This window comes from Furipterus horrens, unplaced genomic scaffold (assembly GCF_987537825.1).
Source record: "Furipterus horrens unplaced genomic scaffold, mFurHor1.1.pri manual_scaffold_17, whole genome shotgun sequence".
Lineage (NCBI taxonomy): Eukaryota > Metazoa > Chordata > Mammalia > Chiroptera > Furipteridae > Furipterus > Furipterus horrens.
Genome location: NW_028327187.1, coordinates 74,124,330 through 74,178,976, shown reverse-complemented (window position 1 = coordinate 74,178,976; position 54,647 = coordinate 74,124,330). Strand labels below are relative to the sequence as shown.

General features: G+C 44.0%; 2 protein-coding genes across 3 annotated transcripts; one reads left to right on the top strand and one right to left on the bottom strand.

Annotated features, from left to right (window-relative positions):
- Positions 1 to 20,978: 20,978 nt before the first annotated feature.
- ZNF275 (zinc finger protein 275) lies at positions 20,979 to 33,725 on the bottom strand. 2 transcript variants are annotated; one of them, XM_090265072.1, is made up of 4 exons: positions 33,411 to 33,725; positions 24,861 to 24,968; positions 24,081 to 24,177; positions 20,979 to 23,752 (listed from the first exon to the last, which is right to left on the bottom strand). In XM_090265072.1, the coding sequence occupies exon 4, from the start codon at positions 23,721 to 23,723 to the stop codon at positions 22,596 to 22,598; it is 1,128 nt and encodes a 375-aa protein (XP_090121198.1). In that variant the 5' UTR covers positions 23,724 to 23,752; positions 24,081 to 24,177; positions 24,861 to 24,968; positions 33,411 to 33,725; the 3' UTR covers positions 20,979 to 22,595. The 2 variants fall into 2 exon arrangements, with proteins under 2 accessions (XP_090121198.1, XP_090121199.1); XM_090265073.1 differs by having other exon boundaries at positions 33,474 to 33,725.
- Positions 33,726 to 47,099: 13,374 nt separating this feature from the next.
- On the top strand, positions 47,100 to 48,671 carry LOC149991217 (paraneoplastic antigen Ma6F-like). The gene is given in 1 exon segment (XM_090264086.1): positions 47,100 to 48,671. A coding segment is annotated over 1 exon segment (1,572 nt).
- Positions 48,672 to 54,647: the final 5,976 nt, after the last annotated feature.

Sequence of the window (54,647 nt, the reverse complement as noted above, 5' to 3'; positions counted from 1 at the left end):
AACTCTTTCTCTCTTGGATGAAATAAATTGTAAATATAAATGCAGAAATTAATGAAATAGCAAACAGAAATAATGAAGTACAGTGTTCCCTCACTTATTGCGGGTATTATGTTCTAGACCCCACCACGAAGTAGGAACCTTACATTTATTCTACATTCTTAAACCTACGTAACTTTAAAAACATACATATGCAGTACTGCAAAATACTGCTATATAGTGAGAAATCCATGATAAATAATTAAATATAATATTTTTAAAAATCCCACGATATCCATGATAAATAATTAAATATAGTATTTTTAAAAATCCCGCGGTACGGTGAGGCCGCAATAAGTGAATCGTGATATAGAGAGGATCTACTGTAACATGGAAAACAAAAATAGTTACCACCAAAAGCTGATTATTTTAAAAGACTAATGAAATATGCAAACTTTGAACAAAAGTGATCAATCCAAAAAAAAAAAAAAAAAAAAAGGTAAACAATAGTAGGAATGAAAAAGAGTACATGGCCACAGGTATAGGAGGGATTTCTTTAAATCATAAGAGAATACTATGAAAAAGCTATGATAATATATCTTAAATATAGAGGACATAAAAATATAGAAATCTATAAATAAGTTACCAGAATTGACTCAAGAAGAAATAGAAAGTCTGAATTAAAAAGTTGCAATTAAAGAACTTACAGCAGTGTTCAGAAATTTCCCAGAAATAAAAAAGGGGACTTCGGGCATTAAAAATTGTTTTACCAAGATTTCAAAGATCAGATAATTCCTAATTATATGACCTGGTCAAACTATTAGAAATGAAAAAAAATACCAAATTTATTTTTATGAATCTAGGCCAATGTAAAAACTAGACACGTATAGTAAAAGAAAGTTATAGTTAAAAATCCTAAATAGAATAGTTGCAGTTAAATTTAGCAACTAAAACCACTAGTTTGTACACTTTAAAAGGGTGAATTTTTTGGTATATAAATTATATTCCAATAAAGTGGTTATGAAAACATGAATCCAATGATACATTAAACCTGTACACACACATCACCACTAAGTAAGATGTATCCATGAGCACAAGGATGGTTCAGCATCAGAAAAATCTCTCATTGTCATTTACTACATAACAGATTCACACAGAAAAATTATATCCAGAAAAAGGATTAGAAAGAAATTAACACTTGTACCTGATGAAAATTCTTATTAAACAAAGACTAGAAGACAACTTCTGTAACCTAATGAAGATTAGCTAACAAACCCTTCTAACAGCCATCAGAATTGATGCAGGATACACTCCTTCTGCTTGCTCCCACCACCACTGTTGGCCTTTCATTGGAAGGACTAGCCAATGCAAAAGAGAAATAAATGAGCAGAATGGGAATTACAAAAAAGGAGACTGAATGACCAGCATCTGAGGATTACTGGATTATAGATTCTATATTACAAAAAATAGAAGAGAACCAATGGACAATTTATTAAAATTCAAAAAAAGTGCGCCAAGGTAGCCAGATAAACAATCAGCATATACGAATCATTATTATTTCCATATACTATCAATTACCAAATAGAAAATGAGAGACAAAGAAGATACAGTTCACAAGAACAATAACAATGGAAAGGTATCTGGGAGTAAAACTAACAAAAAATGTGCAGCACCTTATGGAGATAATTATCAAATTTAAGTGAAGGATAAATGATTGTACACTCTAACAGGACAAAAGTAATTTCTAGAGGAGTTAAAGATATAAATGTGAAAACAAAATTCAAAAGCCATTAAAATAAAATACAAGACAAATGACCTTGTAGTAGGAAGTTTTCTGAAACTTTCTTAAATAAGATACAAAAAGCAAAAAAGGCAAAGATATATATGACTATATCAAAATAAAAAACTATAAAGTATTATGCAGCTGTAAAAAATAACTAGGAAGCTTTCTATGAACTGATCTAGCATGATTCACAGAATCATTTTTATTGTTAAATGAAAAAAAGCAAAGTGCAAAGAGAATATACAGTGTGGTGCTTTTGAGTAATGAAGAAGGGAAAATAAGAAAATATACACACATCTGCTAATCATTACAAAAAGAAACAGAGGAAAGATAACCCAGAAAACAAAGAAGTTGGTTGCTTACAAAGGATGGGGAAATGGAAATGGAGTAGAAGGGGTGCAGGAAGGAGCTGTATTTCTCTGAGTATGACTTCCCATTAGTTTTTTTTTAACCTAAAGCTAATATATATATATAATTTATTTATTTGTTTGTTTATTTATTTATTTTTTTAGAGAGAGGGAAAGAAACATCACTGTGTGGTTGCCTCTCACTTGCACCCCCAACTGGGGACCTGACGTGTAACCTAGTCATGTGCCCTGACTGGGAATTGAACCAGCGACACTTGGTTCGCAGGCTCCATTAGTTTTGACTTTTATGATCATGTTAATGTTCTTCATATTCAGAAAATAAAATCAATAAGAATGGGAAGGGGAAAAACATAAAACTAAAAGCAAATGAACCTAATTTCATGTCAACTGAATACCATAACCACACTGAGAGGGAAATGGAACACCAAGAAACACAAGCACTTTTAAAAAATATTTTTAAGCTTATTTGACTACCTACCCACATTCTTGGGCAAGGTTGCAGGGGCAAGTGGACTGCCAAGAGATCCCAAGCTCTTAGGTTTGTTTTTGGTAGTGGGAAGTGTGCAATTTTGAAACTATTTTTGGTGTATGATAGGACTGGGTAAATGAGTAAAGGTTTTGTTGGAGAGGCACAAATATGGGATGGAGGAGCAAGAAAGAAGCCTGTGGGGATGGAGGTAGAATAAAAGGTATAGATGTGTATGCAGGCATATGTGCACATGGATATGTGTGTGTAAATATGTATACGTATATACATACAAGTACATGCACATATTTCTTAGCTCCTTCCACTGGAAAATCCCCGTAGCAACAAGTGCACCCAGCACCCAGATCTTGGTCAATAATATCATTCCTCACTAAAAGAAACTGGGGCTCCTTGGAGAAATGACTGATTTCAGAACTGAGGTAGGAAATAGGGAAATGCTCAAAAAATGACGCTGGTATATCAAAAGGACACTGGAGCTAGTCTGAATGAGCTTACACTGGTCAAATCTGGGACAATTTGAGCACCAAATAAGTAAGGACAGTAATGAATTACAAACCAATGAAAAATGGAAATATATAAGTCCAAACAAATAATAAAGAGACAAATAAATGGGGGAGAAGAGAACCTCTTGCTTTCAGCAGCAAAGATAGAGAGGGTAAGAATGATAAAGTAAATGGGGCAAAATGTTAATAATAATTAAATCTGGTTAAAGTGTATACAGGTGGTTTTTGTAGTACTCATGTTACTTTTCTGTAAGTTTGAGATTATTTGCAAATAAATATTATAAAATATTTTGACATGGCAAAAATGATGGGTTGTCCCTCCTGTACAATTTAAATATGTATCTCTAAAAGACAGTCTTTTTATTAACATAACTAAAATGCCATTATCACCTAAAAATGAACAATAATTCTTTACTATCAACAAATAACCAGTCAGTGTTCAAATTCTCCATTGCCATATTTTTTTCTTTATTGTGTGTTTGAATTAGGAACCAATTGAAGTCCACACATGGAATGATATGTTTTAAGTGTCTTTTCATCTCTGGATTCTCTTTCTCTCTCTTTTTTCCCCCTTTCAATTTATTTATTGAGAAAACTGGTGTTTGTACTGCAGAGTTCCCACAGTCTGGATGTTGATTATTGCATCCCTGTGGGGTAGTTTAACAAGTTCCTCTGAACTTTATATATCTTGTAAATTGGTAGTTGAATCCAAAGGGCTGATGAGATTTGGATTCAAAAACTATTTTTTTGGCAAGACTAATTCATATGTGGTGTTGGGAGACTTTAACACACATTTCTCAGTACTTGGCAGATCAAGCAGATTAAAAAAAGTCCGTGAGGATTTAATTTGAACCATTGGCAGCTTGATCTAATGAACATGTATAGAACACCAACTGCAGACTGCATATTCTTCTGGGCACACATGGAACCTTTATAAAAACTGACCACATACTAGAACCTAAAATGAGTCTTAACAGGTTTCAAGAGATCAAAATTATTCAGAGCATGATTGCTGACCACAGTGTAATTAAGCTAGAAACCCATGAGAAAGGATAAAAAAGAACAAAACAGCAGCCCCTGGCATCTGCAAGCTGGCCTGGCACTCCCAGCTAGGCCATGCTGTTCTCTTGCTGGGCATAAACAATCTCACAGAATACCAGGCTCAGAAAAGGTTACTTAGAGACCATGATAAAATGAAACAAGGCAAGGCCATGCCATGATTTCTTCTAAGCACAGATTAAAACCAAGATCAATGTGTAGCCCACAAGTACCAAACATTTTATCTTGTTTGGCTATTATGGGGCCCTGCTGTTGCTTTTCCGGTCACAGCTTAAGCCTGGCAGTGGTCTGCCCTCTCTATAGAGAAGATGGATTGTGATCTTCAGTTGGAGAATTACCCTTGCTTTCTGACAGCATCTATAGCAAACCATGGCTTCCTTGGACTCTCTCAAAGATCACCCAACCAAAGCCCAAATGTTTACAATAGGTTCTTTCTAATACTCTCTTTCTGAGATGCCCTGCAACTCCCCATGTATTAGGCCCAACTTGTTCACCTACAGATGTGTTCCTGGGGATCCTGGCACTCACTCATAACAAAAATATAACTAGAAAAGTCTCCATGTTTAGAAATGATGAAATACACATTTAAATAATCCATGGTTCAAAGACAATAACATGATGAAAATTGGGAAAAATTTTATTGAATAATTAAAAAAAAATACTACACATCTGAATCAGTCAGTAGCCAGACAGGAAACAGATGGTACATGCAAACTAAGTAACTTGAGGAAAGTTAAATGAAGCAATTGGGGTGACTTTGTAATCTGCCAACTTGGCTGGCCTGAACTGCACTTCCCAGAATTCTTTCCTATAGGTTTCAGTTAGGGTGGGCCACCTGACAGATTCTGTTGGGAGATTTGGAGAAGAGAAAGGAAACACATATGAGTGAAAATGTTCTTATAACTAAAATATAAAAGAAACAAAATACAAGAAGGACACAAATAACACAATAGAAAAATGGGCCAAAGCCTTGAAAAGATAAAAGCTCCACAAACATATAGAAGGTGCTCAACTTCATTTGTCATGACAGAACTGTAAGTTAGTGCTACCATGAGATACCATCACAGACCCACCAGATTGGCAGAAACCAAAAAGTCTGATGACTCTAAGACTTGGCAAGGCTGTGCAGTGATGGAAAAAAGTTTAAATACTGCTGATGCAGTTGTGTTAGAAAACAGGTTGGCTTTTTGCGGGAAAATTAAAGGCATACTTCCCCTGTGACCCAGTATTCCACTGCCAAGTATACAAACTCTAGAGAAACAAGTGTAAATGGTTGCAATGGGTTCAATAGTGGCTCCTCAAAAGATATGTGCACATTCTGACCACCTCGCCCCTGACCCTGTGAAACTGACCTTATTTGTAAAAAGGGCCTTTGAAGATGTGATTAATTTAAGATCTTGAGATGAGATCATCCTGGATTATCTGGGTGGGCCCTAAATCCAATGACAAGTGTCCTTATAAGAGACAAGCTGAGGGAGATTTGAGACAGAAAGAAAAGGAGAGAGGCAGGCATAGGAACAATGTGGCCACAATCCAAGAGAATACCTCCTGCATCAACCAGAAACTGGAATAAGCAAGGTAAGATTCTCCCCTAGAACCTTAAGAGCAAGTGTGACCATGCTGACACCTTGATCTTGGAATTCTGGCCTCCAGAACTGTGAGAAAATTTTCTGTTGCTCTAAGCCACCAAGTTTGTGGTAAACCATTATGGCAGTCACAGGACACTCGTACAATGCTTCATCAGAGCATTTGGGTGCTGAAAACAAACCATATATATAGCAGAAATACAATAGATAAATGCTCTGTGGTAAAGTTATACAGTGAAACACGTACCAAAATATAAATGAATAAACTATATGTTATACAGCATGCATGAATTTTAAAGACTTAATGTTGAATGAAAGAACCAAAATACAGAATACATAAATTGTACTTCAATTTATATAAAGTTTAAAAACAGACTTCCAACCAAGATGGAGGTGTAGGCAGACACACTTTGCCTCCTTCCACAACCAAAAGAAGGATTACATCTACCTCAAAACAAAATACAACCAGAACTACAAGAAAATTGAACTGCATGGAAGTCCAACAAACAAGATATAAAGACGCAATACTTATCCAGACAGGTAGGAGGGGTGGAGCCAGGGCAGCTGTGGCAGCAGCGGCGGTGGTGGCAGCAAGGCAGTGGCTGTGGCTGGCCATCAGAAAGAGCAGTCACACATTATAAAATCCAGAAAGGACACCTGGGGAGTGATCCCAGTCCCAGGCCAGATCATGCAGCTCACAGTTCCAGCATCAGGAAAAAAAAAAGCTGTGTTGCTTCTGGCTGTGAAAACCAGTGGGGGTTGGGTTGACAGAAGAAACCACCGGTCTCTCAGGAGTCTGTTTAGAGGCCTCCAGGTCCTAGAATATCCACAAACTCACCCACTCTAGGAACCATCACCAGGGCAACAGCTAGAAGGGTGCCAGTTGCATACAAGAAGTGGGTGAAGTGATGGGAAAAGGGACAAGTGCTGAGCAGCAGCATTGTTCACTCTCTGATCCATCCCCCATGTACAGTGCCACAAGGTGGTGAAATGGGTCGCCCCACACTGATGAATACCTAAAGCTCCACCCTTTAAACCTAACAGGTGTGACAGGCCTACTAAGACACAGAGGCAAACACAGGAGGCTGTCAAGTTGAAGACACAGAGAAGTATAGCCCAAAAGAGGGAATGGATCAAGGCACCAGTGGAAGAATTAAGTGACAAGGAGATAGTCAACCTAATAGATGCAGAGTTCAAAACACTGTTGATAATGATGCTCACAGAATTGACAGACATGATCGAGTACAGTAAATGCATAGGAAGAAGTGAAAGCTATACTAAGTGAAATAAAGAAAAATCCACATTAAACCAATGGTGAAGGGAAGGAAGCCATGGTTCATATCAATGATTTGGAACATAAGGAAGAAATAAATAGTTTACCAGTACAGAATGAAGAAACAAGAATTTTAAAAAACGAGGAGAGGCCTCGGAACTTCTGGGGCAACTTTAAATGTACCAACATCCAAATCATAGGGGTGCCAGAAGGAGAGGAAGAAGAGCAAGAAATTGAAAATGTATTTGAAAAAATAATGAAGGAAAAATTCCCTAATTTGGCAAAGGAAATAGACAAACAAGTCCAAGAAGCACAGAAAGTCACAAACAAGCTTGACCTAAAGAGGACCACACCAAGACACATCATTATTAAAATGCTAAAGGTTAAAAATAAAGACAGAATCTTAAAATCAGCAAGAGAAAAGAAGAGAGTTACCTACAAAGTAGTTTCCATAAGACTGTCAGCTGATTTCTCAAAAGAAGCTTTTCATGCAAGAAGGGACCAGCAAGTAGTATTCAAAGTGATGAAAAGCAAGGGCCTACAACCAAGATTACTCTATGCAGCAAAGCTATCATTTAGAATGGAAGGGCAGATAAAGTGCTTTCCAGACAAGGTAAAGCTAAAGGAATTCATCATGACCAAGCCCTTATTGCATGAAATGTTAAAGGGACACATTTAAGAAAAAGAAGATTAAAAGTATGAACGGCAAAATGACAACAAACTCATAACTATCAACAAATGAATCTAAAAAAACAAAAACAAACTAAGCAAACAACAGAACAGGAGCAGAACCATAGATATGGAGATCACAGGTAGGGTTGTCAGTGGGGAGGGGGAAGGGGGATAATGGGAGAAAAGGTTCAGGAATCAAGAAGCATAACTCTTAGGTACAAAATAAACAGGAGGATGTTAAGAATAGTATAGGAAAGGCAGAAGCCAAAGAACTTATATGCATGACCCATGGACATGAACTAAGGGAGGGGGGAGGGAAGTGAGGTACTGAGCAGAGAGGGGCAAAGGGGAAAAATTAGGACAACTGTAATAGCACAATCAATAAAATGTACTTTAAAATAAAATAAAATAGGGGACTCTTACTGGCCCACAAGGAGGACCGGGAGTCCCCATTCCCCGTTCCCCATTACCCTTGCTCCTACGGGCCCTTGAGTTGGTCTGGGAGCTGCCTCTCCCCTTCCCCCTTTCCCTCAATAAACCCATTGCTTAATCCAACCCCCAAAATAAATAAAATAAAATAAATAAAAAGAGAAAATATTAAATCATATTATTTATGGATGCATGTATGTTTAGGTGACAAAACTGATGAAAAGCAAGAAAATGGTTTCCACAGAAGTTTGGGAAGTACAGGGAGGAGACTTTGGGGAGACATGCTGGGGCCAGAAGGTGAGGCTCTAGTTCTTGACCTGGGGGTGATTATAAGAATATACTCACTTTATATAAAGTGCTGAAAATGCATGTAAAACATATATGATTTACACCCTTCTCTGCATCTGTGTTGTACATCACAATTTGAAAGGTTAAAACATTAAAAAGCAAAATTAAAATGATGGTTTCTTGCAGATGATATGCTTTCATACCTGAAAAAAAAAAATCTTTAAAAATGTTGTAAAGAGTAAGTATAATACAGTAAGCTGGCTGGGTACAAAGTAATTTAGACAAATGACAAGTTAGAAAATATAATAAAAGACTCAAGTAAACAAAAAAATAAAATATCTAGAAATGAACTTAATAAGAAAAATGCAAAATCTATGTAAAGAAACTTTAAAATGTTCCTCAGGGAAATGAAGAAGGCTTGAATGAATGCAATGGTCTACTATGTTCTCAGACAGAAAAACTTAATTTTACAAAATGCAAAATCTCCCTACATCAATCTATCAATTAAATACAGTCTCAAAAATACCATGATAGAATTTTTTTTGGAACTTGTCAAAATGATTCTAACATTAATATGAAAAACCAAGAGCATAAAAAATCAGAAATATTCTTAAAGAAAAACGAATGAAAAGGGCACTAGTCCTATCAGATATTAAGACACAATAATGGGAGACTTCTGGCCAAGATGGAGGCCTAAACAGGCATGCTGTGTCTCCCTCCACAACTAAGAAGGAACACAACTACATCAAAACTAGAGACAACCGGAAGTTCTAGAAAATCGAACTGTATGGAAGTCCAACAAAGATATAAAGAAGAAATACTCATCCAGACAGTTAGGAGGGGAGGAGCTGGGGAGGAAAGGATGCAGTATGGTGGTGGCAGCAGCAGCAGCAGCGAGATGTCAGCAGAAAGCGCAGTCAAACATTTTAAAAAGTTGGGAGGTACACCTGGGGAGCGGTCCCAGCACCAGAGCAGACCACACAGCTCACTGTTCCAACACCAGAGAAAATAAAGCCTCACTGCTTCTGACTCTGCAAACCAGTGGGGTTGGGGTGGAGGAAGAAACTGCCCATCTCTCAGCAGGGTCCACTTGTTTAAAGGGCCCCCATGGTCCTAGAACATCTGCAAATCTACCCACTCTGGGAACGATTGATGGGGCAATAGCTAGAGAGGCACCAGTCCATACAAAGTGGGAGAAGTGCCTGGAAAAGGGGCAAGGGGGCAAGTGCTGAGCAAGCGGCATTGTTCCCTCTCAGATCTCCACATACAGCTCTGCAATGTGGTGAAACGGGTCACCAGTCCTGACGAATACCTAAGGTTCTACCCCTTACAATGTAACAGGAGCGACAGCTCTACCTAAGACACAGAGGCAAACAAACACAGGAGCCTGTCAAGATGAGGAGACAGAAGTATGGCCCAAAAGAGGGAACGGATCAAGTTCCAGTGGGAGAACTAAGCGACGAGGAGTTAGTCAACCTAACAGATGCAGAGTTCAAAACACTGGTGATTAATATGCTCACAGACTTGACAGATATGCTTAAGTATGGCAAACGCATAAGTGAAGAAGTGAAGGCTATGCTAAATGAAACGAAGGAAAAGCCACACAAAACCAATGGTGAAGGGGAGGACACTGGGGTTCAAATCAATGATTTGGAATATAAGGAAGAAAAAAAGTCAACCAGTACAAAATCAGGAAACAAGAATTGAAAAAAAATGAGGAGAAGCTTAGGAACCCCTGGGACAACTTTAAATGTGCCAACATCTGAATCATAGGTGTGCCAGAAGGAGAAGAGGGAAAGCAAGAAATTGAAAGCTTATTTGAAAAAATAATGAAGGAAAAGTCTCCAAATTTGGTGAAAGAAATAGACAAGCAAGTCCAGGAAGCACAGAGAGTCCCAAAGAAGCTAGACCCAAAGAGGACCACACCAAGACACGTCATCATTAAAATGCCAAAGGTGAAAGATAAAGAGAGAATCGTAAAAGCAGCAAGAGAAGAAAGAAGAGTTGTCTACAAAGGGGTGCTTATAAGACCATCAGCTGATTTCTCAAAAAGAAACTGCAGGCAAGAAGGGACTGGCAAGAAATATTCAATGTGATGAAAAGCAGGGGCCTACAACCAAGATTATTCTATGCAGCAAAGCTATCATTTAGAATGGAAGGACAGATAAAGTGCTTCCCAAACAAGGAAAAGCTAAAGGAGTTCGTTATCACCAAGCCCTTATTATATGAAATGTTAAAGGGACTTATTTAAGAAAAAGAAGATCAAAACTATGAACACTAAAATGACAACAAACTCACCACTATCAACAACTGAATCTAAAAAATAAGAACAAAATCCAACTAAGCAAATCTGAATAGGAACAGAATCATAAGTATGGGGATCATTTAGAGGGTTATCAGCTGGAAGAGGGAAGGGGAGAAATGGGGAAATGGTGCAGGGATTAAGAGCATAATTGGTTGGTACAAAATTAACAGGGGGAAATTAATAATAATATAGGAAAGGGTGAAGTCAAAGAACTTATATGCATGACCCATGGACATGAACTAAGGGGGGTGGAATGGCTGGAGGGAAGGGGGGTACTGGGTGGAGGGGAGCAAAAGGGAAAAAGTTGGGACAACTGTAACAACATAATCAATAAAATATACTTTAAAATAAGATATAATAATGGTATAATAATAAAAAATCACTGTGGTACTAGTGTATTAATAGAATGACAGAACACTAGAAAAACAAAGTCTAAAATATACCCAAATACAATCAAGGATTTAATATAGGATTAAAATATTATTTCAGTTCCCTCTCCGAGCCCCAACCTCCCTCAGCCACAAAGTGGTGAAGCGGGTTACCCATCTTGGTGTCTTTTACAAGGAGTCAAAGGAGCTCTACCGAATACACAGAAACAAACACAGGGAGGCTGCCAAATTGAGGAGACAAAGAAATATGGCTCAAATGAAAGAACAGACAAAACCCCAGGAAAAGAACTAAACGAAATGAAAATAGCAAGTCTGTCAGATGCAGAGTTCAACACACTGGTGATAAGGATGCTCAAATAACTAACTGAGTATGGCGACAACATAAAGGAAGAAATGAAGGTTACATTAAGTAAAATAGAGAAAAATCTATAGGGAACCAATAGTGAAGGGAAGGAAGTCAGGATTCAAATCAACAACTTGGAACATAAGGAAGAAATAAACATTTAACCAGAACAGAAAGAAGAAACAAGAATTCGAAAAACTGAGGATAATATAAGACTCGAGGACATCTCCAAATGTGCCAACATCCAAATTATAGGGGTGCCAGGAGAAGAGGAAGAGCCAGAAATTGAAAACTTATTTGAAAAAGCAATGAAGGAAAAACTTCCCTAATTTGGCAAAGGAAATGACATACAAGTCCAGGAAGCACTGACTGTTTTCAGTAACTAAAGACAAAAGTTTTTTTTTTTTTTTTTTAATTTAAATTAAATTTTAAAAAAATAATAATAAATTAAATTAAATTTTAAGTATATTTTATTGATTATGTTGTTACAGTTGTCCCAATTTCTTTTCCCTTTGCTCCCCTCTTCCCAGTACTTCCCTTCCCTCCAACAATCCCACCCCCCCTTAGTTCAATCATGGGTCATGCATATAAGTTTTTTGGCTTCACCCTTTCCTATATTAATCTTAACTTCCCTGTCTACTTTGTACCAACAAATTATGCTTCTTAGTTCCTGCACCATTTCCACATTTTGATACAGAGTCCCATTTGTGTCGCCAAATTGATACAGAACCCCTGGGCTGCTCCAATTGAAAACAAACCCACGGGCTCTTTAGTTAGGGGTCCGATTGCCCGCCGCCAGAATTACAACTCTTAATACTTCAGTTGAGTGAAAAGAAAATTGTTTATTTAACAGTTACACATATCCTTGCCTCCCCCCTACCAAACCTAGCCAGTTTTAGGAAGGTCAGAAACACCGTTTCCCTATTTCCCAAACACAGTTCAGCTTTACCAGCGGCTGCCAATCATTCAATCTGATCAGGGAGGTCCTTTCTGGGCTGTGGTGCCCTTCAGCTCTCAATACAAAACTGCCGGGATTCTTGGCCTCCTTGCAAACTGTCTTCTTTCTGTAAACCACGTGGATCCCCTCTCCTTCTCCAAAGCACCCCTGCGAACACCCGCCAGCGAGGGAGACAGCCCCAGAGCGTGCCGCCCCCAAGTGTTCGCAGATGCCTATATATCCCTGACTGCGTCCTCAGACGCAGTGGGTGTTGCCAACAGTTCTGACCATTCACAGAACCCCACGTAGGCTCTGTGTGCTTTCCATACCGTCCCCTGGTTCAAAACTCCTCCCATCCACCTGAGGCCTTGGAAGCATCCAAGCAATTTTGCATAATGAAAGACACCAGCCACCAGCCTCAGGCGTGTGGAGGCATTCTGAAAGCTGCTTCCTTCTCCCCATCCCCCAGCCGCAAACTCCGGGGATTTTTGGACTCCCCTGTTTCTGTAACAGTTTCACCCCTTCCCCCTCCCAGCTGATAACCCTCCAAACAATCCCCATACATATGATTCTGTTCCTGTTATGATTTGCTTAGTTGGATTTTGTTTTTACCTTTCATATTCAGTTGTTGACAGTGGTGAGTTTTTGTCATTTTAGTGTTCATAGTTTTTGTCTTCTTTTTCTTAAATAAGTCCCTTTAACATTTCATATAATAATGGCTTGGTGATGATGAACTCCTTATCTTTACCTTGTCTGGGAAGCACTTTATCTGCCCTTTAATTCTAAATGATAGCTTTGCTGGATAGAGCAATCTTGGTTGTAGGTTCTTGCTTTTCATCACATTGAATACTTCTTGCCAGTCTCTTCTTGCCTGCAAAGTTTCTTTTGAGAAATCAGCTGATGGTCTTATAGGCACCCCTTTGTAGACAACTCTCTGCTTTTCTCTTGCTGCTTTTACGATTCTCTCTTTATCTTTCACCTTTGGCATTTTAATGATGACGTGTCTTTGGGTCTAGCTTATTTGAGACTCTGTGCTTTCTGGACTTGTATGTCTATTTCTTTCACAAAATTTAGGAAGTTTTCCTACATTATTTTTTCAGATAAGCTTTCAATTTCTTGCTCTTCCTCTTCTCCTTCTGGCACACCTATGATTCGGATGTTGGCACATTTAAAGTTGTCCCAGAGGTTCCTAAGCCTCTCTTCATTTTTTTTTCAATTCTTGTTTCCTGGTTTTGTACTGGTTGACTGTTTTTTTTTCTTCCTTATATTCCAAATCATTGATTTGAACCCCAGTGTCCTCCCCTTCACCATTGGTTTTGTGTGGCTTTTCCTTCGTTTCATTTAGCATAGCCTTCACTTCTTCACTTATGCGTTTGCCATACTTAAGCATATCTGTCAAGTCTGTGAGCATCTTAATCACCAGTGTTTTGAATTCTGCATCTGTTAGGTTGACTAGCTCCTCGTCGCTTAGTTCTCCCACTGGAACTTGATCCGTTCCCTCTTTTGGGCCATACTTCTGTCTCCTCATCTTGACAGGCTCCTGTGTTTGTTTGCCTCTGTGTCTTAGGTAGAGCTATCGCTCCTGTTACATTGTAAGGGGCGGAGCCTTAGGTATTCGTCAGTACCCGGTGACCCGTTTCACCACGTTGTGGCACTGTGTTTTGGGGAGGGGTCTGAGAGGGTAAAATACCACTTGCTCAGCACTTGCCCCCTTTTCAGGCACTTCTCCCACTTTGTATGAACCGGCGCCTCTCTAGCTATTGCCCTGGCAATCGTTCCCAGAGTGGGTGGGTTTGCAGACATTCTAGGACCGTGGGGGCCCTTTAAACAAGTGGACTCTGCTGAGAGACGGGCAGTTTCTTCCTCCACCCCAACCCCACTGGTTTGCAGAGTCAGAAGCAATGGGGCTTTATCTTCTGCAGCGCTGGAACCGTGAGCTGTGCAGTCTGGTCTGGTGCTGGGAGTGCTCCCCAGGTGTCCCTCCCAACTTTTTAAAATGTGTGACTGAACTTTTCATTGGCCTGCTGCCGCCGCCACAGCTGCTGCTACCAAACTGCATTCTCTCCTCCCTTCCTACCTGTCTGGATGAGTATTTCTTCTTTATATCTTTGTTTGTGTGACTTCCATGCAGCTCAGTTTTCTGGAACTTCTGGTTGCCTGTAGTTTTGACAAAGTTGTATTCCTTCTTAGTTGTGGAGGGAGACACAGCATGCCTGTCTAGGCCTCCATCTTGGCCAGAAGTGTCCAAAGACAGGGTTTTTGAGATTTGACCAAACTGTTAATCCAGGGTACAAAGTTCCTTCTAGAAAAGAAGCTACTGAAATCTTTCTTCTGAAATGCAGTGGGCTTCTCAAAATATATCAGGTATCATCATGCAGTGGCCAGTGCGAAGAGGGCAAGGGCACAGAGATCCAAAGAGTCAGGGGCAGGCTAAGACCAGGGTTCCTGCACCAGAAGGCCAACCCTGGAAGTTGGAGGGTGACAATGGAAAATGAAATTATAATAACAGGTACCTTTGAAGATAAATTTCAGACTTATTATTGAATCCCAGAAATTCATTTTCTTATAGTGAGATTTGGGATGTGTTGACCTTGGCCATCTAGCATTGGCCAAATGTCTCTTCCATGCCTTTCCATACCATCCCGTAGCTGGCTTGGTGATGTGAAGCTTCTTGAAGTTCAGAGTCAACAGTCCCCACCCCCACTATTAGGCCCATCCCTTTCAGCTACCCAGTGTGTTGGCAGGTCCTGGCCTCAAGGGGCCTTTTTAGTCAAGGCTGAGGCTGCACTCCATCCTCCAGGCACCTGCCACTCACCTGCCATCTCCAACCAAGAGATCCTCCCACTGCCACCAGAGTGGCTGTCTTGGAACACACAGAGGCCTGGAAGGACTTGACTGGGTTTCCTGCTCTCTGACATGCTTGGCACCCTCCCTCCCACCCTGTCCCACCCAGCTCCCTGGGCCCTCCAACTTCCTGAAGGTCTTGGGCCTCACCTCTTCCTGGCTCAGCCTCCCGTTGTCTCCCCATTTGTGAAGGTTACCAGCAGGGCCCAGGTTGGGGATGGGTATGGGCAAAGGAAGAGCTCTAAGGGGTGGGGTTGCACCTATTCCCCAGCACTTAGGCCCTGTCTGGTAGCTGCTGTCAGCCTTCTTCCCCAACCTGGACACGCCACAGAATCCTCTGGGTGCCCTAGTCCCTCAGCTCTGCATAGTTGCCTTCCAGCTCCTTGTCCAATTCCACCAGATTGAGCAACATCATGAGCACCACCAGGGACTCTGAGGCCGGGGTCCCCAGGAGTCAGGGCCAGCCCAGTTCTGACAGGTCTTTCTGCACCCAGTGTATGATCTGATCCATCATCTCCACCACTTCCCTCTGGGTGGGGGCGAGCAGCCCTGGGGTGGGAGAACTGAGTCCTCCCACCCACTCACAGGACACCTCTCTTCACCAAGGGCCTACTCTGGGCCTGGCCCCAGGTTGGGTGCTAGAGGCAAGGGTGGATCTGCCCCACCCTGCCTCAGCAGCTCCCAGTCTGGGGGTGCATGCCACTCCCAGGCAATGAGGTTGGGTCTGAAAGCACAAGGGACCCCAGGGAGGAGGGAGAGGGCCACTTCTAGCCAGAGCAGAGCATGGAGGTCCTTGGAATGTAAAATCAGCATGACCTGAGAATAGAGGGAGGGGGATTTGTTTGATAATATTGTGTGTGTTTGACTCTAGTTTAAAAAATTGAAGTGTAACTGGCATCCACTAAAGTGCATAATCCTAGCAGTCCAGCGTGGTAAGAATGTAGGTCCTACTTATGACATTTTGACTACATGTCTGTCTTGTTCTGGTGCTCTGTAGTTGAGGGCAGGGATTATATCATTTGCTTTTGAAGCATGGCATACAGCAGGAGCTCAATAAATGCTTGTTGAATGAAGGTCAGAAAAGGGGTAAGGGTGAGGGAATAAAGTATTTCTGACTTGTCTTGCCTGAAAAAAATTGGGACAGATGGCATGTTTATTATATATATATATATATTTAAGTGTTTTTAATTAAAGCAATAATAGGTACTCCATTGGAAAAACATTCAAATAGCTCACTAATGTGTAAATAAAACTCATAAATGCAGAAATCCAAGAGAAGCCTAAGTACCATCACTTCTGTTAATGGTGGGCAGAGCATGCTTTCCCATGTGTTTCTTTCTTCTTTCATCACCAGTGTGATGGTTTCAGGTCAAAGGTGCACTTCAATGGGAGGCCAGTGGCAGCCCCAAGCAGTCATCCATTTGAATGAAATACATTTTAGCCCAGCATTCCAATGATGACCTGGGTCACAGCAGATGCTCTTGAAGGGGCTGCTGATGGTGGAAACGAGGTTAGTAGGTTGGGAGAGACTAAGCTAAAATGGAGTCAGCTTCAAAGTAGAAGCCCCCATTCTATCTACATACCTGTTATAGACTAAATATCTGTGTCTCATCAAAATTCATACATTGAAATCTTACCCCCGCCAAGTTGTGGTATTAGAACATGGGGCCTTAAATCATGAGGGCAGAGCTCCCATGAAGTGAATTTGTGCCCTTGTAAAAGACACTAGAGAGCTCCCCCATCCCCTCCATGTGAGAACACAGCAAAATGTCAGCCATCTATGAATCAGGAAACAGGTCCTCACCAGACACTAGCTTTACCAGTAACTAATCTTGGACTTTTAGCCTCCAAAACTGTGAGCAACAAATTTCTGTTGTTTATAAATCACCTGACTTACAGTATTTTTGTTATAGCATCCTGAACAGATTTAAGACAATGCCAGTGGTTCCTGCCAGGTGGGCCACAGACGGGTTGAAGTGAGTTGAAGCAGAGGGTTGTTGTGGTTGGGATCCTGAACTAGGCAATCTGGGGACTGAACTCCCAAACCAGCAAGACTTTAGCGGGGGTGGGAGGGCAGGTCAGAGGAGGGTGGTGCTGAAGAAGTTACAAGGTTCCAGAATGCAGGGGCACTAGAACATTCTTAAATCCCTACTAGAGGCTCACAGGCCCCAAGAGGAAAGCCCCAGGCTGTCCCTTTCCCTGGCACCTGGTATTAGGTGTCCACATGGACCCGTGGCCTTGACTTCTGTAAAACTAAAGCTTGCCAGGAGAGTCTGAATGTTTTAAAGAAAAATAGGTGGAATTCCCAGTAGCAAGCACATCACAAAGTCAGCAAAACAAATAAATGATTCTTTCCAAGCACCTGGCTTGCAGAGATGGCTAGATTGTGGGTGGAGCAAGGCTCTGTCACACCCCTTGCCTAGTTGTCAACTGACAGTGTGGTAAGGATGGGATCCTGAAGGAAAGGTGACATGGTCCTTATATGGGAACCTACAAGGACACTGGGTTGGTGGGGGTAGTCATGCTCTTTTCCAATGTTGCTCCCTCGTGTTGGGGTGCATCATGGACCACAAGGGCCTAACCCAAGCACTCCTGGAGCTCACTCTGCATTTGTCCTTCCAGGACATATAACTGATTCCACAGTTGAGCCATTTGCATTTGGGAGGGTCAGGAAGCCAGACCCCTCTCCTCATTACCTGCCTTTTACAAGTTAATGGTCATTAGAAAGAGGGCCAGCCACTGGACACCAAGAGGACTGACCTCCCCACTCAGCCCAGAGAGGTTGGCCAATTCTCAAGTCCCAGAAGTAATTTCTGTCACCCCATTCCCAGTCCCTAGTGGAGGAACTTAGGGTCCAGCCTGGTCTGCTCCCACCTGGAATTCAGTCTCAGGGAAAAGCCCTAGCTGGGGTAGGGGAAGGCAACTGGCTGCATGACAGGCCCCTTCTGCCAAGGGAAAGCCAGCCCTCCCTCATCGGGCCTCCCCTCTCCAATCGTAGTGTCCAACAAGTGGAGGCCAAGATAGTACCTAAACTCCAGGAGCGAGGAGAACTCCAGAGCGTGAAGGAAGGCAGGGGAAGAACAGATAAACTAAGCTTTGACAAAGTAAGTCAAGGACACCAAAGCCATTTAACATATATTTATTGAAATCTACTTGATGCAAGGCACTGTGCTAGATCTGGTAGGGGAATCAGACATGAAGGACAACCCCTGCCTTCTAAGAGCTCACAATCTAATGGGTGGGGGAGGGCAGGGAGGGTGAAGCTCTAGTGCAAGGCTGATTATAGGTAGGTGCCATTAAACAGACAGAGATTGGGAGGAAGGAGAAGAGTGCCAACAACTGAAATCTTAACTGGGGCAGGACATAGCTACTGTTCTCAGATATGCAAATACCTTTGAAGGCTAAGTTTATAGAGACCATTTTGACTTTTGAAAGTAAACATTAAACTGATACAATGACATTACAAAATGTAAGTATACATAGTAATAGAGAAGTTATCAATTCCCCATCTGATGGATTTGCTGGCAGCAGGGAGACACTTCCAAATTCATGAACATAGTGGGTGGGGACTTAACTCATTTCATGGGGCAAACTTGGGGTTAGTACTGGAATGATACCCAGACAGAAAAGCAATGGTCAAACTCACTGATACTAGAAGGCATAGATTTTTTTAAACCTATCTGGTGGGGCTCATTCTGGAAATTTGAGAGTGGGTATGACACAACTAATCAACACAGTTATCTCAAGCAGCAAAAATGGTAAACAAGTATTTTTTCTTGAAAATTTCAGCAAGTATTCAAAACTTTAATAAAAGCAATGGAGGGCTTCTTTCAGAATATAAGAAGAAAAGGATATATTTCTAATGAGAGCCAGCACTCTATGTAACCCAACTGCTCTTCATTTCCCTTGCAAAAGGTCTGTGTAATTAGAAAGAAAAATGAAATGAGGTAGATACACAAATGCATAGACAAGCACATATGACAGAAAGCTGATCACATTTTGCATCTGACATAGCAGTATACCTAGAGAATCCCAGGAAATCCACCCCCAAATTACCAGAGGCAAAAATGGAACTTGGTGCAACTACATAGCACATGTGAAAGCCACAGACTGATTGCATTTGGAGCACAGACCTCATCTGCAAGCACAGCAATGAAAAAGATGTGGTCTTTAGTGTTAACTCTAGAAAAGGGTTTGAGAGAATGGAAAAAAATTAAAGGAGAGTGTGACGGGATGCCAGGATGTTGTGTCCCGGCTGGGGAAAACATAGCAGTGATAACGATGCTAATTTCTGAGTTCATACTGCATCTGGATCCTTCATAAAACCTGACAAATGCCTTTTGAATGGGCAAGAAATGGCAGAGTACTTGCAGGTACAGATGCCAGAGTTGCCTCCCCTCTCCTCATGCACATCACCATTCCTTACCAAATGACACTTGTATCAGTTACATTGTAACAGCTTGAAAAGATTAAAAAAACTGCTGAGAGAAGGAAGTAGTGATCTAGACAGATTCACGACTATTGCAAGAACTGAAGCCCACAGAGCAAAAGGAATTGCTATGTAACAAATGCTGTTGATGGCTCTCCAGCCTGGGGCTCAGAATGGAAATGCCACAGAGCCACTGGTGTGGCCTGAAGGCCATTCCAGAGTACCTTCTGGCTAAGGACACAGGGCTCATTGTGGGACCTTGCTTCCCAGGATCGGGGCTTCTGGGAAGTTCTGCCTCAACCTTGGTGGGCCCATCAGGAAGGCACACTTTCTCTCCAGGCCCTCTAGTGCCTCTGTCCCTGCCCCAGGCACAGTTGCTGGGAAGTCACACCACAGCCCCAGTGTGGCCAGCTTCTACATGTAGGTGCTGCAGGAAGGGCCAGGCTCCTGGCCAGCCCTTGGTGCTGCTCCTCCTGGGTGAGGCTGCAGGAAGTGATAGCCTGGCCCCAGAATGACCAGCTTTTATTTCTATGCCACATGGGCCATCAGAAGGGCATTACTGCCCCCCAAAACCTTGTTTTATTGCCCCTCCTGAGTACAGCTGCTGTCACAGCCCAGGCCTGGTATAGCCAGCTTCTATCACCATGACACGCAGGTCATCAGAGGGGCATGGTTTCTCTCTGAGCCTTTGTTCTGTTGCTCCTCTTAGGTGTGGCTGTAGGAGGTGATGTCAGAACACGTGGGTGAATTTCCCCCTAGTTGCCCAAAGTGGAAGCCACCAAACTAACCTTCTTGGTCCAGAGTCATTCACCAAGAGGTGGATGCAATTTGCATGACATCATTGTCAGGAAGTCTTCTCATGTTGGAGATGTCTCCTGGGTGGATCTGCTACTCAGGCACTGAATCCACGCCAGTCATGGCTAAGGCTCCCAGGAGCTCAAAGGATGGCCAGCTGCTGCCAAGACCAAGTTTGGATCACCCCATTGATATAGATGAGGCCCAGCCCTGCTGCTGATGGCTAGGGCTATATTGAGGAATAGTCAGTGTTCTGGCCAATCTCTAATGAAAGTTTCTCTCGTGTGCCTGAGTGGCCAGGTTGAATAGTCAAGTACTGCCCACAGACAAGCACAGAGTCTTTATCTTGGATGAGGAGCAAGCCTGCTTCTCCAGCCCATTCTCATCCAGCCTGCTCACTTGGAACATTCACCTCCCAGTGGGGCAGGGCTTTCAACTTTTCGCTTGTAATTAAAATTCTAGAAGAACATGTCATCATATCTAACTACTCAACCAATAAAAATTATGACTTAATAGACAATAATGAATGCTTGAATATGTAAAAATCAAAAGCTTACATAACAAAAATGTAATAAAACTGCTACAAAGAACAAAGTGATAAAATTAGAAAAGAGATAATCACAATCAATATAGAAAGAACTCCTGTATAAAGTCAATATATCCAAAGGTAACTTGATAACTGGTCAAAGGAGATGAACGTACTATTTGTGTGCAAGAAAATGGAAACAGTATTTAAATCATCACATGAGAGAAAGATGAGGCTAGGAGTCAGAAGGCCTGGGTCCATCCCTAGTTCTGGTACTAATGAGCCATGGGATGACAGCAATAACTATGATGATGACAGCAGATGCCCTTCATTGTGTATCACTCCATGCCAGGCGTAGTGTCCCAGTCCTCACCATAACCTCCGGAGGTAGTCCTGTGATCACCCCCATTCTACAGAGCCGGAAACAGAGGATTAAAGAAGTACCTTCTAGGTTCCATGAGAAGAGGCAATCGTTCTTGAAATGGAGGTGTTACCTTATACTTGAGTCTTTGACATGTCCCTGTTACTATGGGGATGCTTTCTCAACTACTTAATTTTGAACAAAATAGTGTTGCTGAGGACAAGACCCATTAGCCTGAAACAAACCCCAACCAATGCTAGTTTTGGATATGTGTGGGACTCACCAGATAGGATTTGTTTCAGAAAAAAAGGACACAAAAGAAATTTAACCTAGGAATATGCTTAAAAAAGGCTTTTAAAGATCATTTTAAAGAGCAATGTCTTAAGTGGTTATATTGTAGTTATGGGACAAATTAAAAAAACAATTGTCCTAATGTTACATGAACATGTACTTATGGCTTGGGAGGAAATTTGTAGTGAGAGCCTTGTGCAGGGATTGTCACAGTGTTACATGGCACACAGCTCGAATGGATGGAAAACCATTGGATGTGCTTTTAAAACTGATAACTCAAAAGGGGCTCCCAGGTTGGTGAAGAGGTAAGGTCAGAAATGCATGTGAGGCATTAGAACAAAATGATATGAAATGGAACATGGGAAAAAGAGTTACCTTCTAAATTAATATATTATTCTATATAATATGTGATTTATAATATGTATGTATAACTAAGTTAATAAATTAAATATTATAACAAATTTGAGTATTCTATTTACATCCCTAAAAATTTATAAATTCAAGTAGGCCAAAAGACTTTGGGGTAATCTTTTCTTTTGGAAAGCTGGGCTCACATTATATTGATGTCATCATTGAACAGCCCTGTGTGTCAGATTCCCTGAGGTGAGGGCTAAGAGGGGAGGACCAACAAGCCCTCTCCCACCCCTACACATCCAGGTTTCTCTTCTCTCATTCTCAGATTTAAGGCCTGCAGATTTAAATACCTGGAAGGTATTTTATGCCAGTTAAAGTAGCCAAAATAAATTAAAATGGAAAAAACTACTCTCGAGAGGCAAAATGGGAAATGTACACTTAAAAATTGCTGGTGACAGTATAAATTTGTCTCAATCTTTCTGACAATAAAATATATAAGTGCTACAAAACTGTTCATCTCTTTTGACTCTGCAATCTCACTCTAGGCTGGGGAGGGAGGCAGGAACCCACTGACAGACAAGGTTCTACGGGCCTCATCTACTCATGGTGGGTTGGCTGATGCTTCTGCAGAGCAGACCGCCTCTTGAACACGCGGCCACACTCACTGCACTCACAGCGTCTTGCTCCACTATGGATCCTCCGATGGCGACTCAGGCCTGAGCTCCTCCGGAAGGCCTTCCCACACTTGTCACACTCATATGGCTTCAGTCCACTGTGGATCCGCCGGTGTTTTATCAGGTCGGAGGGCCCCCGGAATGCCTTGCTGCAGTCGCCACATGCGTAGGGCCGCTCCCCAGTGTGGATGCGCTGGTGCTCCAGGAGGCTGGAGCTCTGCCTGAAGGCCTTCCCACACTGGCCGCATTCATATGGCTTCTCCCCCGTGTGGATCCGCCGATGCTTGGTGAGCTCTGAGCTCCTCCGAAACAGCTTGCCACAGTGGAGACACCCATAGGGCTTGGCCCCGCTGTGGATACGCTGGTGCTCAGCCAGGCCATTCACCCCTCGGAAGGACTTGCCACAGTCGTCACAGTCGAAGGGCAGGTGGCCGGTGTGCATTCGCTGGTGCTTGAGAAGTTCCTGGCGATCCAGGAAATCCCTGCTACAAGCCTTGCAGACAAAGGGCTTCTCAGAAATGTGAAGCTTCTGATGGCGAAAGAGGTGGGTGTTCACTTTGAATGACTGCCCACATTCCTCACAGTCAAAGGGCTTTTCTCTGCTGTGGACACGCAGATGTTGACTGAGGCCTGCGTTCTTCTTAAACCTTTTCCCACATTCCTCACACTGGAAAGGCTTTTCCTCTCTCTCCATTTGCTCCCTCTTCTCCATGGCATCATCGAGTGCCCAGCTTGGGCCAGGGCGGGGTTCTGCAGCCACGTGGCTCTTCCGGTGCTCATTGAACTCAGAGACCCCCTTGAAGACCTTCCCACAATCGCCACACTCCCAGCCCTTGTCCTTACTGTGAATTCTCTGGTGCTGCACAAGGAGGACCTTAAGCCGAAAGGCATCCCCACATTCTTTACATGCAAAGTGATGCTCTACAGGCAGATTCTGAGGGCCGCCCTCCCTCCCCTGAGAGTTCCCATCCTGTTTGGCCTCGGGGCTGGGTTCACTGGCCCTCTGGGAACTCGTGGATGTCATCTCCTCTGGCTGGGTATCTTCACCCATCCTCTGGTGTTGGTTTACAGAGATTCTTTCTGAAATGAGAACCACAAAACACTGCAGTCTTCAGAGAAGGAAGGAAGTTATTCTCCTTTATCAAGAATTGATTTCTTCCTGAGACAGCTGCTGACCACTGGACCTGGAGGCCACTGGGTCAGGATGGCTGGTGTCCATCCAACCAGAAAGAAGCAAGAACCATGGCAGGAAGGGGCAGAAGGGCCTGATTGATGGGCACTTCCTACCAAAGTGGTCCCAAGGAGGTCTCCCCTTCTGTGACAGAGGAGCAGCGATACTTTCTACCCAAAGGCTCAGTCAGGTCCCCACACAATTCCTCACATTGTTTCAGAATTCTTTTTCACTCACCAAAATACTTAGCTTGATCTGTGTTAAGGGTCTGATAACAACAGCACGTGTCCTTGCAACAGGTGAGAGACCAAGGCAGGATTCAAAACAGGAACTCCTGGTTGTGGAAAAAGAAAGGGGTTATGGTGGCATCAGGTGATGACATCAAAACATAGGAATGGGGCAGGGTCTTCAAAGGGGAACCCCTTTCAATCCTCAAAGTCTGGGTTGGCTGTGACCTTAGGAAGTAATTCACTAATTTCAAGTGCCTTTCCTAAAGGCTGGCTCCTTCTAGGGGTTGACAAGGCAGGTTCTGAGCTCACCCTGGCACAGTGCCAAGTAGTTGTACTGAGAAGATGACCCTTCCTTTTTCCATATCCACCCCTTACGGCCCCACACTGAACTCCATGCTCTTCTACCAACTCCACACCTGACCCCAGCATCTCTCTTCTAAGAAACCTCCCCATCTCACATGTGCAGCATGATGGTGCACAGAAGCTTGTTGTTGTCAACCTTTCTCTCAGCAGTAAACTATAATAAAATGGACACACAATTTGTATCAGTGTGGGTTTCAAAAGTATTCTAAATTATACTGGCTAGTTTGTTCCAATTTCTTTTCCAATAAAAGACTGAGGGGTGTCTTTCTGTGCCATTAGGAATTGCGGGGGAGCCCTGTGAGAAGGCGGGTGTGGCAGACCCTTTGTATTTTTTTACAGTTCATCCCTGGGGGGCACAAGCCCCTCATCCCACTCCTGCTGCATAGGATCATGAAGCTGGTAGAAGGGCTAGGGGTGCCCTTACCCACAGAAGTCACATTCCTGTAATATGCCAGCGTCCTCTGCTCAGAATCCAGCCTCAATCACTCCTTTTTTGTAAGGTACTGTGCCACGTCACCAAGTGTCAGTGAATCTTGAAAGAATTAAAGAGATAATCAGTTATTCCATCCATTCTAGAATGAGGTAGGAGCAGCACCGGTAACACCAGGGAGATGAAATGAGGGTATGGAGTGGGTATGCCTTGCTAATGAATATCCAACAAGTGTCAAGAAGTCCTGGAAAGAGAACTTGACCAAGTGCCAGAAGACCTGGGCCATGTCCCTGGCCTCCTACTGTCTTCCCAAGGGAGCTTGGTTCAATCACTTTCCTGGTTTGAAACTCAGCTACCCCAGTGGTATGATGGAGATTACACGCTCAGTAGGCATCCATTCCTTGGCGGAGCCCAGGGAGAGAAGCAGAGAGAAGAAAGGAGGGAGAAATGGAGGGAGAGAAGGGAGTTGCTGGGGTTCAGGCCCTGTCTTATGTCATGCTGGGGAAAAAGGTGAGGCTGAGGCCAGAATCAGGGAGGAGTGACAAACCCCCAACACAGGCAGAGGAAAGCACAGCTCACACGGGCCTCCAGCATCTCAAGGGGGCCTGCCAGGACCTGATTTCCCAGGGCTCCATCCTGAGGAAGGGCAAGACCCTGGGGGTGGGGGCAGGCAGAGCTAAGGAAAGTGAAAAGAGCCTTGAGTGACAGCAGCCCTGCCCTTGAGTCCCCTGGGATAATACTGGCAATTTCCTTTCCCCTGGTTTTATATCTTGTTGAGTCTTCTCTTGCACAGCAGCTGAGTGACAAGCCAGAGCCTGGGTATGCCTAAGAAAACATATCCTAAATAATGTGGAAAGTAGGCTGGCAAAGAATGAATACAGGCAGGCCAGAGGGAGCCCTGACAAGACAAATGAATTTTAGCCCAGGCCCAGCCAAGAGAAGGCAGACAAAGACAGAGAACTGATGGTGGGAAGACCGGCTCTTAGAGGCAGGAGAGCCACAGGCCTTCTAGCAGCTAGCCTTGAAGAGGTCAGTACTCATTCACACTACACAAAGGAAGCATTCCCAAAAGAATATCTGAAGAAATAGTTATGAAATGAGAGATCCTTTCCAACTTTGCAGAGGCAATAAAACACTGGATTGGGCCATCGAAGGGAAGAGAGGCAACAAAAGGCAGGAGCTGGGCTTTCTGACCAGCAGCAAGGCCTTTTAAAGGCCATACCTCACCCAATGAAACAATTTGCCAGGTGATGATGAGTCAGCTACAGACAAGAACACTTCTGTGATAACATTTGATAAAAGGAAAAGCTGAACACAACAGCTAGAAAAAGAAGCAGTAAAGAAAAGATCTTTAAACATGAAGTTGCTATATAAATAGAAGAGCTAAATAATATGTATTTTACCTTTTCCTTTCAGATTGCAAACTATGTAAAAAAATTAAAAGATCCTACCATAGATATGTGTGCATCACAGACTGCCTACTTCAGTGAGTGCAAAGAAACAGGAGCACAGTTTCTGTTCTGATGCCAGGTCAATTCTATTCAGTTCATAATTAAATGAAAAGGAAGCATTTTTACACTAGCTCAAGGAGTACAAAATCCAGATATGCCAGTAGAAAGACTTACGTAAAATTAGATGCTATATTACAAGGAGGGATGGAGACATCCACTTCTGGCCATGATGGTGTAACAAGGAAAGACTTAACATCCTGCCATAAACAAGTGAAACAACAGTTTTAAGACATTGGACAACAGGTAACACAGGATCATGATCCCTGAGAGAAGAGAAACAAATAAGGTAAGCCTTATTATTGTCCCAGTTCTGTCTGGAGGCAATTTCCAGATTGAGAGTACAGATAAGGGGGGAGGGGACACAAACAGAGCCTTGGTGGCTTCAAGACACAGATCAGTGTTCAAGGCAGCTGGAAGTTCCAGAAAGGAGGGAGCTACGCAGGAAAAAAAGAGCTCCAAAAAAAAAAAAAAAGAAAATCTTCATAAAGCTCCTCTTGAGTCTTTCCTGACTACTAAGCATGCATAGAATGAAATTCTAAAAGACTGGGGAAAGCCCGGCCAGGAAGCTGTAAGCTGAACACTTCGCAGGACACACAAAGGTAAGGAGACTTCAGCATCCTAGCAATCAGAATAGAAAACCCTCCTCGGTGATCTCCTGGGGCATTCAGTAAAGAAATGAAAGAAAAAGAATAGATGGGAAAGACAGAAACAAACAACAAGACAATAAATCCAACCAAATGGATATTTAAGTACAAATGGACTAAACACTCCAATTAAAAAGCAGAGATTATCAGAATGTATTTTAAAAATGAGATTCAACTATATAATATCTACAAGAAATTTGAAATATAAAGATTTTAAATGTAAATTCATGGATAAGTTAAAAGTAATAGGATGGGAAACAATATACTATAACCAACAGGAAGGGTCTAAAAATAATCCCCATGTCATAAAAACAAGAGAGGGGGAGAATTATGAATGCAGCTCAGAGCTCTGGAGACCTTACTACACAGTCCTAGAACTCAGAGCAGGAATGAAAACTGGAGAGCTTAGGTATAAAATCAACAGGTGGCAGAAAACCAATAAACAAACAAATAAGTAAAATAAAAATATATAAATAAAAATCAGCAGGCTGACATGTAGGTTATAAAAATGTGAATCCTTCATAGAAGATGTAGACAGTAACTGTTAAAAAAAACTACAAAAGGGTAGGTAAGGGGGAGAGAATGGCTAAGTATATATTTGCTTTTTAGGAGATAAAAGGAATAAACTGAGTCACTTGTAGCTAAAATGGGCACATCTATATTGCAATGTGTGCCGTACTGGGGCAGAGTCTGGGTCTAGAAAGGTCTCCTTTCTGTTTCTGTAATGTGTGAATTATTGGTAACCAAGCTGCATTTCTTTGGTGATCAGAAAAGAATAACAATTTAAAAAGATGTGGGTAAACTTTGGATAGAAAAGATAGTCAGTGTGCAAGAAGACAGGGCCAAGGCCAAGGAGACAACAGGGAATGGCCCTCAAAGCTGGGCAACATCATAAGGTGCCCACACGGGCAAGGAAGGCACAGGGAAGAAGGGCTGACAGGAATGTGTGGGTGGTCCCAGAAAACTTAGAGGCAGGACCATAGAGTTGTAACTTCCTGGGCTTGCCTCTCTATGCTGTCAGCGCCATGAACAGGTATGAGCAGACCTTCTTTGGGCCCAACGTCCACAGAATCCCCATTCCCATCTTTAACCAGCTGCCCAGCATCTTTAACCAGCTGCCCAGCACTGGCAATTCTGTGGTGTGTGACTTAAGCCTCAAGTAACCAGCCAGCAAGCCCTGTGTCCCACTATCACCAGGGCAGGGCCCTCTCCGAGCAACTGAATTCTTCCTAGTATACATCTGCTGTCTGGTATGGCACTGGCTTCCAATTTGAAACAAACTGGTCATAGATTACTTATACAATTGATTTACTAAAACTTACTTCCAACTGACATTGAGGTTTTTCTGCTAAGTGTAATGAGGGTGGGAGAAGAACACCCTGCATTCACATTCTGAGAAAGATGCCTGTTAACAAACTTTGTCACACTGCCCTCAGGCCAGAGACATAAGCCCTTGACCTACAAGGCCACCAGACCCATATCCTGCCCTCTAAATCTCAGTCATTCCTTCCAGACACTCTTGACTTTCATTCTTCCTAGAAATGCCAAGGTAATACCTCCCAGGGCCTCTGACCATTACACAGGTGGCTTCTTTTAAGAATCTGGACCTAATTTGAATGTTACCTCTCCAAAATGTATTCACTCTCTGGCCCCATCAGAGTTTACTTGTAACACTTTTTTACTACTTAAAAATTATTCTCTGAAATTGCTTGTTTTTACCTGACTCTTCCCAGGAGAAATGTCACCTCCCACAGGACAGAGACCTTCTCTTCTTGGTCACCCCAGCCCCCAACATCTGCAGCAGCCTCCTGGCACTGAGTGGGCAGTGATAAATGGAGTGGGAGAAAACTTCCATTTTACAGAGCACCTACCACAAGTTTGGCAATGCACTTCTCCTTTCCCATGATTTACTTTAATTTAATTATTGTGCCTCTGCTTTACAGAGAAGGAAGTCATGTATCCGACAGATTAAGTAACTTGCTTAAGGTCCAGCTCCCAAGATTTTAGACTTTTTGAACCACACCAGAGAAGAGAGAGATAATACGCAACCATCTAACAGCAGAGGACAGGCGGTCATGGAGAGTCCCCATGCCTAATGGTATATATGGATTTGGGGGACTTGCTTCAAGTCATCCTATTACTAGGCCACTGTAGACCCTCATGGTGCTATAGCACACATCATCCCCCTCTTATACACACACACAGTACTTCCAAGCCACCCACATTTAATCGAGCAAATCCTCTTGAAGCGTTTCATTTGATTGTACATATTCCACTGAAGTGTTTTTACTTAATTGGCCTAACTGTTGAAATCCTGGAGCCACAACCCCCAAATGAATCATTCATTATTCTTTCCTGGGTAGCAACAGAAAGTGGCCCTTGCTGTACCAGGTTTGCCCAGGGACTTCACTTGAGCACACTTTAGATACTACCCACAGCAACAGAGCCCAGAGACAACAGAAATCATTTAGAAGGTGCTCATAAAAATGGGAGGAAAAAAGTGAGCCCTAATTTCACAAAAGGATGCTAAACTCTGCATAATTAACCAAGTATATTGAGTAAAAGTTTTAGGAGAAGCAAAGATAGATCATTAAAAAAAGTAATACATATTAACCCCCACTGCAGTTAAAAATAAAAGTATCATCAATCCCGGAGACAACCTGAACATTTAGAAGCCATGTTGCACAACTGTTCTACTTTAAAATGGCTGATGTGGCTCAGTGGATTGAACAACAGCCTGTGATCCAAGAAGTTGCTGGTTCAATTCCCAGTCGGGGCACGTTCCTGGGTTGCGGACCAGGTCCCCAATTGGGAGTATGCAAGAGGCAACTGATCAATGTATCTCTCACACATTGCTGTTTCTCTCTGTCTTTCTCCCTCCCTTCCCCTCTCTTTAAAAGTAAATAAATAAAATCTTTAAAAATTTTTTAAAAATAAAATAAAGTGGTGGAACTAATCTGTAAAAGAAGCTGGACACCATGACCAAAGTGACAAAAACATGTCTGCTGCCTTCCAAAAGTGGATCAAGGTCAAAGCAATTCCAAGCAGAATATGAAAACCATTGTAGTGTACCCAATGGATACAGAGGGTGAGGCTGACCTTCTAAGTACAGTAAGTCACTGTGGAAAAGCATGCCTCAAATCTCATAAGGTGCACTCCTACACCCAGCCAGGAAATATAAGTTCAGAGAAAGATACAGGAAAACAAATCTCTGCCTCTTAACATAAATAGTATTATCCTCCCTCTTTAAGTGAGATCTTAAGTGAAGCCTAACGAGGATATGCTCTCAGAGACAGAGGGCCCTGTCAGGTTGAATTCAGATTCCACCCTGAACCTAGTCAAGTGTCATGGCTACCACAGCTGTTTCATGAATACAGGGAAGTCACATCCATGCTAACCCACTGCCTGGCAATTGAAAAACCATGCTTTGTAAAACATGAGAGCTCATCGAGTAAACAAATGTTCCTGATAGTGCTTTAGATGGCAAAGTGAATTTTAACCAACATATTTAAATAGACTTTTCTATAGGGAATCAAGAGACATTAAGATAACCAAAATAATCATTCCATTTTGATTAGAACAGAAAGCAAGTGTTGAATTCAATGGAGAGAAAAATCGACCTGTATCACAAAAAGTAAAGAATTGGGTGTCTTTGGGTCAACTCTGGATATTTAGCTACTAGTAAAGGTTGGTTTGGAGCCTAAAAGATCAGTGTTTGACCAATTCCATGGCCAAATAGCCAAGCAACCTTCAGCAGGTGCCATAAGTCCCTGGGCAGTGGGGGCAGGGGACAGGCAGCAAGGCCACCCAAACTAGATCTGGCAGCTTCTGGAAATTTCCAAAGGGTGACAGAACCACCTGGACTCCCTGGAGTATCTAGATAAGGCCCTGTAGTAGAATGTCCACAGGCCCCAGAAGACAACAGGTATTCAGTTTGATTCTGGGCCACAGCAAAAATGTCCTGCGGGGGGGTTCTTTTTAGGTCACACAAGATACTTCTCTTTTCAGCATGTAATTTTGACAGGTGCCTTCAGCTCCCTCTCTCATCCAAATATCACCTAGATTCCTAATTCTCTGTACTCGATACCTGTTCTCCCTTGAGTTGTGCCACTTAGAGAACTGTCATTGGGCAAAGACACTAGCATATATGAAAATACAGCCACTTCCACAATGGAAACAATACTTCTCACTATCTTGCACCCCCATGCATGGGGCCTTCTAACAGCATGGCCAGCAGACACTGTCTGTAAACACCTGGACTTACCCAAAAGGGACACACAGGGATGGCTCATTACATCTTGGAATAACTCTGAGTGATTAGTCAACCAGGTAAGGTCCTACCTGTTGGACTGAAATATTTTGAGGATACAGAAGCAGATACGGGAACGTGTCTTTTTGGGCCATGAATGCTCAACCAAAGGATAGGCTGTGACTGAACACACCCTGTACGATCCCAATCCACCCTCCAGACAGATAAGGCCAGGACACTGATCCTAGTCCCTGGGCTGGAGGTGTGCCTGCTCTCTACCTGTCTGGCCAGGATGGGGCCCAGAAGGCCCCATTTGGGCCCACTGTGTACTGTGCAAATGCGCTGCTACTAGAAATGGAAGAATCCTAAAGGGCCAAAAGACAGGATGTTTCCCGGGATGTTTTTGTCTGTGTGTGTCTTTTTATGTGTGCGTGGGTGGGAGGCATCTGTCTCTGTCTTCCCCAGTTTTCCTCTCTCACTCTGCCTGGGCACCTGTCCCTCTCTGATTACATTTCTATTTTCTTTCTCTTCTATAAAAAGACAGAAGGTAGACCAGAAGGAGATTTTGTAGTGTTTGTTATAGTTGAGGAAAGGTTTATGTTCCCATTTCCCCAAGAAGATGCATGGCATTTTAGTAAAAATCAAAATAAGTTGTAAGCATAGCTTCATTTAGGTTACACTGCCCTGGATATGAAAGAATCTAAATGAGGGCAGGGTATGCTGTACAAAACCTAAGGAGTCCCTGGGCCATTTGAGGAACTCAGAAAGGTTAGAACTAGGGCTAGATCAGTGGGTTAGAACACTGGCTTGGGACTTGCTAAGAACTTAAGGGGCAGAGTAGCAGGTGTGGGTGGGGCCAAGAAGTATGCATTTCTAACCAGTCCTCAGGTTGGGACACAGAGTTGCTCCTCTTTAGCACTGGGCCATCTAGAATCTGGAGGCTTCCTCACCTCCACTCTGCAGACAGGATTCTAGCCTATGAGTCTCGTGAGTGGAATCCCACTTTGTGCTATTAGACTTCTAGGAAGGGAATTCACACTTTCTAGTGATTTTCCAAGGGGTCTCTCACCCGAAGGCTGGAAATCACTGCTCAAAAGGATTCTAAATATAGCTCCAGGGACATTTTTGGGGAATGGACTGGACTGTGCCAGGCACTGTGCAAGCTGCTTCTACTTAAAAGCCCAATGAAGGAGGGAGGGTAGGGGATGGGCTGAAGCAGCATTAGTGCCCAGAGGAGGTACTGTTTTAGCAATCTCATCTGAAATCCTTTGGTAAAGGAAAAATGTCGGGTCTGAGGTTGAAGAAATATTTCACTGACCAAGGAGACTGGAGGGGGCTGGCGGCTAGGCTAGGCAAACGCTGGCTGGAGGATGTCAGTTGGAACAGGGTGGGACCTCTGGGAAGAGGGCCAGGATTTTAGGGGTGGTGGTGGTGATTGAAAGGGACCATGAGTTTTGGGCGGCAGGCAAGTATGGGGGGAAAGGATGGAAAAGACATGTAATTAATCACCCAAATATAGACTAAAGTAGGCAGCAAAAGAGTTTGGCGGGGGGCACTGAAGCAGGAGATGGTAGCCCCCAGCAGGACAACAGAAAAAGCCCTATTCAGACCGAGGGCCTTGCGCAATGGCTGCCCTTCCCCCTCCTTCACAGCCCTGGGGCTCTAGTCTACTCACCCCCACCCTCCCAGCCAAGCCGAGGCTCGACCCGCACCCAAAGGAAAAGGAGGGACTCTAGTAGCAGGATCAGTCCCCAGCTCACTCACCCAGCGCCCCTGACTGTGGCTCAGCTCCTCCCCCAAACTGGGGGAAAGCCCTTTAAATATCCACTCAACGCCACCTCCTCCTCGGCCTCCATTACGCTTGGGGCAGGGGTCTTTTCCTTACCACACTGACCCATTCCCACCCATTAACGTCTTCCAAAAAGCAGCGTAGTCTTCCACATATCCGCGATTCCCGCCCCTGACCACCGTCTCCTGCCCGCCGTGGGAAGGCCTTCGGGCCTCCTCTTACCCGCTATCCCGGACCCGTTTCCCCCTCCGGCTGGCCCCAGGGCCAAGCAGCTTACCGTGGGCCCAGAGACGCCCCTTCAACAAGGCTTGACTGCCCCCCCCCCCACCGCACACTCTCCGAAGCTCTCACCCCAAACCCCCACTCTGTTCCAGGTCATCCCCCTGTGCATCCTCCCACGGTCCAAACGATCACCTTGGCTCCGCACATTCACCCGCGGCCCGCGTACAGTCCCGAGCCTCCAAGACGTCCTCTCGCGGCCCGAACCATCACCCTTCTCTGCACACTCTCTCGTGTTCCACGCACATCTTCCCGTGGCCCGCGCGCTCACCCTAGCCCGGCGGTGGCTGAACCGCAGCCCTCGGCAGAGTAGCGCAGGCACGGCTCAGGCAGGCCCGGCGTGGCAGGAAACGCCACGGAGCCGCCCGCGCCCGGTTGAGCCTAACAGCCCGGCGGCGCGTTTCGGGAGCCGTCAGCGCCACCAGGGGGTAATGTAGAAGGGAGGCCCCGCCCCAGCCCTGGCCCCGCCCGGTATGCCGGTTCCTATTGGCCCGGAGAGTGGGGCGGGGCTAGAGGGGCGGGACTTAACCCCCTAGGGAGGGTTGGGCCAGAGCCCCGGGAGTCGACCGCGCGGCCTGATGCCTGGGTGGAGGGGGAGAGTGGGACGAATGTACTAATGAATCAATGAATGAACAAGTGAACGAACAGAACAGCCCACGTAAAAGGGAACAAAAATATAAAGGACCCTTTCGCCCTTGGCACCTTCAGGACGGGGGTGAGGGTGAGGAAACAAGAACGTCGGGTTAGGTAAAGTCCGTCCCCACTGGAAGGGTCAAAGCGCCTCACTGAGTCACTAAAGCTGTGAGTTGTGAGTCCGGGGTGCGCCAGGCACTGAGAAGAGAACTGTGAGCAACACCTAGCTACATCCCTGCCAGGGGGCGTGCATTTGGGGACAGAGAGAGAGAGCGAAGGTAGTGATGGAGGGGGAACGCACTTGTCGGGATGCTGTAAGTAGTGACAGCTAGTTCCCCATGAATTTGCTTCCAGTCAACCAAAATCTAGGAAAGTGTAGCAGCCATGCAGTGTGCTAAGCCCATTGATGCTTTCCTAAAGATGCTTGTTTAGAAAGCAAGACGGTAATCAATAAGGATCAACATACAACACATAAGAGTTATCAGAAAAGTGAAGAACATCAATTAGGGTGGTGTTTGGGAGTGATGGCTGGGAGACTTCAGTGAGGCTATGGTTGAGATGAGACTTGGATGACAAGAATGTGAATGAATTAACATGTGAAGGTTATTGAAGACAGGAAGAGTGTCCACAGGTAAAAGAAACAGCAAATTGGACATATTCCAGGATCAAAAAGAAAATGCGGGAGTGCACTAAGTAAGCCAAGAGAAAGAAGAGTTACACTGGAAGGGTAATGCTGGGCACTGAAATTTAGTCTGAAGGACATGGCATAACTTTTTTCTTCATTTTAAATTAATAAGCATTTAATGGTTTATTAGTAAAATAATTATAACCAACTTCTTAAATATTCTCATAACAATTTTATCCATTAGATGTTAACAACTTTTTTTCTTGTTTTCCCTCCCCATTTTATTATGAAAACTTTGCAGCATGCAGCTCAATTGAAAGATTTGTACCATCTATCATTATACTTTACTTGCTTGATTGCATGGTCATCCTTATGTTAATGATCCGTTTCAAAGTAAGTTGCAGAAATCAGTCAGTGCACTTTACCCCTAAACACTTCAACATACATAGCATTAGCTAAAGATCAATATCTGTTTATTGTTCTTTTTGTTTTTTAGAGGTAAAATGTATACAGTGAAACACACACAGTTTAATTGCCCCATACAGTGAATTTTGACAAATATGTATTAGAAGCTTCCATCAAGATTCAAGACACTATCTTGTGCCAGAAGTTTCCCTTGTGTCTATTCCCAATCAGTCCCTACCACAATTCCACACAGAGGCAACCATTATTCTAATTTTTTCCACCATAGATTACTTTTGCCTATTTGAGAACTTCGTATGGATGGAATCATATAGTATGTACTATTTTGTGTCCAGATTCTTTCATTCAGTATGATGATTTTGAGATTTATCTATGTTATTGAATATGTTATTGCTTCTTTTCTTTTATTACTGACTAGTATTCCATTGTCTGGATGTATCTGAGTTGGTTTATTTACTCATCACTTTGCAATCTGTGTTGTTTCCATTTTGGACTACTATAAATAAAGCTACTATGATCATTTGTATACAAGTTCATGAAGACATATGCTTTCATTTTACTTGGGTAAGTACCTGGATAGAGAATTGCCATGTCATAGTATAGTTGCTTTATAAGAAACTGACAGAATATTCTCCAAAGTAGTAGTATAATTCGTGTTCCCACCAGAAATGTATGAGATTTTCTTTTATTTTCAATCCTCCTCAACATTTGGGGTTGTCAGCCTTCATTTTTAGCCATTTAAGTGGGTGTGAATTGAATTATCATCTCCCTGATGACTAATCACGTTGAACATGATGTTTATATGTGCTTACCCCTGGCTGGTTTGGCTCAGTGGATTGAGCGTCGGCCTGCGAGCTAAGTGTCGCTGGTTCGATCTTCCAGTCAGGGCACATCAGAGAAGGAAAACTCTGACTCCAAAAAACCTCCGCTGCCTTGCGGCATACCTCTTCAGGGGAAAGGCTAAGGGAGTAAACCCCGACAGAAAATCCGGAGCCGGAGTCCCTAAGGCGGTTTGACGTTGTAGTTAACACCGGCAACTCCTGCGGCGCACCTGAAGCCAAGCTGTATTGACTCCGTCTTTCCCTTGGACCCTTCAGCTGCGAAGAGAGGGGGGGTCTGCTGCATGGGCAACAGCAGACCCTCCATATCACCCTGCCCAGGCTCTGTAGCTTCAGCTTCACTGGAGAGGACACTCCAGCGTCATCGCAAGATGTCGATTCAACACGGGAGGAGACAGATACCGTGTCACTCCCGAGTCGGACTGCACAGCCATTCTCGGCGGTGCAGATAGACTCTTAAGAAGCTACACCATCATTACTTCCGGCCAAGATGGAGGCTTAGACGGACATGCTAGGTCTCCCTCTACAACTAGAGAGGAATACAACTACTTCAAAACAAAGGATAACTAGAAATTCCAGAAAATAAAACTACACGGAAGCCCAACATATGAAGTTATAAACCAGCGGTGCCATTTGGGCAGGTAAGAGTTAAAGAGGGCAGAGCTGTTTGCGATCGCACCTGAGACCGCGGCGGGGCGGCAAGAAATCCTGGCTGCGGTCGGGCCCCTGGCAGTGCGCGACCCCAGCGCTGGGGAGAGCAGCCACCGCATCGCCTTGAACAGTGAGGCCCAGGGGGGCGGGAGGACGGATCCCGGTCTCCTAGCTGAATAACTGTGTGAATCCATCTTGGACCCCCGCCCCCAAAGAAAGCACCACAGGGCTGCGAAATAGGTCGCAGACAGGCGCCGGTCGCTGACTTGTGACGCGTACACAGGCACTGCACCCTACAGCCGGCCCAAGAAAACAAAACGCATCTGTCAAAATGAGGCAGACAACTATAGAAATCCCGGTGACACAGCTCACCAGACAACAGATAGAGAACCTGACAGATGAACAGATAAGAAACCTGTCAGAGGCTCAGTTCTGGGCCATTGTTATCAGGTGGCTTACAGAATTCACAAAAGAGCAGGAAAAAGATAAGAAAGAAGCGAAAAACATTCATAACGAAAGGAACAAAACCGCATACGAGACAGATGGTGAGGAAAAAAAATCCAGAGTTCATTTCAACAAACTGGAATATGGAGAAGGAACAAGCAGTCAACCAATGCAGAGAGAGGAAATGGGAAGCAACAATGAGAGGATCAGAAACCTCTGGGACAGCTATAAAAGGCCCAACATAAGAATCATTGGTTTGCCAGAGAGTGAGGAAGATGAACTAGAACTTGAAAAACTGAGTGAAAATATAATAAAGGAGAACTTCCCAGACGTGGGGAAGGGAATAGACTTGCAGGTCCAGGAAGCAAGGAGAGTTCCCAAGAGACTGGACCCAGGGAGAACCACTCCAAGACACATTATAATCAAAATGTCAAAAATTAAAGATAAAGAGAGAATCTTAAAAGCAGCAAGAGAGAAGAAAAGGATTATGTACAAAGGGGTCCCAATTAGACTATCAGCTGACTTCTCAAGGGAGACCCTACAGGCAAGAAGGGACTGGCAAGAAATATTCAAAGTAATGAAAATCCAAAACCTACAACCACGAATACTCTATCCAGCGAAATTGTCATTCAGAATAGAAGGACAGAGAAAGTGTTTCCAGGACAAAATAAAACTGAAAGAGTTCATTAGATCCAAACCACTGTTATATGAGATGTTAAAGGGACTGGTTTAAAAAACAGAAGCTAGGGAGATGAAACAAAGGCAAACTAAACAGGCAACGAGAGTGGAAAAGGAACTGTGGGTACGGGAAGCATATTGGGGGGAGGTCAACAGGGAGGGGGAGTGGGGAGAGGGAGGGAGATGATATAGGAATTGGGGATCATGGTAGGAGGGAATGGAATAGACGGAGAGAGGTTGGGAGGAACTGTATGCACAACTAACGGACATAATCTAAAAGGGGGGGACAACTGGAGGGAGGGGGGCCACCGGGTGGAGGGCAGTAGAGGGAAGGGAAATTGGCACAAATGTAATATTTTAATCAATAAAACACATTAAATCTGAAAAAAAAAAAAAAAAAGAAGCTACACCATCGTCTCTCGAGACGGACGGCTGCCAACGGATATGTGCTTATTGGTCATTTCTCTATCTTCCTTTGTAAAATGTCTGTTCAGAAGCTTGGCCACTTTTATGAGATTGTTTGTCTTTTTATTATTTACTTGTGGGTGTGTTTTAAAAATAGGCCTTTTGAGGTATACTTGATATATAATGACCTGGCCATGTTTAAACTGTACAGTCTGATAAGGTTTGATATAAAACCATGGCCACAATCAAGGCAATAAACATGTCCATTTCTCTCAAAGTTTATTTGTGTCCTTTTGTGGTCTTTCTCTCCTGTCTCTTCTTGCTTCTCTTGTTCTTGTGAAACCACTGATCTACTTTCTAACATGATAGGGTAGTTTGCATTTTCTAGAGTTTTATATAATGGAATCATATAATAAGTGTTCTTTTGTATCTGGCTCCTTTCACGCAACAAAATTATTTTGAGATTCACCCATACTGTTGCATGTACCAACAGTTCATTCATTTCTATTGCTGAATAATATTTCAATGGTTGAATGTACCATAATGGGTTTATCCATTCATTGGTTCATAGACATTTGGATTGTTTAGAATAGCTATGAATAAAGCTGCTATGAACATTTGTGTACAAACTTTTATATGGGCATATGTTTTCTTTTATCTTGGGTAAGTACTGAGGAGTGGTATGGCTGAGAATACGGTAGAGATACATTTAACTTTTTAAAAAAGCTACCAAACTGTTTTACAAAGTTGTACAATTTTATATTCCCGCCAGCAGTGTAAGAGAATTCCAGTTGTTCCACATTTTTGTCAATACTTTGTACAGTCAGGCTTTCTAATTTTAGCCATTCTAATGGGTGTGTAGTGTAATCTCATGGTTTTAATCTAAATTTCCTTGACTAGTGATGTTGAACATATTTTTATACCCTTATTAGCCATCTGTATGTCTTCTTTGGTGATGTATCTGCTTAAACCTTTTGCTTGTTTTATTATTACTGAGTTGTTTGTCTTATTAAGTTATAAGAATGCTTTATATATATTCTAGGTACAATTTTTTCATCAAGTATATGCTTTGCAAGCATTTTCTTCCAGTCTGTGGTGCGTCTTCATTCTCTTAGCAGTATCTTTTGAAAAACAGAAATTCTCAATTTTGTTAAAGCTAATTTATCAAGCTTTTATTTTATAGATTATATTTTTTGTTGTCATATTTAGGACATTTTTGTCTAACTCAAAGTCAGAAGGATCTTATTTTCTTTGAGAAGTTTTATGGTTTTAGGCTTTATATTTATATTTATGATCTATTTTGAGTCAATTTTTAAAAAGATTTTATTTATTTATTTTTAGAGATAAGGTAAGGAAGGGAGAAAGACAAGGAGAGAAACATCAATGTGTGAGAAAAACATCCATTGGTTGCCTCTTGCACGCCCCCAACCGGGGACCTGGCCAGCAACCCCTGCATGAGCCCTCACTTGGAATTGAACTGGTGACCTTTCCATCTATGGGGATGATGCCCAACCTACTATGCCATCCCAGTCAGGGCAACTCAGTTTTTGTATGTAGTGTGAGATATGGGTCAGAGTTCATTTTTGCGCATGTGAATACCCAGTTATTCCAGCATCATTTGTTGCAAAGACTATCTTTCTCCACTGTGTTGTTCTGTGCCTTTGTCAAAGATTAATTGTCCATAAAGGTGTGAATTCAGGACTCTATGCTGTTCTGTTGATGTATTGTCTATCTTTACACTAATAACATGCAGTTTTTAATCCTGTAGTTTTATAATAATCTTTGAAATCAGATAGTGTTAAGTTCTACTTTTGTTATATACAGCATTGTTTTAACCAGTGGAGTGCTTTTGCATTCTTATATAAAATTTAAAATCATCTTAGTTTCCAGAAAAAATGTCTGATGAGATTTTTGAGAGGGACTGGATTAAATTCTTTAGGTCAATTTGGGAAGAATTGATATCTTAACAATATTCAGTCTATTGACTTATGAATGAAGTCTCTCTCTCCATTTCTTTATTTTTAAATTTACACTACATCTTTTTCATTTCTCTGACCTACCCTTCCATAAAACTTTCCAATCTCATCCTTCCATCTGGGCCAAAGGCTGAGGAGGACTCTGCCTTAGAGTGGGAGCCCCTCAATGCCTCCAGATAATAATAATCACAAGCATAAAAAATTATATTATACAGAAAATAAATAATAAATCCAAGAATGAACATATAAACATCAAGATTAGACTGAGAATATTGAAAGTTCCAGGATCCAGAAACTAATATCCCCAAGGGGGGATCCCCCCAAGACAGATTTTATCTTCTGGAGGGCAGACCCCTTGTAGTACAGGTTTCCCCAGCTAGGTGAGTGCTTTAGGAACCCATCTGTATCAGTGTACCAGCTGGCGTCTCTCCATTTCTTTTGTTCTTTAATTTTTCTCAGTAAATGTTCTGTAGTTTTCAGTGTACAAGTCTTTCATATCTCTTGTCAGATCTATTCCTAAGAGTTGCATATATTTGATGTTATTGTGAATGGTAGTTTAAAACTTTTTAAATATCTGGGATTGTTCTTTTCTAGTATATAAAGATAGAATTGATTTTTGTATATGGATCTTAAATCCTGCAGCCTGCTAAACCCACATATTAGTTCTAGTAATTGATCTGCAGATTCCATTGTATTTCCTACATAGATAATCCTGTCATCTGTGAATAAAGACAGTTTACTTCTTCCTTTCCAATCTGCATAATATTTCTATTCTTTTTCTAATTTCGCAGGCTTGAACCTCCAATCGTCGTCGGCAGCCGTCCATCTCGAGAGACGATGGTGTAGCTTCTTAAGAGTCTATCTGCACCGCCGAGAATGGCTGTGCAGTCCGACTCGGGAGTGACACGGTATCTGTCTCCTCCCGTGTTGAATCGACATCTTGCGATGACGCTGGAGTGTCCTCTCCAGTGAAGCTGAAGCTACAGAGCCTGGGCAGGGTGATATGGAGGGTCTGCTGTTGCCCATGCAGCAGACCCCCCCTCTCTTCGCAGCTGAAGGGTCCAAGGGAAAGACGGAGTCAATACAGCTTGGTTTCAGGTGCGCCGCAGGAGTTGCCGGTGTTGACTACAACGTCAAACCGCCTTAGGGACTCCGGCTCCGGATTTTCTGTCGGGGTTTACTCCCTTAGCCTTTCCCCTGAAGAGGTATGCCGCAAGGCAGCGGAGGTTTTTTGGAGTCAGAGTTTTCCTTCTCTGATGTGCCCTGACTGGAAGATCGAACCAGCGACACTTAGCTCGCAGGCCGACGCTCAATCCACTGAGCCAAACCGGCCAAGGGTCTGAACCTCCAATACAGTGTTGAATACAAGGTGAAAGAGAGGACATCCTTGTTTTGTTTCTGATTTTGGGGGAAAAGCACTCAGTCTTTCACCAGTAAGGATGATGTTAGCTGTAGGTTTTGTATAGCTGTCTTTTTATCAGGTTGAGGAAGTTCCTTTCTATTCTTAGTTTTCTGTGCCTTTTTTTTTTTTATTATTATTATCAGGAATGGATGTCAGATTCTGTCAAATGCTTTTTCTACATCTATTGAGAAGATTTCTACTGTCTGAATGTGTCTCACCCCCAAATTCATATGTTGAAGTCCTAACTCCCCAAATGTATTAGGAGGTGGGGTCTTTGGGAAGTAATTAGTTCTCCATGGATTAATGCCCTTATAAAGAGGTTCCCAAGATGTCTCGCCCCTTCATCATATGAAGGCATGGCAGAAAGGCACTGACTATGAACTAGGAAGTAAGCCCTCACCAGAACTCAATCATACTGGCAACTTGATCTTGGACTTCCAGCCTCTGGAATTGAGAAATCAATTTCTGTTCCTTATAAGGCATCTAGTCTGTAATATTTTGTTATATCAGTACAAATGGACTAAGATTACAGGATTTTTATTTTTTATTTTGTTAATATGCTAAATTACACTGATAAAATTTCAAATGTTTAAACAAAACCTGCATTCTCATGACAGACTACTTTAGTCATGATATGTTATTATTTTGTATCTTGTAGAACTGAACTTGCTAAAATTTTGTTTAGAATGTTTTCATGTATGTTCACAAAACATATCAGTCTATAGTGGTTTTTTTTTTTTTCATATAAAGTCTTTGTATGGATCTGAATGAGCTGGAAGTAGTCTTTCCTCCTCACTTTTCTGGAAGAGTTTGTATAGTGTTGGCATTATTGCTTCCTTAAACAATAGGTAGAATTTGAGTTCCCTGCTTGCATATTTGTTGACATGTGAGGGTGAGCTACAGAGAATTCTATGCTGGGTACCTAAAACCCAGAGATCCAGAAGGCAGAGTACAGGGTGACCATGGCAGAGGGAAAGCAAGAGGGAATATCCCGGGGAAGAGAAAACCACAAACAGGGAACCCACATTTGGCATATACACTCTGCCCAAATCTCTGTTGACCCCCAGGCTGTGTATGCACTCCAAGAAAAGAGCTGAGCAAAGATTTCAACTGGTGCCCAATACAGGGGAGACTGAGTTTGGAATCTGAGTTAGTCTAAGTTACCTGCCTGCTAATTAGGAACACATAATTCATAAATGTGTATGCACCCAATAACAGAATTTTAAGCTATATGAAATAAAACTTGAGGGAATAAAGGAATAAATAGATATTTCCACATTTATGGTTGAAATTTTAACACCCTTGCCTCAGCAATTGATACAATTAGACAAGAAATCAGTAAATATATAGATCTGCAGGACATTATCAACCACTTTTACTTCATTGTTATTTACAGAACACTGTACCTAGCATGTGCAGACAATAAATTCTTTACAAGGGCATTCACCTGGATAGATCAAATGCTGGGCCATAAAACAAGTCTAAACACATTTAGATAAAATGGAAGTTTACATAATAACTTAACTGAGTCCACAGTGGAGTTCCATTACAAAATAATAGCAACAATAGGTCCCCAAATATAAGCTTGGTGCAAAAAATAATGTCCAATTTTGAGGTCTATTTTAAAAATGAAAAAGCCCATGATTATGAAAATATTTATTCATTAACATAAACTCCTTTGCTTTCTAGAACCTCATTCCATCTGTCAATTAGCTTATAAATGCCATGCTTGTAAAATTCTTTGGGTTTTGAAGCAAAATATGAATCCAACTCATTTTCAACCTCTTCTCTTGATGTCAGCCTAAGACCATCAAAATGGTTCTGTAGTCCCCGAAACAAGTGATAATCAGAAGGAGCAAGGTCAGGAGAATATGGAGGATGAAGCAATATTTGCCAACCAAGCTCCTTCAAGAAAATTTTGGTGAGTCAAGCTGTGTGAGGACGAGCATTATCGTGATGGAAGATGACACCCTTTCTGTTGACTAAGGAGGGTCGCTTTTGGTTCAAAGCTGCTTTCAAATGATGAAGTTGTTCCCAGTAAAGATTAGCAGTAATTATTTGATTGTTGTCTAACAGTTTGTAATGGACAATTCCTTCCATATCCCACCATACACTCAACATGATCTTCTTTGGATGAAGTCCTCCTCTTGGTTGTTCAACTCTTCTTTCTTCTTGACTGATCCACGATTGGCAGCATGTAACATTATGGTAAAGGATCCACTTCTCAGTACATGTAACAAGCCTACCTAAAAATGGTACCTGAAGGTGTCACAAAAGCAATGATTCACAACAAGCAACACGCTATTGCCGATTCTCTGGAGACAGTTCATGTGGGACCCATTTTCCAACTACTGAAACCTTTCTGATCCTTTTCAGTTGGTGTAACATGGTTGTATGGGCTACGTTAAATTGTTCTGCAAGTTTCCTAGAGGTAATGGTGGGGTTTTATGTGACAAAAACTTCCAACACTTCACAATCAATTTTTTTGGACGACCCTCTTTTGGCTTATTTTTCAAACAGAAATTCCCACTTTGGAAACAGGAAAACCACCTCCTGCAACTTCTTTCACTCACTGCATCGTCCCAATAAGTGCTCTGAATAGACTTTGCTGCTGTACTTGCATTGGCACCTTTATGAAACTCATAGAGTAAAACATTTCTAATGTGGTCTTTAAATGGGATGAACATGGGTGCAAATATTGCGGATGATTATGAACAATACTTTGATAATCTGAAAAAATAAGGTATAAAGTATTCAGTGTGACATCAAAAAATTATAAGAAGAGGCACAAATTTAATAAATACTATCTAAAACTTTCTTTTAAAAAAGTTGGACATTACTTTTGCATCAACCTGATATTTGGAAATTCAACATCACAGGTCTAAGAAAACCCATGGTTAAAGGAAAAAACACAAAGGAACTTAGAAAATATTTTAAATGGAATGATAATAAAAATAAAACCTCAAAATTAGTGGGAGGCAGCCAAAGAAGTGATTAGAGAAAGATTTATTGCTTTAAATCATATTAGAAAAGAAGAAAGACATAAAATCAAAGCCCTAATGTTCCATCTAAAGAAGCTAGAAAAAGAAAAGTAAATCCAAAATAAGTAGAAGAAAAAAATAAAAGAGGTAACAGCAGAACTAAATGAAATAAAAAACAAACTATGGAGAAAATTAACAAAGCCATACATTTTTAAAAGAGCAATGAAATTTATAAACCCTAGCAAGATTAATCAAAAAGAGAAAGTACACTAATCATTAATATCAAGGATAAAAGAGGGATGTCACTATAGATCACGCAGGTATTAAAAGAATAATGAGGAACTATTAGGGGGATCCTTATGTCAATAATTTTAATAAATTAGATAAAATTGGCAAATTTCTTGATAACAACTTATCAAAACTGAAAACAACTTAAATATAAAATATTTGGTTGGCCAAAAGGTCCATATGGTTTTTCCCATAAAATAAAAGACACCTTTTTCATTTTCACCAATAACTTCATCGATTTGGATATTTTGAGTATGTTGGCTATCTCCCACGTTATATAACATTGATTAATTGTTCTCAGTTAATGTCTCTATTTGATCATTATCATCTTCAACTGATCTACCCAACTGTGGAGCATTGTCCAATGAGAAATATCCAGCAGGAAACTTCGCAAACCACTTTTGTCATGTTTGATCAGTCACAGCACCTTCTCCATACACTGCACAAATTCTTTTTTGTTTTAGTTGAGTTTTTACCTTTCTTGAAATAATAAAGCATAATATGCCGAAAATGTTGCATATTTTCTTTCATCTTCAACATTAAAATAGCTACATGAAAATTCACCAACTTTGATAAGTTTTTAAAAATACACACTGATATGACAGCTGTCACCATACGATCTAACAAAATTGATTCAAATGAAGTTTAAAGACAGCTAAGCACTACTAGACCATCTTATGGAATAAACCAAATGCTTTTTGGCCAACCCAAAAGCAATAGCCCTATTTCTTATAAGTGAATTTAATTTACTATAAAAAAAATATTTCCTAAAAGCAAAACAAGCACAACAAAAGAACAATCCAGGCCCCAGATGATTTCATGGGTGAATTGTAGCAAATGTTCAAGGAATGAAAATTGCCACTCTTACACAGTTTCAGGAAACAGAGAAGCAGGGAACAATTCCCAATTAATTTTGTGACACTAAGATAAACCTGGTAATACATCTTGATTTAAAAAGTTATGGAAAGAAAAGAAAAATTACAGGAAAATATCCCTCATGAACAGTGTAGCAAAAATCCTTACCTATCAGCCAATCGAATTCAACAACATATAGTAAGGAAAGTTTTTCTATTGCCTATTTACAGATGCAGGGCACAGATGTTCCGTGGCTTACATAGAGTTTGTGTTCACCTGAGACAAAGCTCACACACCTTCCAATGCAATGGCTGCCTGTATGATTAAGACCTGGCTTTACAGTGGAAAGAGGTGTGATGAAGCTCCTAGCATGGGAACAGCTAACCTGTGTCTGTCGCAGAGATTCTAGGCTCAAGGAGGGCTGTGAATGCAGAGAGGCACTAGAGACCTCTTCTTGGGTTCCTCTGCCCCCTGCCTCCATGTTTCCAGCCCCTACCTGCCCCTCTCCATATTTGCTACAATTATTGATGGGAGGCCATTTTGTGGCTGGAGGGCCAATGGGTGCGCCTGTGGCTTCAAGCTTCAGGCTTCCTCAAATGAAGCCAAGGCAACACTGATGCCACCTCATGCGGTCTCCTGATCCAGGCCTTTGCCCTGTACCCAGAGGCAGAGATCACTCATCCACCTGGGGCTTCTCTGAGCCCTGGGAAGCCCACCTGGCCTTAAGACCAAGTGAGCTGGGAAGTCCCTGGACTGTGCAGCCCTAGGCCTCATTTTTCTGACTCTCCAGCTTCAGGGTTTTGCAGTGGCCTCCAAAGTCAGATTCGTAACCCTAAGGCGGCACTTCCCTGGCATAGCAGCGCTTGCAGAGGCAGAGAGAGTGAGCAGGTGACTAGGGACTTCTCTAGGGCCAGACCCCAGAATTACTGCGGGCCAACACCCTGGGTAGGGGCCGGATCACTAACCAGGCAGGAAGGCAGTGGGGGTGGAGGGGAGTCTCAGTCAGTCACTGGTGGAAGGGAATGCGAAGTTCCGGCTGCAGGAATCTGGAGAGGTTAGAGGGGGCTCCTGGCTGTGGAGGGGCAGCCTCTGGTAGGGGGAAGGGCTATAGACTCTGGTGTGGGGGGCTGTGGCAGGGGGTCTACAGATTGCCTGGGTCAGAGTAGGGAGCCTGAGCTCTCTGTCCCCGCCCTAGGAAAGAAGGGATGAGAGCACTCCCAGTTTTGGTGATCTGGCAGGGCAGAGCTCCTGGCTGGGGTTTTGTAGATGATGGGGGGAGGAACTCCTGCTGCTAGGGCCAAGTCAGGGGCATTGGCCAAGGCCAAAGGGGGTCTCCTTGCTGAGGAGATGAAGGGTACAGTGGGGGATTCCACAGCGGTGGTGGTAAGGTTGTAAAGTGGCCAGGGAGGAGCCCCAGACCTCCACTGTGAGGGCACGGTGGGGTGGGCTGTATGGCACCAATGTCCCTCTCACTCCTTTCCACTCCCATGCTGCCCCAGCAGAGATTGCGACAGTCTGTGTGCCCCTTTCCATCTCGCCCTCTCCCTGCAAGTTCTGGGCAATGGCACTGGCCATGCTGCAGGACTAGTGTGGCTGGATGAGTGTGAATGCCTACCGCTCCCTGTTCATCTGGGGCATCTCAGATGATTGTGAGGACCAGGAATTCCAGGAGGCGGTGCAGGCTGTCCTGTGGCACCTGGGCAGGTACTGAGTGCTGGGCAAGCTCTTTAGAAGGGAGCTCAGGTCCAGGGTTGCATTGGTCAAGTTTGATGATAAATTAAACCAAAATCAGATACCCAGACAAATACCAAGCAAGCAAGGCATCTGGACTGTGGCCTTCCTGCCCCAGGCACCTGATTCTGAGTTATGGAATAGACCCAATTTTTCTGCACAGACCCAGGGGCGAGCAGTGGTTGGCAGGACAGGTGAGGCACAAGCTGCAGGTGAGGCAGGAGGTGTGACAAGTTCTCCAGATGTGACAGGATCTGCAGGTGAGGCAGGTGCCCCATGTGAGAAGGGAGTTGCAGGTGAGGCAGGAGCTGCAGGTGAGGCTAAAGCTCAAAATGTGGCAGAAGCTCCAGGTGAAAAAGAATCTGAAGGTGTGTCTGGAGATATAGGTGATGCAGGAGCTCCAGATGAGGTAGGAACTTCAGATGTGGCAGGATCTGCAGGTAAGGCAAGAGTTGCAGGTGAGGAAGAAGCTGTAGGTATGATAGGAGCTGCAGGTGAGGAAGAAGCCTGGGCCCAGCAATGGAATCAGGCCCTGAAGCCTATGCTGGAAAATATGGCCCACTAGCTACTGAGAACTTTTTCTGGGATGGAAGAACCAGGCCACGAGAATGAGTCCTTTGAGAATTGGCTGGATAATTCCAATGTCATCCTATGCCTGTGGTACCACATATCAGAAAGGGAGAGGAGGAAGAGGCTGGTGAAGAGATTGGGTGGCCCTGCGCTGGGTCTTATGTGGAACTTCCTGAACGAAAACCTCAAGATCACTGCTCAGGACTTCCTGGCTGTGCTGATTCAGGAGTTTGGAAACAAGGACACCTGGATGACCGTGAGGCTAAAGTTCATGACTTGTGCCCAGCAGACCCAGGAGACACTCTTTGCCTGTGTGATGTGCCTGGAAGTCCAGCTACAGGCAGCCATGGAAAAGGGAGCTATCCAATCCTCCACAGCAGACCAGGTGCGTGCCCGGCAGGTGCTGATGCAGGCTTGTCCCAATGAGACACTCTGGAACACACTGAGGAGAATGCGGCCAGAGAGGAGACCACCTGACTTCCTGGGGATGCTTCGGCTCATTCGGGAGTCAGAGGCATGGGAGGCCACTCCAACTACGAGCCAGCAGGCCCAAGTGGAAGAAGGGGCCCTTGTGGACATTGGAGATCTGGCTGATGTCCAGCCCAACCCAGCCCATGAAGATATTTCCCAGGGTGCCCTTTCCAAGAAAGATAGTGCCAAGGTTGCTCTGGCCAATGAAGTGGTCAGTGAGGCGGATCCTGGCACTGCCAATCTTGATGAGGCTGCTCCTGAAACCATGATGCCACCAGGGCAGACCCTGCCCCTGAGGAGACCACCAAGGCCTTCCCTACCACTTAGCAAGATGAAAAAGCTCTCGCTCCAGCAGGCCTAGGTCAGGTAGGACTCTCCAGTGCTTCTGGAGTGGGCTCAGGAAGTCCTGGCAGTGATCCAGATGGCCAGGCCCAGACAGAAGACCAGGAAGTTGAGGAGCCTCACAAGGAGGGGCTCAAGCCCACCCCAGAGGAGAGGGCTGGGGAGATGAGTTCCTCTGAGCCCTCCTCAGGCAAATAGTTTTGGAAGGCCCAGTGGTCCCCTGTCCTCTTGGTCAGCACAAGCCTGGAGGCAGGGAGAGGCCAGGCTGGGGCAGCCTCCTAATCCCACATGGGGAGTGTCAGAACATGGAGGTCTGGTCAGCACTATTCTGGGAGGGAGTGTGGCTTTTACTGCAGCTGTGCAAGCCCCACACACAAAGGCTCCTCCCTTCAGCCCAGTTCCTGTAGGGCATCTGCGCCCTACACCACCTGTTCATTGTCAAAACATGGCAGCCACTGGACCACTCGCTGAACTTTTGACATATACAAATGATATGTATGCAAATAAATCCAGTCCCAGCTTCCCCCATGGGAAAGGGAATGGACTTTGCTCATTCCCAGAAGAAATGTTGATGGACCTAGCACAACATATAGACTGGGGAAAAACTGGGAAATGTAAATAACTTGTTGAATGTGTCGATGGGTAAAACTCACCCTAACCAAAATGTACGTTTGGAAAGAGGTGGAGACAGCACGTGCAAGCACAAAATGGGCAACTGCAACAGGCCTTTGAGGTGGAGTGAGTGCTCCTTTGCTCCATTTCTTGCTCTAACGGGCTCCTCAGGTTGAACACAGAGCTTCCTACTTATTTCTAAACCCTTTTTCTTCCCTTTTCTCAATAAACCTGATGTAAAATCCTAAACCATTCTCTGGGTGACCACTACTCCCAAGGGGCCGTGGTCACCTTCCAAGTGACCAGTATAACTGTGGCTGACACCAATGGGACAGGGAGAGGTTCCCCTTCATAGTATCTCCAGCGCCAGCCCCAAATCTTGCCAACTCAGGCAGCCAGCCTGGGAGCTTCCCTGAGCAGCCAGTCCCAGCCTTAGTGGAGGGCACCTGAAGATGTCTGCTACCTGCACTGAACTGGGAGGTTTTAGGGCCATCTTAAGGGTGTCAGTCTCAGCGACCCCCATGCTCCATCCCCTGGAGAGCCCCTAACCCCATTCCTTTATAGGCCCCATAGTGGCCCATGTGTCACATAATCAGCACCCCTGCCAAGCACACACTAGTCATGGTTCCTGTGCAGAACCACCAGGTGTGTGAGAACCTGGGTGGGTGTCCTGGCCTACATACCAGGTCAGCCACTCCTCAGCTCCGGCACGTGCTGTGAACCCCACTGCCAGCCATGGCTCTGTCCACTCTTGTCCAGTGTCGTGAACTCAACCTCTGCTTTCTCTGTATAGATTTAGGTCAAGCACTGCTTGTCCTTGTGGAGATGTGTGTGTTCTTCTCTGAGCAGTTCCTGTACCACCACTCCCACCCCAGAGACCCCATGCCCATTCCCAGGAGATGCCATGAAGGACTGATGAAGGCGAGGCCAGCACTTACCCAGTGACATTGGGAAGGAAGAACTGGACCAGGGACAGAGAGGGCAGCTGCTGGAGGCTCCACGGGGATTGTGCTCTGATGTGCCAGCCTGTAGTTCCTTGAGTCTCAATTTCCTCAGCTTGGTGAATGTCCTCTGCTGTGTTTTCCAGCATCTTGTGACTGTCCTGTGCAGGCCATAGGGCAGGGCCAGGCCCCAGCATGTCAGCCAGAGGGACAGGGGAACCCTGCAGTGAATGGATATCACCAGTGTCCACAGTCCTGCAAAGGCCAATTGTGGGACCCTCAGGAAGGGGGACTAGGGCGGGAGGGCCATGGTGTAGGGGTGCAGCTGAGGCACCTTGCCAGGGACTCTATGACCATTAGAAGTTCCTCTCTGTGTTGCCATTCTTTCTTCAATGGATTCAGTAAATGTTTCTCTTCAATAAATCATTGAATGTTTCAGCTGAGTTTTGCCTCTGCTATGAGCAATTGAGGGTAGGGTCTGCTGTGGGCAGGGTTGGGGGGCAACAATGCCCTGGGACTCTAAGTCAGCATTGGGGTATGGTGGGGACAGTATCCATGAGGGCTGTGAAGTCCTCTGGGCTGGATGGCATAGGTGGCAGGAACACATAGGAAGGACAATGGCTGGTTGGGTCCCCAGGAATCTCTAGGATCCACCATCAATAATTGAGTTAAATATTTAAGTTAGGGGGAGGAACAGCAGGCCATATTGGAGGCCCTGGGTTCCCTGGCAGTGTTGTGGGGGTTCCAGGTTCCCTAATGGTCAGGGAAATGACATGTGCAGTCTCAGAGATTAGCTGGCCATGGAAGGGCCCAGGAATGAAGTCAGACACCTCTGTCAGGAGCTTGCTGCAGAACTCTGGGGTGAGGTGGGGTGCCTGCCCACCCCTCTGTGATCAGCCTACCCCTGCCAGCTGACAATTGGCCAGCCTCTGCATAGCCACTGAGAGATGTTGTGGGCTTAGGCATGTGTGATGCATGAGGGATGCAGAGGGCCAGGTGAGGCTTCACAGGGCTTATACCTTGCTAGAGGGGAAGAAAGGCTGGAGTGGCTTTATCACTCCTGGGCCCTGCCCTCTTCACCCCAGGGGATCACGAGTCCACCACAAATTGAGGATGGCCCTCCACTGGCTGTTGAACTGATTCCAAGTCTTTGGGAGACAAACAGAAGGAGGGACTGGGTCTTTCCCTGCAAGCATTTGAGGAAGGGACAGTATTATTAACCCTGAAAAGGTAAAAGACTATCTGGGGCTCCCTTAGCCTGTGCCCAAAGGTGTCCTCCAGCTATTCTGAAGGGAAAAGAATCTCTGACTAGCCCCACAGTGCAGATGAAGGACACAGTCCCCAAAGCAGCTGATGAGCTGAGGCTCTGAGGCCTGGACCTGTGGTTGCTTGACAAGTTACAGGAACTGTGCATCTGGGGAGACTTGGGCCCTGTGGTGAGAGCTGAGGGCAGTGGGGCTGCTGGGATGTTGGGGCACCTGGAAGTGCTGGGCACACACATGCAATCTAGGGGGAGTTGTAGAGCAGGTGTTGGGAAGGAGGTCATGAGGACCAAATCTGCTCTGCCCTCTGAAGTTTTCCCTGCCCAAAGCCCCCTGTCATTTGGGGGCCTCCTCTCAAGACCACCATTCTCTAGACCCTACCTCCTCCTAGAGCCTGGAACAGGACCTATCTCCTGAGCTGCTGTCCCTGCACATGCGAGTCCTTCCCTTGAGCACTTTAGCCACCTGCACCTCTGTTTGCCTTGCTCCTTCCCCAGCTGTCCATCTGGGCTCAAAGTCATGGCTCCTATTCTCATACTAGGAAGTCTTAGCACCTCTTGGAAGCCATGGTCTCTATCACAAAGAGGAAATATCAGCCCCCTGAGCAGATTGCTTTCTTATTCCAGGATGTTGCTGGATAAGAGTTCTCTCCAGCAGGACTGGCAGCCAGCCCAGATTACCACTGAGTACCCTTGGGGCCTGTGTCCCTTATGCTGCTTAAGACTGGGGCCTAACCTCCCTGAGGTATCCTAATGCATGCCTACATGGGCTCTGCAAAGGCTCGTCCCTATGCCACATGCCCTCCATGCTGGGCTTTCTGAGGCACTGTTTGTGGCAATGCCTCCCGTAACACCCTACACCTTGCTTCCAGTTTTGTATGGCAGTCCAAGAGACATGATCCCACCTGGCCAAACAAGGGACAGAAGACCTGGCACTAATGGTCCTGGGAGAAGAGTGAGCCCCTCTCTAAGAACTTCCTTCTGTGAATGTTGGCTATCCGCCAGGCAGTGGGCTGAGCAACTGGGCCTGCACTGTCTCTCTAAGTCCTCAGAGGAGCCCTTGGGGGATGTGGACACTGTTATGAGTCCTCTGCTCCAGATGAGGACATTGGACACAGGAAGGTTCAGGAACTTGCCCAAAGTTTCATAGCTCCTCATTGGAGGTGCTGGAATACTAGGATAGGCCAGCAGACTACACAGCCCGTGCCCTAGAAAAATGACTGAAGAACACATGAGTTGTGTGGTTAGCAGTTGTCACACTCCAGAAACAGAGGAGAGCGTGTATGGGGGCTTGTGTAGCTGCCAAGGCCAGAAGGACCTGAAGGGAGAGCAGGAGAGAGGGAGGGAGGGAGTAACTGAGAAGCAAGCATTAATCTGCTCTCCTTGCAGGTGACTCAGGGCCCCAGCAGACCTAGTGATGAAACCGCCTTCCACCTCTGTAGGACACACCTGCTCAGAGAATGAACCAAGAACACATCTGGGGTTCTGTTGCTTTCATTGTTTACCAAGAAGGGCCCCAGGACCAGTGCATTCCTCTCTAGGAGGTGAGTGCTTGGTGTGGGAGGGGGCATTTTGTGGGGTTGTCACCAGCCTGTTCATTCACACCTTGTGGTGGCTATTTGGGAGGATCAGTCCCTGTGCTACACAGCTGGGCACACAGAGAGGGAGGAGCCAATGTGGGAGGAGAGAGGAGAGAGACACCCTGATACAGGTAGTGGTGGCAGGGATGAAAACAGCTCTCGTTGAGTGCTTGCTAAGTGCTGGGCACCCACCTTAGGATTTTGTTGCATAGGTGCTGCTTTACCTGTGGAGTCTCATATCCTGTGTTGGAGTGACACAGGCTGAGTACTTGTGTGTGTGTAAGTGCTAGAGGGTAATCAACTTTGATTACATGGAACTCAGTCTGGGGAATTCACAGGGGCTCCCTGGAGGAGACGTGTTCTGAGCTCAGTCTTAAAGGCCCAGCCAGTTCTAAAGGTGGAGGGAAGACTGGGGAGAAAGTGTCACTTGTTCGATCAGAGAGGAGAGCCATGGGTACCATGATGCATACATACCTGGAGTGCCAGGAATGCCAAGAGAGGGCAATATTGAAGCATGAGGCTGGGACCCATAGTGAGGTTTCTCAGAGATCTCCCTTGAAATCTGCTATGGACAGCATTCTGGGGAAAATATGCAAGGGTGGTCTTCATTAAGAAAGAGATGGCTAGTTGTTGCAAAGGGAACTGCTGCAATTACAAGTCAAGAGCGGCTAGAAAGCAATTTGGGAGCATGGAGTGATTTTTGATAGAAAAGAAGTAATCCTTTGGTGAGTGAAAAATACAGTCATAAAAATAGTTTGCCAGGGACGCAGGCTGGCCCTCCTGTGCTAGGCAGGCTTTTGGTCCTATGACCATTGCCTCCTGGTGTCATGCCCATGAATATGTAAAGTTACATGACAGATGTAATTAAGGATACATTAATTGTTCTTACAATGGGGAGATTATCTTGGATTCTCTGGTGGGTTATTTACAAGCAGGGTTTTCTCCCCACTGGAAGTACAAGGGGAGATCAGAGAGATATGAAGCTTGTTTGCAGAGGGAGGGGGAATAAATATGAGAAGGAATGTGGGTGGCAGTGGCCCCTAGGAACAAAGAGTGACCCCAAGATAATAGCTAACAAGGGAATGGGGACCCTAGACAGACAACTGCCTGGAACTGGATCCTGCAAACAACCTTGGAGAGCCTGAAAGGATTCTACTCCAAACCTCCAGAGAAAGCCCTGGCAAGCCAACACTCTGATTGTAGCCTTGGGAACTCGGCTGTGCCCTGGACTCCTGACCCAGGGCAACTGTGTGTACTAGCTGAGTATAATTGTAAGCTGCTAAATTGGTAGCCAGCGTAACACTCCCCCTGTAAATGTGACTTCTTTCCATGGGTGTTGCTGGTGGCTGTGGCTTTCTTTTCACTGCCCAGGCCTCAAGGCATGGTGTGTGCTGGGCTCAGTGTCACTCAGTCTCCTGGCTCCCTTTGGTCAACTGCCAACCGTTTTCCTGGCTCAACTGACTACTGTGGTTGCAAGAGTGCAATGTTTTATTCCTCCCTTGTCTTTCTTTACAAGGTATCTCTTTCTAAATTCACTAACCAAACAAATTTCCTTCCTAGCAATGTATGTCATCATCACAAGCTGCATCTTTAAACACCTG

What these genes read in the sequence shown, in the direction of transcription:
- ZNF275 (XM_090265072.1), bottom strand. Translation starts at nt 23,723, where the DNA reads ATGGGTGAAGATACCCAGCCAGAGGAGATGACATCCACGAGTTCCCAG.